Consider the following 51,894-nt stretch of genomic DNA (forward strand, 5'->3'; position numbering starts at 1 on the left):
GATTGTTAACAATCCACAGAGGAAGACAATTGAACACAATTTTTCAGACACAGTCCATGATATACTCAAAAGTGGGAAAACAAAGAAACCAGCATCTCTGGGAGAAGCCCAGAGGAAGCAGATACAAAACTGGGTCAAACTGTCTTGTTCACCAGTGTCTTCCAAGTGAGCACCTGCCAGCATGATGCCTGTTACATAAGTGCCACACAATTATTTACTAAATGAATACACAAATGATTTAAGCTTTGCAACGTGCACTGGAAGAAAAAAACGAGGGAAGGTGCCCATGTGTTAGTGTTTTTCTGTCTCTTACTTTTCTATAATTCTTGTACAAATTTCCTACAATAAGCATGTATTACTTTTATAATTTGAAAAGACAAATAAATGCAAAAAAAAAAAATATATATGAGGGTACTTCAAAAAGTTTGTGGATAAATGAGGAACAGTGGTAAATAAAAAAAAAATGGAAGGGGGGTAAGGGAGGACTTGGTAAAGGGCCATGAAAAATGATTACATTGTATAATGTTGACTATACTAATAATCCTAGTTTGAGCATCACATATTGCACACAGGTATTGATATTTAACTCTGTATCCCAGAGACATGTACAATCGACTATGTTACAATAAAAAAAAAAAAGAAAAAAAAAGTTCATGAAAAAATAGAATTAAAAGAGAATATGAATATCTCTATGAACTTTCTGAAGTACTCTTATATTCCACTAAGGGTATATATTCAGAGTAATATGTTCAAAAATTACTTGGATTACTTTTATTTTTCTTCTTTGTGGTTATGTTATCAATTTGGTATATAGTTAGTTTCACTTCTGTTTACATTCAATTTTTGGTTTTTTTACACCATCCTTGATTTAATTTTATTTTGAATATATAAAAACACTAACATGGTTCAAAAGTAAAAGCAATGCAAAAAAGTATACTCAAGATAGGTCTCGTTTCCTTCCCTATCTCCTTTAACCCTCTTCTACCCCTACTCTGTAGGTAACCAATTGCTTTAGCTCCTAGTTTATCCTTCTTGAGTTTCTTTTTGCAAAAATAAGCAGATATACATATATTCTTTTTTCTGTATCCACCTTGCAAAACGTAGCATACTATATACTCTTTTGCATCTTACTTTTTTTTTCAATTAACAATATATTCTGGAAATCATGCCATATAAGTTTCCTTTACTCTTTTTTCTTAACAGCACCTGCCTTTGTTTTAAAAATGCTATATTTTTCATGACCTCTGAGGATATTAATTATATTCTTAAAATTATCTTATGCTCTTGCATTGTCTGCGTTTTCTACTGAGTTCCTCTTTTTTTCCCATTTGTTTTGGAGATCTTCCTTTATTATCCACTGACATTTAAGAATGGAGCATTAAAAGGCTGACTGGAAGTTCTGCGTACATGGGAATGGCCCTCTCAACTGGTGGGCTTCACTGTAGGATGATTGTGTGGGCACCTGGCCATTTCGCTGAGGTCCTCAAATACCAATATCTTTTTTTCTGGGGTTACTTTTGTTTCTCCAGAGAAGAATCCTCCAATTATCTGCTGATGAGGGAAGAAGTAGTGATGGTAGAAATAAATAACTGGTTGGCAATGTTCTCGGAGTCAGTGGCACAAGAAGGTCTGTGGTCCTATCCTTTAGCATGTTTTGATTTCCAGTTAATCTCTCCCTTCCTTGTTAATGTGCTTGGTAATTCCTTGTGCCCAGAGCCCACTTAATTTCCTGGTAAGTAAACCTCCAGCCTCTTGGTAAGGTTGGGAGGGGGTAAATGCCAGGCTGTGGGGGGTGAGGAAGGGCCTCAGGGGTAGAAAAGCATTAGAAGAGACAAGGAAGGGAATGAGTCTTTCTTGTGCAGATTTACACTTAATTCTGTTATTTTCAACTTCATGCTTACCCCCACTTTCCATGACACGGATGCCTCCAATTCCTGAGCCTTTTCAAGGGTCTACAGCATTAAGCAACTTGCTTTTTATTGATTTCTCTCTCTTTTGGCACACAGTATTCAGCTTTTTCAGCTCTGCTAATCTATCTACTTACCATCTTCCCCAAATTTGTTGATATTTCCAGTTCACTGTTATTTCCTCATCTATTATTACTGTCCTTGTGGATTTATACTTATTATATTTATTTCATTCCTTCACTTTCATTTTAGTATGGTTGGGGGGAAAAATACACAAATGTGTCCAATCTTCCGTGTTTAACTAGATGTCCCTTGCTATGACATCTTAACATTAAAACTTCAAGAGACTGCTGACAGAACACATGAGTTGACAGACCACTAGTCAGAACTAAGGTCACATTAGTTTCACTAGAAAATGAAAATCTGTGATCTTCATATTCAAGCAATAATAGAATCATCAAATTATAAACATAAAAAGATTTTCGATACAAGTGTTATGACCATTAATAAATTAGTTCCAATTATAATCCAAAACCAAAGTTGCTATGTTGTGATATAACTATATAGATACTGTGAACCTCATGGCATGAGGTAGGTAAGCACAGGCCTGTTAAAGTACTTTAACATTTTATATTTGTAAGGAGGAGCTCTAACTACATGACTGCATAGAATTGGAAAGCTTAGCAAAAAGCACAAAACGGCAGATTTTATTTAAGACTGTTGAATATTGATGACATAATATGATATACAGTAGTCCCCCCTTATCTGCAGGCATACACTCCAAGATCCAAGACCTCTAGTGGATGCCTGAAACCACAGATAGTACTGAACCCTATATATATTATGTTTTTTCCTATACATACATACCTACAACAAAATTTAATTTATAAATTAGGCACAGTAAGAGGTTAACAACAATAGTTAATAATAAAATAGAAGAATAATAACAATATACTGTAACAAAAGTTAGGTGAATGTGGTGCCTCTCTCTCTCTCTCAAAATACCTTATTGTACTGTACTGTGGTAACTGAAACTGTAGAAATGAAACAGTGGATAAGAGCAACTATTGTATTTACGACATTTCATTTCTCATTTCAGACATTCTGATACAATCATACAGGAAAAATCAGTTTTTTTAATGAATGTAAACATTTATGGACAAACCAACAGAAAGCCGAGGGTCACAAGTGCACAAATACCTTAGAAATAGTATATACACCAAAACGCTAAACACCCTATAAGAAATTATAGTGGAGTGAAAAAGTCCCTCGCAATAACTCAATATACAGACAGTTCATAAGAATGCTTCTTCTTTCTGAATTCTCAATACATGGGCTTTCAAAATGATAAAGAATTGAAGATGTATTTATTAGAAGGGAAAAACAATCATACAAAGGGCTGAAGGCGAGGTGGAAAACTGAACAACGTTAAAAATAATCAAGTACTAGGAGGTGGGAAGAAGAGGTCCTTATAGAGAGGAGAAAACGAAAATTACTACAATTTTCAAATCTACCAATCACAATGGTGGTACTCTGATTTGTTCAGAACATTTAGACAATACACTCGTATAGTAATTCCCTCAGAAGAGATAAAGCAGGCTGTATTTTTTCTTTCTCCATAAGGAAAAACATAAAATAAAAATGGCCATGTTTGAAAATGAGCACTTTATGGTAGCTTTCTTTTAGACATCAAGGGTATGTGCAGCTATTAGAAAAGTGAAAATATATAACAAAGACACTGAGTAAAGATTCTATTCAGAGCAAAAACGAATGCACAAAAACTATTTTATAAATACATCCTTGAAAACCTGCTTCTATCATGAAGATTAATGTTTTCATGATCAAACTTTTGCTTTTAATACTTTAATAGAGCGAGTTAATACAGTTTATTCCTTCTTGGAGGTGACATGCATTATTTCCTGTCAAAAGAGACTAAAAAACAGAATCCTATCAGGATTCAATCTCATTCAAAGAACACAAATTCTGTATACTTTGTTAGGAACGATATTTAAGTTTCTTATATCTTAACAATTTCCAGTGTTCTTGAATACTAAACTTTAAAGTTAAATCTCTTACCTGGTCCAAGACAATAATTTCATCTGCATCAACTACTGTTGACAATCTGTGTGCAATGAAAACAGAAGTTCTGTGTTTGACCACATCCCTCATGGCACCAAGAATAGTCTGCAAGTTTAACAAGAGGAAGAGTAGGAGAAAAATAAAAGATATACCCACTAGGTAAATGTAAATTAAAATAATCATACATTCCCTAAAGGAACATACTAAGAAGAAAAGGAGAAAATCAAATAAAAAGAGAAGGCAAATAAGACCACATCATCATAGAAAAAAAGTATCTTTGAGATAGGCAACATTTCTCTAAATTAGAAAGTCTAGAAGGTGGATATATTCTATACTTAAAAACAAATAAATAAATAACAACCCCAGTGACATCAGGAGCAGAGCCAGATATGATGTTTAACAATGAAAACAAAAACTAAAATGAGGATGGACTCAAGTGATAGTATGCAGAAAAATTCAAAATAATCCAAAGAAAGATAGGGAGAATAAGAGGGTACAGGAACACTTGCTTTTCCTTAGTTCAAACTTAGAGGACAGAAAAGGAGACAAAGACAACTGTGCATTTTTAACTTGAGGAAATCTCTTTTTTTGAAGCATTCTGACTTCTTAACGCATTCTGGAAAATACATTTTTGTTTACTGCCTATAAAGTATAAGACAGTTGTGACAATCAAGTGCAGGATCAAACCTAAGAAGAACTGTGATATTTATAGGGACTCCTCTTCCTTACCCTCAAGAACTTAAACTCTGCTATCCTACTGAGTGCTCTAGACCTTTTAGGTCCATTAAAACTGACCAAATCTTGTGGTAACTCTTTCCCTTGGGGAGGTTCTCCGTTAGCTCTTAATGGGTTAAGCTCTCTGACACAATAAAGCTATGTGCCTCAAATAATGACTGTTAGAACTTTTAATTTGTGGTAGCATGACACATTTTTAGCTATAAAATTTGTGTAAGCAGGTTCCTACTTTTCCTATGAATGGGGTCTGCTCCTGCTTACGGTTCACTTGAAATATAATAAATCCTCATGTTAACCAATTCATTTCGAAATTAAATTTTTAAAAATACGCTATAAGAATATACATAGAATACAAGCAATTATACAGTAAAAAAACAAATAACCCAATTAAAAAATGGGCAAAGGAGCTGAACAGCCATTTTTCAAAGGCAGACATACAAATGACCAACAGATACATGAAAAAATGCTCAACATCACTAGTCATCAGGGCAATGCAAATTAAAACTACATTGTGATGCCGCCTCACTCCAGTTAGATTGGCTATAATCAAAAAGATGGTGAGTAACAGATGCTGGCGAGGGTGTGGAGAGAAGGGAACACTACTGCACTGTTGGTGGGACTGTAAAGTGGTACAAGCACTATGGAAAACAGTATAGAGTTTTCTCAAACAACTACAGATTTTTTTTTTTTGTCCTTTTTGGGACCGGCTGCACCGCGCTCACTGTGAGTGCTGTGAACGCACCAGTCATCCCTATATAGGATCCAAACCCGCGGCGGGAGCACTGCTGCGCTCCCAGCGCCGCACTCTCCTGAGTGCGCCACGGGCTCGGCCCAAACAACTACAGATTTTTTTTTTTTGTCCTTTTTGGGACCGGCTGCACCGCGCTCACTGTGAGTGCTGTGAACGCACCAGTCATCCCTATATAGGATCCAAACCCGCGGCGGGAGCACTGCTGCGCTCCCAGCGCCGCACTCTCCTGAGTGCGCCACGGGCTCGGCCCAAACAACTACAGATAGATCTTCCATGTGATCCAGCAGTCTGTCTTCTGGGTATATACCCAGAGGAATGGAAATCATCATGTCGAAAGGATACCTGCACTCCCATGTTCATCTCAGCTCTGTTCACAACAGCCAAGACATGGAACCAACCTAAATGTCCATCGATGGATGACTGCATAAGGAAACTGTGGTATATATACACCATGGAATACTACTCTGCCATAAAAAAGAATGAAATTCTGCCATTTGCAACAACATGGATGAGCTTGGAGAAACTTGTGTTGAGTGAAATAAGCAAAGCACAAAGGGATAAATACCGCATGTGCTCACTCATTTGTGGGAGCTAAGAGAGAAAGAAGGAAGGAAAGAAAGACCACAGTAGTGTGTTGGTCTTATAGAGGGAGGGAATATTCCTGGGGCTACAAAGTGGAGTGGGGGGAAAGAGGGAGGAGGAGGGAGGTTGGAGAATAATTGGGTGGGGGACATGGGGTACAAAAGTAATTTCTGGTAATGGGTGTGCTGCCAGTATGAATCTGGCCCTCACATCATGGGCATTAGGGGTGACAATTAGCTTTGTATCTCATGAATATTCATAATAAAAATAAATAAATAATAATAATAAAAATTCCCTGTATATTTTACTTCTTTTTCAAAAATGCTACAGATCAATGAATGTGTCCTGAAACTTAACTCCACATGCAAATATTATGTTGTGCGGCCTGTAAAGCCAAAATTACACCTATAATTCAACAACAGGTTTATACTATGTATTAAATTAAAAGGTAGGTGAATGAAAGCAAATAACAAATAACGTCTGCCTATCTTCAGTTCTAGATTAAGGGGATTTGTTCATGAAATTATCATTGCTGTTGAGACTTTCTGTATGTAATATAAAGATGTTGCTGTGAAGTCTAATGCAGTTGCTGGGGTAGTGCCATGACATCAGTGTTACAACATCTTGGTGTTCTACAGCATTTCCTATGCAATGAATACAAATTGATACCAGCACTGCAGGTTGTATGTGCTTGACTTGAACCACAGTGAGCTGCTCCATGAGAAGTGAAAAGCCTTCTGGTGTGCAGTGTGTCACAAGTGTCACAATCACCTACATGATTTGTCTTAATGAGTGTTAAGTGGCAACAGGAGAGAGACTAAAACTCTCTTCCTTTGTCAGCATATTAGGCAATCTCTACAGCTTTGCAAGATGCAAGGGTACTACAACAACAGCATGAGGTGTCACACAGTTCCAAAAGGAGACATGTTTGCAAATGGACTTAACACTGTGATAACTAGTTCAATGAACTGTGACATTCTCATCATGAACACTTGCCATGTGCTAGGTATTTTGCTCTACAGCACCTCCTACTGAAGTTCATTCAAAGTACAAAGTAATGCAGTCATTTTACTGAAACTTCCAAGGAGAAAAGTTAAACATTAAAGAGCTTTATATTTTCATCATTATTTACCTCTTCAGTAATTGAGTCTAACGATGAAGTGGCTTCATCATAGAGAATGACTGGGGGGTCCTTCAAAATGGCTCTTGCAATTGCTACTCTTTGCTTTTCTCCCCCTGGTAAAGAAAAATTTTTATTTAAAAAAGCATAGCATACACATATTTTATGCTTCTGATTTTTCCATTGATTGCAACCACCAAGTAAAACCTTCAACATTTACCTATACTCCTGATCACTGTTCATTTTACTGAGTTGTACAGCCTCAGTTCATATATGATATCCTCTGACAAACTATATTTCCTGGAACATAAGTGTAATACTAAATTATGACTTTGTGGCAAGTGATAATAATGAGAATGAGGAGGGGAGGTAACAAATTTGATTCCACTAGAAATATGCTCATTATATATGTTACTTTATATTACAGATACTTGTTAATGAACAGCAAACTCAGAAAAATTTTACTAGAGAATCGACAAAGCCAAAACCAAATTCAATATTTGAAACCTGAAAACTTGAAAATATAAAACTATGAATATTTAAATGTATCTCTTACCATAAAAAGTACCATTCGGACAGTATTCTCAAGAATGTTATTTGAAAGAAAGCTATTATTTTCTCAGCATTCTTCAAAGTTAAGGGTATATACAAGATACCTCTCACTTCCCCTTAGTCACTTGTTATAGCATAAAAGATTTTTAAAACGGAAAGGAAATGGAGGCCCAGAAAGGTTAAGTGATTTGCTCAAGGTCACACAGCAAGTTCCAGCAGAATCTGGACAAGACCTGACTGACTCCTAGTCTAATGCTCTTCCTATCAATGTGTAAGCCCACATTTATCCCTAAATATAGGAATAAATACTTAGAAAATATTTATTTACTAAATAAATAGTAAAAATATTTAGTAAAATATAAAGAAACCTTTCTTTCATCACTGGTACTCCTGTAGGTCTAAGGTCATCAGTCTTACAAAGAACTACACTTGGAAGCATAGAAGATGGTACTTTGCTGAATATGTCCCTTCTGGCTTCTTTTCTTGTCCATTATACATTAATTTATCAATGTCTGAAAAAGCCTGTATTTTTCAGCTTCAATAACCTCTTTAGGAAACAAGCTCTACCTACCGATTATTTGGTATACTAAGTATTTTATTTTTACTTGTTCTACAATTACCTTCCACTTGTAAAGGGGGCTCCTTATGTTTAATATAGTAAGTTTATATTCATGCTAGCAATACCCTTTCCCATCTCATAAGATAAAAATTCTCCTATCAAAGCAAACATCATGCCAGAACTATCTGCCTGCCCACCTATCAACCCAGTAGCAGAAAGCTCCTCAAAGAAGTAGATACTCAGATGAAGGACCAGTTTTGACATACCACTCAAACTCCAAGTGGAAACCAAGAGAGTTTTAATTCTGTTCAATAGGATTATGGACTTAGAGAAGAAACATCTGTTTATTCTCTAACACAATTATTAGCACAGATGCTAAATAATAAATTGCTCATTTTGGGAGGTTTGGTTGTAAGTCAATGAATATTAGGTAAAAATAAAATTTGCATAGCTATCCTACCCCCAATGGCATGCAGAAAGGGAAAAAAAAAAAAGATTAGAAAATGGACTATGGCATAGCTGGCTGAGGTAAAGTCAGGTGTTGAGAATATCATGTATTACATGATAAATTGGGAATCACTAGAATTCACCAAATGGACACACTGGGGATGGGCTAGCTCACTGAAAACGATTTCCATTAAGAGCAGTGGTAAAGTGTAAAGGTGGACTGGAATGATACACGCATCTTATACGACTAGGTAATGACCAAATTACTACACAAACCAACTTAACTTGAAAATAATTTTTGCTTAAGATTTTTTAAACTTAGATCAAAACTTTCTAATAGACTGAAAGTTCCTTGAGCAGGCCTGTTAATGCTTCATCTTTTAAACTCTCAAATCAATTAGCATAATAGCTTGCACATAGTATGTATCCAGTAATTGTTGTGAATAAATAAAGCCAGTTTGTAATAGAGAGGAATGAGGATTCATAAAAATTCATAGAGTATTCTTCATTCTATTCTATTACTCCCTAATCTATACATTTCCTCCCTAAACTATAATAAAGAATAAATGTAAAGGATGTAGTATGTTTGTATAAGTAACATTAACACTTTCAGTCATTATATATCATCATACTTTTGTAATTCAAATAATTTGGGGCAAAGAAACATTTTTATGAATCCTCCACAGAATTCAAAGTCATTTTAGGGTAATTTCTTCTTAAACCTAGCAATCTCATAATTAAACACTTAAATGAAAATGAAGTTGGCTGTATGGCAAGTATACCAATTAACAGGATCAAGTATAAGGAGGGCTAAAATATTGAAAATATCCCTTAATGGTCTAGGAAATTATGATGAGACATACACTATTCATTATTAAATTACTTCTCCATATTCTTACTACATTCCTAGGAGAATAATGATCTTGGCTTTCCTTTAATATGAAGATCATGTATAATAAGTTAACATGGATCTGAGCATATATCAATAACTTACTTAATAGTAAGAGCCTACAGTATTTGCTGCTACAAGTGGAAAAAAAAAAAGACTTGCATGAGTTGAGAACAGTTATTTCTAGTATGTTGAATTGTTCACAAGTCAGAGGTAGAAGACTGGGAATCACATCAAATGTGACTGGATGAGCACTATATTTGAACTGTCATTACATTTTCTAGAAAATGGCTATGACAGATCAAAGTTTGAAGATAGTATACAAGTAAGGGAAAGGTTTAAATCTTTCATCACCTGAAAGCTTGAGTCCTCGTTCCCCTACTTGGGTGTCATATCCACGTGGCATTCGAAGAATTGCATCATGGAGTCCAGCTAATTTTGCCACTGCATATACTTCCTCAGGTGAAGCACTGATGTTTCCATATAAGAGGTTGTAGTAAATAGTATTATGGAAGAGGACAGCATCCTAAAGCAGATTTATACATACATACATATATATGTATATTCATAAAAAAAATTCAAACAATAGTAAAGACATAAAGAGTAAAACATGACAACCCCTTTCATCACCCTCCATCCCTGAAACACTTTTCCCTTCCCAGAGCTAATCATCATGAACAATCTATTGTGCATCCTTCCAGATGTTTTTCTATGCATTTATATGCCTAAACATATGTTTTTTTCCCCTTACACAAGGGGGGCCATTGTACACATATTATTTTGCAAATTGCTTTTTTTTCACTTAACATATCCTGGAGATTATACATGTCAGTAACAAAAACCTACCTCATTCTTTTTAATAGTTGTGTATTCCATACTATGGATATATCGTAATTTATTTGTCCATTTTACTACTGATGGACATTAACGTGATTTCCAAATTTTTGCTACTACACTGCTGGAATAAAACATCATTATATATATGATTTGTGCACCTGTGTATTTCTGTAAGGATTCCTAAAAGTAGGTCAATGGGTTAAAAGGTAAGCATACATTTATCCTTTGATAGTATTGCCCAACTGTCTTCCAAAAATACCCTATTGGCAATGAATAGGGTATAAGGGTACCAGCTCCCCATAACCTTAGCAACCCTGGATATTAATAATTATTAGTTGTTGCTACTTTTAGGGGTGAAATATGCTTTCCTGTTTAAACCAGCATTTCCTTAATTACTAATGAGATGGAATGTGTTTTCCTATGTTTCTAAGAAACTTTTGACATTGGACTTAAAACGGAAAACAATAAATTTATGCATTGCATTTTTTTTTTTTTTTAGAGAAAGTTCACTGCAAGCATTCATTTAATATTTTAACTTATTCTGACATGGCATGATAAAGCTAATTTACTTAAAGTGAGTTTCCATCTCCCATTTTTCTTTCAGTCTCCAAATGGTTAGAAGGCTACACAATTAGGAAGTTGAAATAAAATTAATCTATTAGTCCACATTAACCAAGATACCTAATTAAGTAAGATCTTCTTTAACATCATAATCAGATCCAGAATTTCAGCTATTATTCCAAATAATATTTTAATTATTCATATACCTACTATTAATATAAAAATTTCTCATACTGAGATGGTACTTAAACCCAGTCAGCTCGAAGTTCTATAAATAGAAATGACTTATTTTTAAATACTTTCTATTCAGAAAAAAGTTAACAAATACTAACTGGAAAATTTGAAAATACAAAAAATAAGGTAAAATAAAAATCAAATGTTGGACTTTTTTCATGATTTTTGCTAAATGAGTAGATTTTAGCTGTTCCTTTCACAAAAAAAGGGAGACATGTGAAATGATGAATATGTTAATTTGCTTCACTATAGTAACTATTTTACTACTCATATGTATCTCATAACATCATGTTACATACTTTAAATATATACAGTAAAATTTATAAACTAAAAAATTAATCCATCATCCAGCAATAACTGCTATTAACATTTTATTACATTTTCTTCTTTTTTCTCTACTTACATGTATTCATTTAGTATTATAAAATTGGGATATTATATTTTGCATGGTATCCTCTTTTTCAACAAACTTTGTATCTGTGTATTTTTCATAACACTCAATATTCCTTAAAAACACAATATTTATAAATGGCTGCATGACATTTGAGCCTATCTGCTTAACTATAATTTAGCTATCTACTTATTGGTGGACAATTATATTGTTTCCAACTTTTGCTATTATAAACAATGCTGTAATGAACATATCTGCATATAAAGACTTGTTCACATCTGTTTATCTGCTTACTAAAATTTCCTAGAGGCAGAGTTATTGGAATAAAGGGTATGAATATTTTCCAGGAACATTATGCATGTTGCCAATTTGCTTGTCAGGAAAGCTGTATACAGTCATACATCACTTAACGAATGGGATACGTTCTGAGAAATGTATCATTAGCAATTTCATCAATGTGCAAATACCACAGAGTGTACTTACACAATTCTAGACAGTATAGCCTACTACACACCTAGGCTATATGGTATAGCCTATTGCTCTGACCACTGTCATATACGCATTCCACTGTTGACTGAAATGTTATTATGTGACCCGTGACTATACTTCCATCAGCAAAACAATGGACTATACTTCCATTTTACACAGCCTTGCCCAAACTCCTTGCCAATCTGATAGGTGAAAAATGGTATCTCATTGTTGATTTAATTTATATTTCTAAGGCTTACAATGAGGATGACCGTCTTTTCTTTTGTTTATTGACCATGTATATTTTTCCTTTATAAATAAAATATTTTACTTTTCAAAAGGAGAGGGTAATCATTTCATAGCTCAAAAGAATGGCAGGAATCTTATTACATGGATGAGGACACTGACCCTTAAGTAGACACAGCCCAGAATATGTTTACTTGACATACAGTTTATGTGTTTCTCAACATATAGTCTACGAACAATCTATATCACAATCACCTAGGAAGCATATTCAAAAATGCAGGTTTCTGGGCTCTACACTGACCTCCAAAATCAGATCTGGGGTGTGTGAATGAGAACTAGAATTTCAATAATCTCCCTAGGTGACTCATGCCCACTAACATTTCTCAGTGAAAGAGAGGACAGTGCTAGAGAAGACTGCTATGTGCTGGATCACTTGGGGACATTTTATAAGCTACATATCCTAGTCCAATCACTTTCATACAGTTCTTCTCCTCACCTCCCCCATATTTTGATCTGTTCTTCCAGGGATTCGATTCTGCTTGCAGAAATCAACTTTACAATAAATACTAGCTGCAATCAATTCCCAGGTCTCTCAATAAGCTTTCAACATTTAAAAAACAACAACCCTCACATCCTATAAGGCTATCCACTTCTTGTCTTCTCAGATGTTCCCCCCCAAAGTCACTATGCAAGTATTTATTAAGTGCTTATTATGGGTCAGGCATTGTGCTTGGTACTGAGGGTACAATGTTGAACAAGGCATACAAACTTGAGGTTGGCAGCCAAATTAACTTGTAATTATTATATATTCACCATGTTGAGAACTGTTTGAAATTGCAATAACAGTTTTAATTTACTGAACAATTATGCGATGAACACAACACTTAGTGCTTTACTCATATTATCTCTGATCCATAATAATAATCCTACCCTATAAGATAAATGACATCCTTACTTTACAGATGTGGAAACTGAGGCCTAAGGCCACAGAACTAATAAGAGTTAGAACTGGGGTTAGAATCCATGTCTTTTTTTACTACTCTCTGTGCTCTTTTCACACCCTATTATGCAATTATGCTAGGGTTTAAGAAATCTTCCCATTATGAAGATTCCCCATTCAAGTTTTTTTCTTTTCCTTTTTTAAAAAATTCTTTTTGATAACAGAATTTCACCTGTAGGGCCTAACACTACTCACTTCATTAGAATGTTGACTCCTTGGATTCAAATTATTCTAGTTACAGACCCACCAACCCAATAAGTCTTCTCCCAAATTTTTTCTTTCTGTTTTTAAATACCTGAGGTACCACTCCCACTGCCCTCCGAAGGCTTTCCAGGCTCACATCTTGTATATTTTGACCAGCAAGGTAAATGTTACCCTTTTGAGGCTCATAGAAGCGAAACAACAGCCTCACTATTGTGCTTTTCCTGAAATTGGAGATAAGGAGAGGTTATTTAGCTCCTATTGGCACTAAGGAATCCTGTCTTAAACCACAGTAATCATTTTATTATGATAAAGAAAAAAAAAATCACATTGGGAATCATCAATTAATAATGCGGAATTTTATAAATAACTAAATTACCCACCCTGACCCACTACCTCCTACAATGGCCACTTTCTTTCCTGCAGGGACTTCAAAAGATATTCCTCTAAGGACTTTCTGCCCCTCAACGTATTCAAAATGCACATTATCAAAGGCCACCGTAGCTGTCTGTGGTGTGATCTGAAGGGGAGGTGCCATCGCTTTGTCCTAGCAGGGAAGAGGAAAAAAAAGCCACTTTATACACTGCCTAGAATACAGCTATGCAGACAATTTTCTAATTAACTGAGAGAAAAAGGAAAATTATGGGGAAGAAGGAAGTACATAAATGGAGTTAGGCCACTTCCAAGCATGCTTCTACAGATTCGTTTTTTTTACTCCTCAGTATTAAGGTAAAAAATCCTGAATGTTTTGGTTTCTGGGCAACTTCTTTTGGTGGGGGGAAGGGATGACGGGCAGTGAAGTAAAGGGGTTGAGGATGTGAGGAGAAGCAATCATACATTCTGTATATTATTAGCAAAAGTAAAACCAGTGTAAGTACAAATAATTCAATTTAACAGTATTTAGTTTCTAGGTATAATATTCTTCACTAACATTCTAAGGTTTTTAAACACAGAAATGAAAGCTATAACAACCTCTCAATACACATGATAACCCCAATTCCTGCAAGAAATTGGTTTGCTAACATAGTGAAGTAAGAACATGCCCCTAGAATAATCCTATTAATGGGAGGATGCTCACGTACTTTTGAAAAGGTGCTATAATATAGATTACTTACTTTAATTCGGGTGTCTACCTTGAGTAGAGTAAACAGGGTGTTCATATCTATGAGTGCTTGTCTAGTCTCTCTATATACAGTTCCCAGAAAGTTAAGGGGTAATGAGAGCTGAAAAAGCAGTCCATTCACCATTACTAGATCTCCAACAGTAAGGGTACCTTAATATGCAGTTGGCAGAAGGAAAAAAAAAAAAAAGGAATTTTAGAGGAATGCTATAAACTTTTGCAGTTTAAGCTAGAGAAGTTTATGGCCTATTAATACGAAATACAGTCCAAAATATACATGATCAGCCACCTTAGGCCTATTCAATTTCACAGCATTCTAATCCATGGTTTAGGCAATATAAAGAACATGGTATATGCTAAGCAGAATGGGAAAAGCCCACCTATACAATATATATAATACACACACACACACACACACACACAGAGAAGAACGTGAGGATAGAATCGGAAGGCTAAAATTTTCTCCTTTGTTTCCTAAGACACAAACAACAGTTTCTTTATAGTGTAAAATGGAAATTTTAAAAAAGTATATATTTAAAAATAAGAGCAAATAGATATCATGACTGAGAATGATAAACCACATATTAAGGTCACAGTGAATGAATGAATCCCGAGTGGGGGGGTTTACAGAAAAGAGGCACAGACATTATTTACTTTTGAAGTGTTTTGTATATTAAAAAAACTAATAGATTAAAAGGATACTGTTAATTCTAAAAAAAGATTGCTTGCATTTTAATCCTTTGGACTAACCACTATGTTAATTAAATTGCTTTCTAGGTCTACAAGAGAAATTAGAAATACTAGATTCTTTAAAAAAAAAAAAAAAAAAAAAAAACTGCTCCTCAAAGAATCAGGTTATAGACCCATAAATGTATAAACAGTAATCCCAGTCAATGAGAGAGCCAGTGTTAAACAAAAGGAAGTAAAAAGCATTATCAAACAATCAAGAAAACACATTAAGATACAAAAAGGAAAGTACTCCATGGATGTTAATGCACTTTATTGAACATCCATTATAATTAAGACTAATATAATACACATTAGTTTATCAATATTTATAAAAGTTAAATTAAAAAGCCTATAAATGTAATAACCGCAGATCCATTACCTGCCACAATTCCCTGACTGGCGAGCACCATTATAGCTGTTAAACCAACACTGAAAATAGCACTTTGACCAAAGTTCAGCATAGCCAGAGTAGAGGTACTTTTCAATGAAGCAGTCTCATATGTCTTCAAAAATCCATCATATCTTTGTGCTTCATATTTTTCATTATTAAAATACTACAAAATACATAAAATAATAACTATGAACAAATCTGACTGGAATTTATTCTAAATGATCAGTATACTTTTCATCAGACTTCATGTACAGATACAATTTTGTACTGCAGACTCCATTTTAAAAACTAACTTGCAATACATTGCACTATGATACTCTTGCAGTGTTCGACAGTGGATTGTATTTGGAAAGTCCACAAAATTCATCCAACATTTACTGAATGACTAGCTAATTCAAACCCAGATCTAAATAAAGCCTTCAATGATACTTGCTTCACAAACCCTTCTTCTGATCCCATGAGACTCTGAACTGGCAGTTCCTTCTGCCCTCACCACGTATGTCTTGTTTAGTTACTTGCAAACTTACTTTAACTCTCCCAGTAGATTATGAAATTCTGGGACGGCAGAGATTACATAGTAATCTTTTTTTTTTTTAACCACCCTCCCCCATCACTGCACTTAGCATAGTACTCTGCACATAGGAGACATTCAGTAACTATTTGTTAAATAGAAAAATGAACAAATAAATGAAAGAATTAATGAGAAGCACTATGCTATGCACGCCAAGGGATAGAGTGTCAAGAACATATATGCCAGTTTGATTAGCTGAAGGCTCATTCTAAATCAGGATGCTAACCATATATTTATGATCACTTATAAATTAATTCAGAAGGTAAAATTCCAATGATGCCAAACAAAAACTGAGTAGAAAAGGAATGGCAATTTCTAAACAAAAGAAAAGCAATAAAATAGTATTATTCCATCACACATAGAGATCCTATACTAATCTGAAGCTCTAACTTACAAGACCAATTAAATTAAATGGCAGAACAAATCTTATTGCAGTGTGAAAGGCTGAGGAAAAGTATAATTAAACATATTACCTTCACAGTTTCATAATTCAGCAGTGAGTCTATAGCCGCGTTACCTGCATCATTATCCGCTTTGTTCATTTCTATTCTAAATCTAGTTCTGTAAGACAAAGATTTGCACAGCCATGAAATGTATGTTATAAAAGCATAACTAATTTCTGAACCTTGACTGGCCACCAGGGAACACCTTACCTCCACCGTGTGACTGCAACTGTGAATGCTGTGTATGCACCAAGTGTTCCAAGGGTTACCAATGCAAACTGGGCACCGCATTTGTAATACTGGAGAAAGTCCGAAGAAGAAATAAGAAACAGTCATTGTTCTTGTCAAACAGTTTAAAATATACAACAGCAAATCTCAGTCAAAAGATTTTAATAAAAAATATGATGGTGGGAAGTTGTATATATGAATAATGGGTGAAAAATCAAATACCTCGGAAAATCTACTTTGGGTTGTTACTTTAGGAAGAAAGTCAAACTGCGCTCGCCACATTGATACTACCATCAAACACTAATAATAAAATAGTACAACAAGACTAAAAAGAAGTATATTTTTAACTATAAAATATGAAATTGCCTAAAATGTTATGAATGGTGAACAGAAATCTAGGTATTCTGAGCACAGCAGTCTAATGCTATACACAAAAATCTCTGCTTAAATAAAAAAAGAAAGAAAGATACAACAATCACACCCTTGAATTTTCAAAAGGAGAGAATGAAATTGAAGCCACCACAGGTGAGAAAGGGGGAGGGGGACGAAGAATAAGGGAGAAATGGTAAAGGGCCACAAAAAATGCTTACACTATGTAATGATTAAAAAAATAACCAAAACACGAACCTTGCACACACTAGTTAATAACTGATCTATATGAAGGAATGAATAGTTCTTTATAATAATATGATTAAGAATTTGGACAGTCCCTTGAAGCTTGTGGCAAAATAATTAAACTGCATAATCTTTCTGGCATGATAGAATTTACTTTCAAACCCATAGGCATGCAACAGCAAAACAGCTTCAGATCCTCAATTGCTACTAATGAGAATGTAAGATAAAAGCTTCTTATGAAAATGTTTTACTTACCAAAACAGCACTGACAAGTGACACCTCAAACATGATGGGAAGAAGATTAAATACCAAAGCGCTCAGGACGAAACTGATACCTCTTGTTCCTCTGTCAATAGCCTTAGATAAAGCTCCTGTCTGTCTACTCAGGTGGAAACCCAGATCCAGGTTGTGAAGATGGAGAAAAACATTTTTGGCTATTCTTCGGATTGAATTTTGGGCTACCTTACCAAATACTGCATTTCGAACCTCATTAAAAAAGGCAGCTCCGGCTCTTGATACACCATCTAACAATACATTCAAAAGAAAAAATAGGGGGTAAAAACATTAGAATCAAAGGAATACAAAAATGGCAAGGGCTCAGAAAATGTTTATATACTGAATAACTAAGTGAATGAATATATAACATAATATTTACACTAAAAACCCTAGTAATCAGGTAGCCTAATGAGTACTAAACTTTCTAGCATCATGAATCCTTTTCAGTGTTATTTTCCCCAGATTTTCAGATGTTGAAGGATTTTGTCCCATTAAAATACTTTTAATAAATTAATAGCCCATATGGCCTTATTGTGGACAAATGTACAGTATCTGTTGAGGTTTTTGATCTAATTCAATTCCCCCAAATAAAAATGATAAAATTGAGATCCTGAAACATCGAATATCTTGACTAAAAGCATTCCCCCACTTATGTATCCTTTCTAATGCATGGGGACACAAAGCATTCATATTCTGTTCTTTTCAAGTTGTATATTTGTGTCATGGCTATTGAATATATGTTAATAAAGCATTAATGTACACATATATTGTTATTTAGCTATTTCCTATTTAACAGCAAAACACCAGCATGAAAACAACTGGCCTTACTAGAAAGGCATCTTATTAAGAGCCTAACTATTAGAAGTGGTTGTTATGAATTTAATGTCTTATTTCATATTACTGCTTTCTAGAACTTGGAAAATACTACTGTTATCACAAAATTTTTGGAAAGTATATCACACAAAGAAATTTAAAAAAAAACACTCATCAAAAAAAAATCTCACATAAAACAAAAAACATCTGAAATTCTAAGTTGCATTTGTGGTGAAAAGGTCATCTGCTCAAATGTGATGGAATCTTCCTGAAGAAAGTCAACACCTGTAGACAGATTAAAGAATCACACATACAGCCAATCAGAACTGCCGTTGCCATGGTTGCAACTGTATTTGGTGCATCATTCAGGTTCAGCATGTTTCCCGACATCTGGTTGAGGCTGTCTACAGCATATTTAAACATGAAGGGAACGATAATATTCATGGCCTAAAAACATAAAAACATCAATTACCCATCACATGCAGATTTATAAAAGTACAAATATTTACCATAAATTAGTATTTATGGTAATGTTTATATATATTAACCATTTACTGGTATTGGAATGATTTTCCCAATTCATAAAGAGAAAATCTTTAGCATTGGGAGAGCTGTCATTTCAGGATTCCTACATCACAGTGCCATGTTAATATTCATTTACAAGTTATATGAATTAGTCAAATGCTCTTGCTTCCATGAAATAATCCCTGATAAGTCACTCGAAAATGCTCTCTGTTATCTGAAATCCTACAGAGCTCATGATTCTTAAAGTGAGCTGACTTATATTGTTGTTATTTGTGTATACATTTTCCTTTCCTACTACATCCTCAAGGGTCTGTATCATACGAGTTATTTTGTCCCACCCATGCTGAATATAATGCTTTGTATACAGTAGGTATTCAATAAATATTTTAAAGATGATTTGTTCACCAAAATAATGGTAAAACAAATTATACAGTAAAAAGGATCTCAAAAGCAGATAAGTTACAAATATCTGTGGCTGATTCACTACTGAAAAAAAAAACCACTGACAGATCTACTTGTCCGATAAAAATATTTTTTGGTCTAATACCATACAAAAAAACCCCCACAGAATACCAAATCAAGCTTTCAATAACCAAGTACTTCTACATGAGAACACACCAAAAGAAAATTTAAAAAGAAAGTTAGGAGTACAATGCTTTCATACATTCAAGGCAAATATTTAATCATTCACATTCTATATTTTTCTGCAGAGTTACAGCATCTAAAGCACCAACCATCATTTAGGAACAGGAAGTTTGTCAGAGTACCAAAGTTTTCTTCAAAGAAATTGAACTGATATAAATTAATGACATGTGAAAACAACTCTATAAGGCTTAATAAAAACAATGAAATTCCAGCTTTTGTTAATGTCTATTATTATGCCATCCATCTTGGGTAAACATAATTTATTGCCATCAAGTATAAATTTAGCTACAACTGATAGAAGGTATGTTAATCTTACCAATCAAGATTTCAAGGTGTATGAGTGCATTTCTGTTGCTTATAACACAGATTCCTGAAACTGGGCAATTTATAAGAAAAAGAAATTTATTTCTTACAGTTTCAAAGGCCAGGAAGTCCAAAGTCCAGGGAAAACATCTGGTGAAGGCCTTGTTGGTGGTGACAGTGATATGGGGATCTCATATGGCAGAATGGTGAAGCAGAGACAGAGCTAACTCCTCACTTTTTCTCCTTTAAAGCCCTCAGAACCACGGCCATGACCACCATTAAACCATCAATAGATTAATCCATTTACTTGGGCATGGTCCTCACAATCTGATCACCTCTTCAAGGCCTCACCTTACAATTACCATAATAGGATTTCCCACCCTCTTAACACTATCACACTGGGGTTTAAGTTACTAATACATGGACTTTGGGGGACACAATATAATCCACAGCACAAGGTAAGGTATGCAAGAGTCTTAGCAACCAAGCAGGTGTTCTAATATTCAACAATATCATTAAAATACATGGCAGATGTTGGGATGGTTTTAAAAATGTAACACTATGAGTAAATTGCTTAAACTTTAAGGTTTCTAGCTTTCAAAATATAATCTAATAGAATATATGGCAAGTCCCAAATAGTACAAATTTCTCAATTCTGATTCCCTTATAATCACATAACCTCGGGCTCTTGCTTCTGCTTGAAATGATCTCCCCCTCCCCTATCTATCTCTCTACCTCTTCACCCTTCAAAGCCCAATTTGAACCCCATTTTTATCATAATGCCTCTTCTGAAACTTGTAGTCAATTTGGCACTCCATTTTCCAACTCTTCTTTTTGCTATAGTTTATACCTCAATATTTATCACTTTTATAATGTATAAGGGTACTTCAAAAAGCTCATGGGAAAACAGAATTAAAAGATATTATGAATCTTGCCATGAACTTTTTAAAGACCCCTTATATTTCTCATTCAATTCGTTTGTATGTATATGTGCATGGATATACCACCTTCTTAACCTAAGCACAAACCTTTTGTGTCAAAACAAACATTTAGTGAACAGCAGCTAGATGCATCAGGTATGGTGCTAAGTACCTTTCACAAAGGTGAGGGCTGAAAAAAATAACAGTTCTATGAAATGGGTATCATGCTTATAGCTGAGAAAATTGAGGTTCCATGAAGTTTAACAACTTGTCTGATAAGCAGCAGAGCTGAGATTAAAATCTAGGTTTGATGGTTGGAGTCAGAATTTTTTCTAGTACACCACAGCCATATTAGCAGCTTACAAGGCAGGGACCATACATTTTACTTCTTCTGTACCCTAAAATGGATGCTCTCAAATGCACTGTTTAAACCACCTACCATTGCAAAGTATGTCACAAGTAATTTAAATAAATTTGAGCATATCCCAGGTTTTCCATATAATAATGCCACATTTCTTCAATGGCATTCCAATATACTTTCTTGAGTAGGAGAAAAAGTGATGGCTACAGCTAGCATGCAATTCTCATAACTCACAGCCTATTATATCTTTGCCACAGCTATCATTAGTGATGACAAACTAATGTATCAATAAAGTTGTGCAATTTTATTTTTGTGAAAATGTTTTTGAGTTTGGCCAAATTTGGGAACATTCTTATAAGAGTACAGAATATGTGAATGTCATTTGTCTTGAGTTGTTATTGGCAGAAAAAGGGCAGTTAGCACAATGCTAAGCACATGGCACTACCTCTAACAATAACTGAATACTGTCAATTTTCCCATAAAAGTAATTTATAAAAGGAAAGAAACACACTAAAGAAATAGAAAGGATTATATTTTGTGTAGATGTTTTTATTAATGTGTCAGTTTCATTGACCCTGTGATGTTTTGGGGGAGGTGGTGAATACTGGTTTTCCCTAATATCCTGTCTTCAGCAGACAAACTATCTCAGACAAATGAGAATCTTTTTTTAAAACTTTTTATTTGGAAATAATTAAAGACTGATAGAAATTGCAAAAGTAGTATGAAGAGACGCATGTACCCTTCACTCAGTGTCTCCTAATCATCTTATATAACTGTAGTTCAATATCAATATCAGGAAGTTAACATTGGACTATAGAATTCACCCAGTTTTCACCATTTCCAACCTGTATTCACGTGTTTGTGTGTGTGGTGTGTACATGTCAATCTATATGGTTCTATGCAATTTTATCCCATGTTCAGATTCATGTAACCATCACCACAATCAAGATACAGAACTATTCCATCACCACAAGAAAATTCTCTGTGCTACCTCTTTGTATTCACTCCCATCCCACAGCACCCCACCCCAGTCCCTGTCCCCTAATAACTACTAATTTGTTCTTGATCTCTATAGTTTAGTCATTTTGAGAATATTATATAAATGGAACCAAACAGTATTTAATCTTTTGAGACTGGCTTTTGTTTCACTCAGCATAACGCCCTTGAGGTTCATCAAGGTGGTTCTATGTATCAATAGCTCATTCCATTTTGTTGCCAAGTATTATTCCTTAAATGAATCAGAATTTATTCAACCATTCACCCCTGAAGGACATTTTTGTTGTGTCCAGCTTGGGGCTATTGTGAGTAAAAATGCTATGAACATTCTCACACAGGTGAACATAAGTCTTCATTTCTCTGGGACAAATGACCAAGAACCCAATTGCTACTTTTTAAAACTCTTTCCAGAGTGGCTGTGCCATTTTACAATAACCAGCAAAGTATGAGTGACCCAGTTCCTCTGCATCCTCACCAAAATTTGGTATTATCACTTTTTTATTTTGAAACTGTTCTAATAAGTGTGTAGTGATACCTCATTGTGGTTTTAATTTACATTTGCCTAATCGCAATGATGCTGAACATTTTTTCATGTGCTCATTTGCCATCTGTACCTCCTTTTTTGGTGAAATATCTGTTCATGTCTTTTGTACATTTTATAATTGGATTGCTTTTTTTTCCCCACTGTTGAGTTTTAAGAGTTCTTTATGTATTCTACATATAAGACCTTTGTCAGATACGTGGTTTGCAAATATTTTTTCCCAGTTTATTGTCTTGCATCTTACTGAGTAATCTGAAATCCCACCCCACTCAGCAGTAATGAGGTAGCACCCCTGCACCATTGAAGCAGTGTCACTAAGAGAAGTAGTTACCAGAAGACCTGCTTTAAAAGAATTGCTAAAGAAAATTCTTCATACACACAGGAAGTAAAAGCAGAAGGAAACCTGGAACATCAAGAATAAAGGAAGAGCAACAGAAATGGTAAATGTTTGTGAAAATATAACAGTCTATTCTTCTCTTTAGTTCTTTAAAATATGTTTGAAGGTTAAAGGCAAAAATTAAGTAACTGACTGATGGAGTTTACAGTATATATAGATATAATACATAAAACGACTATAAACATAAAGGGGCAAGGTTAAGGAGACTGATACGGTTGTAAGGCTTTTACATTCCACTTGAAGTGGTAAAATAGTGACTCAAAGTAGACTGTGAAAAGCTAATATGTATATTATAATTTCTAGAATAACCACTAAAAAATTATATAAAGAGATAGACTAAAAGGTACAATAGATAAATCAAAATGGAACAGCAAAAGCTGTTGAAATAACACAAAAGATGACAGGGAAGACAAAACAGAGTAATAAAATAAAGAGGAATTTAGTAAAAAACACATAATAAAATGGTAGACTGAAATGCAAATATATCAATAATACCAACATAATTATAAACATAATGATCAATATAAACCCATAATTATTAATATAAAGAAAAAAATTATTTATAACACTCCTCTCCCCCACCAAAAAGAAAAGAAATCCTTAAGTAGAAATCTAACCCAGGGTCTCTTCAACCATCAGCACTATTGACATTTTAGGTTTGATAACTCTATCTTGTGGGAGGAGCTATTCCATGCACTGTTGGATGTGTAGCAGTGTTCCTAACCTCCACTCACTACATGCCAGCAGCACACTCCCCTGCTCCAGTTATGACAAACAAAAATGTCTCCAGAAACTGTCAAGGATCAAAATTACCTGTGGTTGGAACTACTGGTCTAATCAAACAGGTACAGGGTTTCTATGCTGAGAGCTACCAATGCTGATGAAATAAATCAAAGAAGACCTAAATAAATGGAGAGACATATTGTATCCATCCATTAGAAGATTTGGTGTAGTAAGGATGTCAGTTCTCCCCAAATTGGTCTACAAATTTAATAAATTCCATTAAAGAATACCATCAGGCTTTTTTGTAGTAATAGACAAGGTTATTAAAAAATTTACATGGACAGGAAAAGAAACTAGAATAGCTAAAACAATTTTGAAAAAAAAAGAAAGTCGAAAACAATCACAATACCTGGCTTTAAGTCTTACTATAAAGCTACAATAATAATGATAGTGTGGTACTGGCAAATGGAGAGACACACAGATCAATGAAACAGAATAGATTTAAAAAACCCAAACAAGCCTACATTTGTAACTATGGTAGAGAGAATAATGGCTCCCCAAAGGATCTCCATGTTCCAATCTATAGAACATGTAAAGATGATACTTCCCCCCCCCCCTTTTTTTTGTCTTTTTTCGTGTCCGGCAACGGATCGCAACCCTCAGTGTCGCGCCCGGACCGGGACCGGCAATGGGATCGCAACCCTCAGTGTTGCACCCACACCTCGCTCAGCCAGTGAGCGGGAACCGGTCTGTATGTGGGATCCGAACCCTCGGCGGGAGCGCCGCCGTGCTCCCAAGTGGCGCACTGTAGCAGTGCGCCACCGGGCTGGCCCCAAGATGATACTTTTACATGGCAAAACACACTTTGCAGATGTGATTAAGTTAAAGAACATGAGCTGGAGAGCATATCCTGGATCAGGTGGGTGGGCTGAATGTAATCACAAGGGTCCTTATCAGAAGGAGGCAAGAGGGTCAAAGTCAAGAGACAAGATATGACTATGGAAGCAAAAGGGTCAGAGTCAGAGACTGAACATGCTGTTGGCTTTAAAGATGGAGGAAGAGGCCACAAGCCATGGAATATAGGCAAACTTTAGATGCAGGAAAAAGCAAAACAGAGTCTCCCTAAGAACTTTTGGAGGGAGCACAGCCCTGCCAAATACCTTTATTTTGACATAATAAAAACCTAAGTTTGAACTTCTGACATCCAGAAATGTAAGGTAATAAATTTGTGTTGTTTTAAGCTACTAAGTTTGTAATGATCTGTTACAGAAGCAATAGGAAACAAAGAAAATTCAATGGGGGAAAGGATAGCCTTGGTGTTGGAACAACTGGACAAAAAAATGAACCACTACCTAAACCTTGTACAAGAATTAACTCAAAACGGAGCACAGATCTCAATGTAAAAGATAAAAATATAACACTTTTAGAAGAAAACACAAGAGAAAATCTTAATGATCTTGAGTTAGGCAAACAGTTCTTAGACATGACAACAAAAGCATAATCCATAAAGAAAAAAAATGATAAACTGGAATTAAAATACTTGTTCTACATAAGACACTATTAAAGGAATTAAAAGACAAGTTATAGACTTGGAGAAAATAATTGTAAATCATATGTCTGAGAAAGATCTTGTATCCAGAATATATAAGGATGGCAACTAAGCACATACAAAGATGTTCAATATCATTAGCCATTAGGGAAGTGTAAATTAAAACCACAAGATATCACTATACACCTGACAACACTAAATGTTAGCAAAGAAGTGAAGTGATTGGAGTAACCTCAACAGAAAACAGCCTATTTCATCTAATCCTTGCAACATACTTGAATATGGATTCTGAGAAGGTGAAACAAGAGGCATGACTAACCCACATGAATAATATACACACAGGAGATTTCATATGCAAGACTGTCACATAATACAATATTTGTAAGAAATTTGCTCATTGTTTTTACTTAACATAATAGTTTGACAAAAGAGTTTAAACATAACAAAGCTGAGGAATACAAGTATAGAGACTATATGTCATTCTCAAAAAATAGATACCCAAAAAACCAAAAAAAAAAAAAAAAAAAAAACCCCAAAAACCCAGACACCTAAATTGTGGTGTAGGCAAGTTGAAAAGCTAGAGGTCATAATATCCATAAAACAAACTTGTTTACCTTATTTCATAGTGGAAGCACACAGAACTGAAAGCAAATTAAACAACACGGAGGAGCAACTGACTTACACAGTATCAACATTGCTAATCTAAGTGCTCTTATCTAAATTCTTTAAGAGATTTTAAAAAATTAGGGAGAAATGTTAAAAAAGAAAAAAAAAATTAGAGGGAAAAAGTGGGCCACACTGATAATAAACAACCTCAGTGCAACCAGTCAAAGTAACATGATGTGTGAACCCGATTCATTAATTTTTTTTTTTGCTACTATGGCCTTATATAAGTACTATACCCTAAAATTTGTTTGACTTAAGATTAGCAGGTATCTGGATTTTACGGTAATGAGCTAAAATATATTACAGGATAGAACTCCCAGTTTCTTGTGCATATGTAAAGAGCTTAGAAATCATCACTCCCATGCTCACAATAAGAAAATGCTGAACTTAAAATTTAACAACTTTTCTTGGATCTAACAGAGAATTGAGATCATAGGGAAAACTGCCATCCCCAAAACTGGAGAGACAGATGAATACACAAAATCACAGCTTACTGGGAGAAGAATCTATGGCTGAAAGCAGCAAATGGTAGGTAGGAACACTTAAAAGGTAGTTGAGTAATTGTTGGAGACTAAGCAAGGACTAGACCAAGAGATTAAAGACTCCTGGGGGTCTACACTTTCATGAGTCTTACCTTCAGTAGCCATACCAGGTTCTAACAGTGAATATATGAGAAAAATTCCCTCATATTTCCAGCAGGGGAGGGGAGAAGTAACCATTTTGAAATATGCCCAGAGTATGCTGTTCTCATTAACAAAGGCCTTCCCTTAAGGGAAACTATTTTACCAAAGCCTAACCAACTTGGGTTTAATCAGAATATAACCAACCTGGGGGGAAGGAAATACCCAACTCTACCCCTTCTAGCCTTCCTGTCTCATCAAGAGCAGAGGGGAAAGCTGAGAAGCATTTGTGAGGAACACATCCAAGGGGCACAGGCTCACTAAAAGTCTGAGACCTAATCATAGGATTATAGAAGGATTCTCCTAACCCCATTTACCACCACATCAACAGGATTTCTCTATAATCCCAGGGGATTACAACTGCAGGGACTGTAAAGTTCAGAACCTATTTAAAAAGGAGTCTCTAGGGAAACCCAAAGACAATAGAAGGAGACAAAAACAAGGATATTACAGAAAATTTTAGCCTCTGACACCTAAGGCTACAAAAAAAATATTAAACACAGCCAAATCTTAGCCAGATAAACATAAAACCTCACACTAAAGGCCTATTCACCCCAGTAGCTTTGTGTCCAGCTTTCAAAAGCAAAATTACATGATATGCTAAAAGGCAAAAAACAGTCTGAAAAGACAGAGTAAGCATCAGAACCAGACTCAGATAAGACAGAGATTTTGGAATTATCAGACTAGTAATTTAGAACAACTATAATTAATATGCTAAAAGCTCTAATGGAAGAAGAGAATAGCAAGCAAAAACAGATGGGTAATGTAAGCAGAGAGAGGAGATGCTCTAAGAAAGAATCAAAAGGTTATGCTAGAAATCAAAAACACCATAACAGAAATGAAGAATGCCTTTGATGGGCTCATTAGTAGACAGGACACAACTGAGAAAAGAAAGAGTGGGCTTGAAAACGTAGGTCAATAGAAACTTCACAAAGTAAAAAGCAAAACAAAACAAAAAAAGAATGAATGAAAAAAATGAAAAAGAATATGCAAGAACTATGGGACAATTACAAAACATGTAACATATGTGTTATGGGAACACCAGAAGGAAAAGAGAAAAAGGAACAGAAGAAATATTTAAAGTAATAATGGCTGAGAATTTTTTTTTTTTTTTTTGGTGACCAGTAAGGGGATTGCAACCCTTGGCTTGGTGTCGCCCACACCACGCTCAGCCAGTGAGTGCACCAGCCATCCCTATATAGGATCTGAACCCACGGCCTCGGCACTCCCAGGGCCACACTCTCCCAAGTGAGTCATGGGCCCGATCCATGGCTGAGAATTTTTAAAAATTAATGACAACACCAAATCACAGATCCAGAGGAAGCTCAGAGAACACAAAGCAGGATAAATCCAAAAAGAGACTATACTTTGGCATATATAGTAAAACTGCAGAAAATGAAAGAGAGAGAATCTTAAAAGAAGGCAAAGGAAAAAAATACCTTACCGATAGAGGAACAAAGATAAAAAATAGCATTGCACTTCTCTTCAGAAACCATGCAAGCAAGAAGACAGTAACATGAAATACTTAAACTGTTGAAAGAAAAAAAACAACCCCATAAACCTAGAATTTTGTACCCAGTAAAACTGTCTTTTAAAAGTGAGAAAGAAATAAACACTTTCTTAAAAAGCAATAATTGAAGGAATTTGTTGCCAGTACATGTGTCCTAAAAGAATTGTTAAAATAAAGTTCTTCAGAGAGAAGAAAGACGATATAGGTCAAACCCTCAGATCTACATAAAGAAAAGAAGCATGTTAAAGAAGAAATAAATTAACTTAAATCATTTATTTTTTATTCTTAACTAATCTAAAAGATAACAGTTTCTTCAAAAGAATAACAGCAAGGTATTGGGTAATTAGAGCTTATGAATAGGTGAAATAAATGACAGCAATGTATAATTGATGGGAGGAATAAATTGGGCATACTGTTATGTGCACTGCCCACGAAGCAGTATAACAATATGTAAAAGTAGACTTAAATTCGTTCTAAATGTATATTGCAGACTCTATGGCAACCACTAAAATTTTTTTTAAAGTATAATTAAAATGTCAAAAGAATAGAGAAAACAGAATCATATAAAATGCTCAATTAAAGCCAGAAAAGGAAGAAAAAGATAGAAACAAAATAAAAACAAAAACAAAAAAAATAGAACAAGGACAACAAATAGAAAACAGTTACACATATGACTGATATCAATCCAACTATATCAATTAATCATTTTACTTTTTTTAAAGAATCAATTGAAGAAAAAACCTTTTATTTCCTGAAAATAAGAGAACTTACAATAAGATATATTCATTACAAAGCAGCTTCTATTTGCAAGGGACATACTTGTGGTTTCCTACAATCCTTTGATGAAAACATTACAACTGATGTCAAATTACTTTCATTTTTCTGTATGTAGCATGTTTTAAACCCAGAGAATGCTTAATAAATTTACTGATTAATTTTTTACAATTAATCATTTTAAACGTGAATAGTCTGCAACAATTAAAAGACAGATTGTCAGAATGGATTTTAAAAAATGCAAAAAAAATAAAATGCAAAAATCATGACCCAGCCACAAACCCCACTTTAAATATAGAAATGATGGATAAAAAGTAAATGGATGCAGAAATATACACCATGCTAATACTAATAAAGGTAAAGCTGGAATAACTACTAATTTCAGACAAAGCAGACATCAGAGCAAGGAAAATCAATAGGGATAAAAGAGGGGCATTACATAATAATAAAGAGTTCAATTCTCCTAAAAGATATAACAATCCTTAATGTGTATGCATCTAACAACAAAATGTCAAAATGTGTGAGGCAAAATCTGATATAACAAGGAAAAATAGATGAATCCTCTATTATAGTTGAAGTCTTTAACACCCCTCCATCAGTAATTGACAGATGTGGTAGGCAGAAAATGAGTAAGGATATAGTGGAAATAAAAAACACCATCAATCATTTGACTGTAAATGACACTTATACAGTACTTCATCCAACAATATCCAATATATTCGTCACCAAGATAAATCATATTCTCAGCCATAAAACACAACTTAATAAATTTAAAAGAACATACGGCATACATAGTATGCTCTCAGACAACCATGAAATTAAATTAGAAGTCAATAACAGGATAGTAGGCATATTCCAAAGATGAAATAACACACTTCTAAATAACACATGTATCAAAAAATCTCAAGAGAAATTTTAAAATATTTTAAATTAAATATAAATGAAAACGTAGCTTATTAAAATTGGTTGGATACAGTGAAAACCGTGCTTAGAGAGAAATTTATAGCACTGAATGCCTATACTAGAAAAGAAGAAAGATCTAAAATCAATAATCTAAGCTTCCACCTTCGGAAATTGGAAAAAGAGCAAATTAAGTCCAAAGTAAGCAGAAGAATAAAAGTTAGAACAGAAATCAATACAATCAACAAATCCAAAAACTGATTCTTTGAAAAGATCAATAAAATTGATAAACCTTTAGTCAGGCTAACCAAGCCGGAAAGAGAGAAGACATAAATTAATAACATCAGAAATGAAAGAGGGGTCATCACTACTGATTCTATGCAAATAAAATGGATAACAAAGGGATATTATGAACAACTCTATGCCCACAAATTTGATAACTTAGGTAAAATGAAAAAATTCCTTAAAACATACCTTCCAATACCAAGAGAAATAAATTGAATAGGCCTATATCTATTAAAGAAATTGAATCAATAATTAATACCCTTCCAAAATGGAAAGCACCAGGTCCAAATGGTTTCACTGGTAAATATTATCAAATACTTAAAGAAAAAGTGATGTAATTTTTCTATGATTTCATCCAGAAAACACAGGTTAGAGAACACTTCCTAACTCATTTAATAAGGCCAGAGTCACCTTAATACCAACACCAGACAAAGACATCACAAGAAAGGTAAACTACAGACCACCCTCTCTCCTGAATATAAATACAAAAATCCTCAATAAAATATTAGCAAGTCAAATACAACAATGTATAAAAATAATTATACAACATGACCAAGTGGAATTATTTTAAGTATGGAAGGCTGGGCTCGACATTTGAACATAAATGAATGTAATCCATCATACCAACAGGCTAAAGAAGAAAAATCATATGATGATATCAATAGATGAAGAAAAAATATTTAACAAAATCCAAAACCTATTCATAAAAAAAATTCTCAGCAAACTTAGAGGAAAACTTCTTCAACTTGATGAAGAACATCTACAAAAAACCCTAAAGCTAACAACATATTTAATGGTGAGAAACTAGATGTTTTGCCCCTGAGATTATGAATAAGGCAAGGATACCCTCTTTTATGACACCTATTCAACATTTGTCTTTGAAGTGCTAGATAATGCAATAAGACAAGAAAAAGAAATAAAGGTATACATTTTAAGAAAGAAGAAATAAAACTCTTTGCAGGTGATATGATTGTCTATGTAGAAAATCTGAAAAAATCACCAACAACATAAAAACCCTGATGGAACTAATAAGCAATTATAGCATGGTTGCAGGATACAAAATTAACATATAAAAGCCAATTAATTTCCTATATAACACCAATGAAAATACATAATTTGAAATAAAAAATACACTACCATTTAAATTAGCACCAAAACAATGAAATACTTAGATATAAATGTAACAAATACATAAAAGAGCTATATGAGGGAAATTTCAAAACTAAAATGAAAAAAGTCAAAGATAAATAAATGGTGAGATACTCCATGTTCACAGACAGGATGCCTCAATACTGTTGAGATTTCAGTTCTTCCCAGCTTGATCTATAAGTTTATACAATCCCAATCAAAATCCCAGCAAGTAATTTTGTGCATATGGACAAAGTGATCCTAAAGTGTATACAGAAAGGCAAAAGACTCAGAATAGCCAATACCATATTGAAGAAGAAATCAAGATTGGAAGGCTGACACTATCCAACTGTAAGACTTACTATAAAGCTACAGTAATCCAGACAATGTGGTATTGGTCAAAGAATAAGCAAATAGATCAATGGAATCAGAGAACACATAAACAGACTCATACAAATATAGTCAACTGATCTTTGACAAAAGTGCAAAGGCAACCCAATGTGGAAAAGACAGTCTTTTCAATAAATGGTGCTTGGGCAAAAGGACATGCAAAAAAAAAAAAAAAACAAAACAAAACAAAAAAGACGTAGGAATTGCCTTATAATCTTCTTCACTCAACTTATACCTTTCATAAAAATTAACTCCAAATGGATCACAGACCTAAATGTAAAGCACAAAACTATAAATCTTCTAGAAGATGTAACAGGAAAAATCTAGGTGACCTTGGGTATGGAGATGGCTTGTTAGATATAGCACCAAAAACACAATCCATGAAAGACTGGTAAACTGGACTTCATTAATATTAAAAACTTCAGTTCTAGAATGAGAAGACAAGCCACAGACTAGGAGAAAATATTTGCAAAAGTCTTATCTGATAAAGGACTGGCATCTAAAATATACAAAGAACTCTTAAAGCTCAACAATAAGAAAACCGACAACCCAATTTAAAAATGGGCAACAGATCTGAACAGACACCTCAAAAACAAAGATACACAAATGGCAAATATGCATATGAAAAGATGCTCAACATCATGTGTCACTGGGCAATTGCAAATTAGAACTAAATGAGAAGCCATTACACACTTATTAGAATGGCTAAAATTCCAAACACTGACAACACCGAGCGCTAATGAGGATGTGGAGCAACAGGAACTCTCACTCACTGCTGATGATACAATGATACAGCCACTGTGGAAGATGGTTTGGCAGCTTCTTCGAAAACTAAACATAGTCTTACCATACGATCCAGCAATTGCACTCCTTGGTATTTACCTAAATGACTTGAAAACTTATGTCCATGCAAAAACCTGCACACAAATGTTTATTTCAGCTTTACTCATAATGCCCAAATCTAAAAGCAACCAAGATGTCCTTCAACAAGTTAATGGATAAACACATTATGGTACACCACACAATGGAAAACCATTCAGCAATTAAAAGAAATGAACTACTGAATCACAAAAAGACATGAAAGTACCTGAAATGCATGTTTCTAAGCAAAAGAAGGAGCCTGAAAAGGCTATATACTATACGATTCCAAATATATGACATTCTAGAAAAGGTAAAACTCTAACAGTAAAAAGATCAGTGATTTCAAATTATACTACAAAGCTATAGTAACCAAAACAGAATGGTACTGGCATAGAAATAGACAATCAGACCAGTGGAGCAGAATAGAGAACCCAGAAATCATTCCTCAGGCTTACAGCCATCTGATATTTGACAAAGGAAACAAAAACATACATTGGGGAAAAGACTACCTCTTCAATAAGTGGTGCTGGGAAAATTGGATCAAAGGAAACAGTCAACAGAGTGAAACGACACCCTACAGAGTGGGAGAAAATTTTTGCTAACTATGCATCAGACAAGGGATTAATATCCATAATATACAAGGAACTCAAGTAATTACACAGTAAAGAACCAAATAACTCAATTAAAAACTGTGTAAAGGAACTGAATAGACATTTTTCAAAGGAAGACATACAAATGGCCAACAGGTAAAATGCTCAACATCACTAGTCATCAGGGAAATGCAAATTAAAACCACACTGAGATATCATCCATAGAAGAACGAAACCAGACATGCACCTCTAACCATATACTAAAATCAACTCAAAATGGATTAAAGACTTAAGTATAAGACCTGAAACTGTAAAATTATTAAGGGAAAATATAGGTGAAACACTTCAGGAACTAGGTCTAGGCACAGACTTTATGAACATGAGCCTGAAAGCACAAGCAGCAAAAGAAAAAATAAACAAATAGGACTATATCAAACTAAAAAGCTTCTGCACAGCAAAGGAAACAGTCAACAGAGTGAAACGACACCCTACAGAGTGGGAGAAAATTTTTGCTAACTATGCATCAGACAAGGGATTAATATCCATAATATACAAGGAACTCAAGTAATTACACAGTAAAGAACCAAATAACTCAATTAAAAACTGTGTAAAGGAACTGAATAGACATTTTTCAAAGGAAGACATACAAATGGCCAACAGGTAAAATGCTCAACATCACTAGTCATCAGGGAAATGCAAATTAAAACCACACTGAGATATCATCTCACCCCAGTTAGACTGGCTATAATCAAAAAGACAGAATAACAAATGCTGGTGAGGATGTGGAGAGAAGGGAAAAACTCCTACACTGTTGGTGGGACTGTAAATTAGTACAGCCACTATGGAAAACAGTATGGAGGTTTCTCAAACAACTACAGATAGAACTACCATATGATACAGCAATGCCACTTCTGGGTATATACTCAATGGAAGGGAAATCACCATGTCGAAGGGATACCTGCACTCCCATGTTCATCACAGCTCTGTTAATAATAGCCAAGACAGGGAACCAACCTAAATGCCCATTGATGGACAACTGGATAAGGAAAATGTGGTATATATACACCATGGAATAGTACTCTGCCATAAAAAAGAATGAAATTCTCCCATTGGCAACAACATGGATGAGTTTGGAGAAACTTATGTTGAGTGAAATAAGCAAAGCACAGAGGGATAAATACTGTATATACTCACTCGTAAGTGGGAACTAAGAGAGATAGAAGGAAGGAAAGAAAGACCACAGTGGGGCACTAGACTTAGAGGGAGAGAACATACCTAGGGATATAAAGTGGAGTGGGGAAAGGGGGATGGGGAGGGGGGTCAGGGATAATTGGGGGATAAGTGGGTGGGGGATGGGGTATAATCACAATTTGTGGCAATGGGCATGCTGCCAGTATGGATCTGGCCATCACATCTTAGGCACGAGTGGTGACAATTTGCTCTGTATCCCATGAATATTCACAACCAATTTAAATAAAAAATAATTTGGCAGGAAGAGAAAAGGGATGAAAAGGTGAATCACATGGGATTTTTAGAGCAGGGACACTATTCTGTATGATGGTATAATAGTAGATACATGACATTACACATTTCCCCAAAATCATATAACTCTACAACACAAAGAGTAAATCCTAATGCAAACTATGGACTTAGTTAATAATAATGTATGTTTTAAAAATAATTAGTTCATCAATTTAGCAAATGAATGACACTAATGCAAGATGTTAATAACAGAAGAAACTTCATGTGTGAGAAGAAAGGGGGTATATAAAAACTCTCTGTACTTACTGCTCAATTTTTCTGTAAGCTTAAAACTTCTCTAAAATATAGTCTCCTCAAAAATATACTCCCAGGATATAAATCAAACTTCTCAACTTAAAGGCTTCAGGTAGCATTGTTGCATTTTTTTAAAAAAAGTGTTTTTCAGAAAAATCTCAAAAAATCAAAGTCAAGCAAGAACTGCATGAATTTTTTGAAGTTACAAATGTCAAAATAGTTATTGGAAAATGCTCATTCCTCCATGAAGTCTTCCTTAAAGCCTAATTGTTAGCACTCCCATAGAACTTCATTTGTGTCTACCTTTGGATGTTTATATTAAGTATGTCATATATATTTTATCATTATTTGCATATTTTTTTCCTTTGGCATACTGCAGCTCCAGGAGGGCAAGATCCATGTTTCATTCATCTTTGTATTCCCAGCTTCATAGCACAGTACCTTGTGTCACTCAATAAATGTTTGCTTAACACATATATTACCCCTTACTTTAGACAATAGATGCATTCCTGAAGAAAAGGAGTATTGATTTTATTTTTATAAGTCATAATCTCTCTTGAAATTATTTTATAATTTTCAAGAAAGCTTATTTTGATTTCTAACAGATTATTAGTTGAGAGTCCCTTTTTTGCACTTGACACATTTTTTCAAATTTATTTTTTAAACTGACATATAAAATTATATGTATTTAACATGTACAACATAATGTTTTGAAGTATATATATATATACATTGTAGAATGGTTAAATCTAGCTAATAAACAAATGCATTACCTCACATAATTATCATTTCCGTGGTAAGAATACTTAATATCCACTCTTAGCATTTTTCAAGAATACAATTTATCATTATTAACTGTAGTCACCAATAGATCTCTTGAGCTTATTCCTCCTATCTAACTGTCATTATGAATTCTTCAATCAACATCTCCCCAATTCCGTTTTCCCTTAACCACCCAGCCTCTGGCAACCACCACCCTACTGTCTACTTCTATAAGATCAATGTTTTTAGATTCCACATGAGTGGGTTCATGCAGTATTTTCTTTCTATACCTGGCTGATTTCACTTAACATAATGTCCTCCAGGTTCATCCATGTTGTCAGAAACGACAGAATTTCTTTTTTTATCGCTGAATGATATTCCTTTGTATATATATATACCACATTTTCCTTATCTATTCATTCACTGATGGATATTTAGGTTGATTCCCATATTTTGGCTACTGTGAATACTGCTGCAATAAACATGGGGGCGGGGGGGACAGATATCTCTTTGACATACTGATTTTATTTCCTTTGATACCTAGTAGTGAGATTGCTGAATGACTGTGGTAGTTTTATTTTTAATTTTTTAAGGAACCTCCATATTGTTTTCCACAACACCTGTACTAATTTATATTCTTACCAACAGTTGCACTTGATACTTTAATTTCCTTTGTCCCCAATTTCTCTGTCAACTAAGTGGTTTCTAAGATAGCAATGATTAGATAATATGAATAAACCTTTTTTTGGTAATATTAAAGGAAACATCTATTTTATTTTTATTTATTTATCTTTTTCCAACATGTTTTATTTGTTTATTTGGCAGCTGGCCGGTACAGGGATCGAAACTGGACTGGGGGGGGTGTTATCAGCATCATGCTCTAACCAGCTGAGCTAACCAGCCAGCCCCAAAGGTAACATCTATTTTATAAAATCAGATATTTCAGTAAATATATTTTATATTTTCCTTAAAACCTGGCATGGTTGTATATAAAATACTAATATAAAGATTGAATTAAAAAAAAAATCAAAAACCTTAGAAGATCTCAAAATCCCCAGATTAATAATAATGTGATACTCCTATGATATATGCATAGATGGTAAGAAAAGAAGCTGCATATGATTTGTAAGGATTTAAGGAATGAAGACAAATATGTTCTGTCTCTCTCAGCAGCAAAATCCCTAAAATATATCTCATGTAGGTCCCCAACGTATTAAAATGGAATTGCTGCAACTCTGCTAGAAGGAATACCACCCCACTCTCTAGGTCTATTCCCGGCCCCAAAGCATCTCTGCATATTACACTTTATCTTTAAAATCTTTGCTGGAGACAATAACAACCTTAAGAACCTCAGAATCAAAAGAGCATTAAAAGGTAAATAAGCAAGCTCTTATGCTATGCGGTAGCCTCATACATTAAGCATGAAATCCTCCTGCCCTTTTCTTCTTCTCACTTGACATTTCTTTCTTCCTTTTCTATCACCTAAGTCTCAGGTTTAGTCATGATACCACCACAGCAGCACAGACAGCAGGGTGGCATTTAGAGCTGAGAAGACTCCTGAATCCTGCATTAAAATTCCCAGAACACGTAGAGGAGGTAGGGAAAACCAGAGTACAAACGGGCCTAAATTGGTCCGAAGTGTTTATATGTCAAAGCATGTAATCAGATTTAAGAAAAAATAGGAAGTCATGTGATGAAAGGGGACAGAATCCATCCTTGCAGGTAAATTATAAAACATACCTGTGATACGGCTCAAAAATAAATAAGGGTCAATTTTTAAAGATTTGGAAGAGTGATTACTTTTAAACTAAAGACAGTCCAGAAGCTGGAAAAATGGTGTTTGGAATAGTTAAATGCTAGTACCGTACTAGTACTATGCTCTACATGCCTAAAGTTATTCTATGGTCTAGCTCCTGTCTAGTAAAAAGAAAATTGTCTACTAAATGCTTTGAAAGTACTAGCAGGCATTCATCACAACATTTGACGATTTCTTCCTTTTCCTGATTCAAAAGAAATTAAGCATACTTTCTGAGGATTTTCTATATTCATTTCTATTTACTTACAATTAGTTTTCATGAGTTTAGTACAGCACTTATCATTCTATGAGAACTCAGTATTTGTTGTCTAAAGAACCAAATATTAGCCTTCTGAAAATATTTTAGTCTGTAAGGAAGTTAGCTTAGATCTATATTTCACACCCCGATATTGACCTGTCACTAAGCAACAGAAATCTGCATTTTGAAGGACTAGAAATCACTCTAAAAATAAAGTCTAATACAAATGTCATTATTTAAGACTCCTCTCTTTGGCTAGCTTAATTAGTCGTGTTCTAACTTGTTCTCTTCATTTCAAAAGAAAGTCCAGAAAATAATCTGCCTTTAACTTGTTATCAAAGTATTACATTCAACTAATAAAGGAATAAAGCCCAATTTGCTAACCCTGCCTTGCATAAGAGCTCAGAATCATATTTATTTTTAAGTAATTTGTATATAAAAGACAAGTGAGCAACCAGTACTGAGCTAAAAATGAACGAGAGTTAAAAAAAATTTCAACATCAGCTACCAAAATTAGATTTGTAATATTGTTCTCTCTGTTCAGCTTAAACAAATAGAATAAAGTATGGATTCTTGATCTGTTGCTCAGCATCTTGATTTAAGTAAGTAGTCTCCTGGGGAATGGATCACATTCACTGGGAGGGTACTCAACAGAGCCCATAGATGAGAAAGGAGACACGGAAATGGAGAGTCTGATTGTGAATTATTCCGGTTTTACTCTTACTTCTTCAATCACTCCTTCCTGGTTTCCAATACGATTTACTTTTTTTCTCTACAGGAACAAATTAATAAAAGGTTCTGTCCCTAGCTGTCTTCTATTTCTGTTCTCTTTCTCGGTAAACTCACTAATTTGCACCTCTTAATCTCTCTAGCCCTGGGCTTCCTCCCAAGCCTGTCTTGCATTTTGTATTGCCAGCTGAATATCTCTATCTGGATGTTCTGCTAGCACCTCAAACTTAAACACGTCTGAAATCAAACTTTTCATCTTCTCAAATGAGACCTCCTGACTTACTACCTACTTCTGTTAAAGGAATTATCATTCCCTTATCCTCGGCATCACCCCTGAATCCTATTCCTTTTTTTACTTCTAATATGTGATCCATTGCTAAGTCTTACTGACTCTACATATCCTACCTCACAATATCTCTTGCATCTTTTCCCTCCCTATTACCATTTCTACTACCACTCTGGTACAAACTACTACTCCTTACCTGGACTATTACATTAGCCTCACAACTGATCAGTAAATACTTGCTGAATGAATGCATGAAATGAATGGTATCCCTACTTTAGGTCTCTCACCATTTTAATCCATCTTCTACAACAGGGTCAGATTAATTTCCTAAAGCACAACTCTAACCTTATTACTTTTCTACTCAAAATAGAGATTCCTACTTTCCACATAATTAAATAAATTTTTTGTTGTACAGTTAAGGTATTTCACATTGGGAGCTCTATCTTTCCAAGCTTACTTCCAATTCCTCTGAAACATTTTCCCCTCACTTGAGCCAAGCTGGACTATTCATTTCTCCAAACACACTATATGCTCTCTCACATCTAGGTCACTGTTCACGTTATTCTTACACCTGTAACAATCTTACTCATCAATCAAGGCCTATTTCAGATGTTATTTCCTCCATGAGACCTTTCCTGACTCCCCATCATAATGGTTCCTATCTTTCCTCTGAAACCCCACAACACTCAATTGGCAATTCTTTAAATCATTTATAACCTACCTTGTATTATGGCAATAAATAAAACTTGCCTTATCCTGTATGATTTGAGGAAGAAATTTGCTTTATTCATATTTGAATACCATGCAGTACCAAGAACAGTACTTTGTATGAAAAATTCTCAGTAAATATTTTTATGAAAGGGAAAATGAGTAAATAAAAGAGAATACACATGATAGGGAAGAAATAAGTGGCAAGACCTGGGTTCTAAAACAAAATATTAATCCTTATATGGAAAAGGGGTAACCAAACAATAGCCAAACATCATTTACACTTTTAAGCAAACACTTTTAAACATATTTTTGGAAATCTATATTTACTTATTTATTTTTATTTTTAACACTTATATTGTGTTTTACTACCTATCAGGCACTGTTCGAAGCTTAGTATATGTTAATTTATTTAATCCTATGACAATACTATTTTACAAATCAGGGAACTGAGGCATGGAGACCAAGCAACTTTTCCAAGGTTACAAGGTTAGTAAGTGGGACAGCCCAGGCAATCTAACTCTAAAAACCATGCTTTTCATCATGATAATATATTGAACCTATAGATGTATACTTCCCTGACTTTAAAATCTGCATAAATTGAAAATAAGGGTTTTTTTGGTGAAAACTCAGGGTTATCATTATTACTTTATAGTACAATGACACACTTTGCTGAAATGTAGAGGGAACCTACACTGAAAGTGTCAAAATGCCTAGCTTTTGTTGCTGGGCTTTTTAATCTAATTTTTAAAAACAATTTTTGTTTTTTTTCTTTTGAGTTAAACTGTTACTTACCACTTATAGCTGTCAATGTGCTTAAAATGCCTTAATCTTCTTTTCAATTTACAGGTAACTAGGAACCAAGCTTACCAGAAATATGTATTAAATAAGAACTGACAAGGCTTTGAAGAGCTTCTTTATAAAGTACCTTATGCTTTGTTACAACCAAGTTCCTTTATCTTACACTGGCTTCAGGAGTGAATTCTACTAAGTTGAGTCTGATCCAGGGATAAATCGGGCACTGCCATATAATTTCTGCTGACTGCATGAAATAATTATATAAACTACATGAGGGTCCTAAAAGTTGGCCATCCTCTCCCAAAAGTGACTTATACCAGCTCATGACTAAAAAATGTCATTGTATTTCTTAGTTACAGCAACAAAACAATGCATAATTTCTCTTATTCTTACCTTTGCACCACCCAAAAATCCCAGGGAAATGGCAACTCTAGCTCGTAGATCTGGCCTGTCTTTGGGCCACACATAAGAAAGCATTGCTTTTATGATTTTCTGCGTATCGACATCTTTTAACTGTTGAAAGAGAGAAAACAAAGCAGTGAGTAGTAACATGTCATTTCAAAAGTAACCATACTTCAGTAACGTAGAATTATATAAATATTTGAGAAATACATGAAAACTTTACAAATACAACTTTTATTCTGAATCTAAGGCCAGTATCTTTCAAGCTCAAAATTTTTTGGAGAAAAAGAAACTATTTCAATTGCTTTTTAAAAGCTACTCATTTCTCTTCAATTTTTTACTGTCAGCTATAGCCACCCTCATATTGTTAAAAAGTTACTCAGTGGTGATAAGGGGACATGTACTACACATTTATTTCTTATCTATTAAACTATGAGAAGATTACATAAAACTTTAAAAAATTTTCCATACTTCTATCTTTGTAGTCAAAAGTTTTATATACTTTTCGGCTATTTACCAGTATTTTCATTTAAAATATTTTGAAGTTCTAAGACCAAACACATGGTAGAGAAGAGTTGCAATACTGTGTTTAAGAAAGCAGAGGTCTCGATATTGACTATATCATACAAAGGTTGGGTATTTAAAAAAATTCAACAAAAATGCAATTTTCCAGTCATGCTTAATCTGACCTAAATCCATTTCACATTTTTCTTTTTCACATGTTCCTGAGGCAACATTCCCATGAAATCTTTTTGTTTTAGTTGCAGCTTTAGAGGCAGAATACTAAGAATCAAAACCACACTTTGTAAAACCAAAGCAAGGAGATCAACACATATGTACTCCCACACTATTATATTGTTTTAACTGGTGAAACAATTCCCATTTAAGAAATTGAAATATTAAGTAAATTTCTGGAAGAGGTATTGAAAAGAAAACAGCAGCAACAAAAAGATAATGCTCATTGCTGGTGTGGGTGTATGGAAATGATCACTCTAATATACTGTTTGGGGAGTACACTGAAACAATCTTTCTGGAAAGCAATTTGATACCTATTATAAGCTTTTTAAATAATTCTGCCCTTTATCTCAAGAATTCTACTCCTGGGAATGTATGTTTTTAAAAACCCTTAAAAATATACCTCCTAAAAAAATCTCTGGAGTCTATTTCTTTCCATTTCCAACTAACAAACTACCTAATCCAAGCTATCATCAATTTTCACCTAAATCACTGCAACAACCTAACCAATCTCCCTACATCCACTCTGTTTCCTGTCTAATAAGTTCACCCTGCAATCAGACACTACTTCCAGCTTAAAGCCCTTCAGCAGCATCCTTGGTCTTGGAATAAAGACCAAAGTTCACAATGCAGCTTATAAGGCTCTGCTTGGTCTGGCCCTTGACTGCCTCTCCAGCCATGTCTTATATGACTGCTTTCAGTGTTCAGGCTGCACTAGCATTCTTTTGGTCCCTCAAACATGCGACAATACCTCCTGCCATAGGGCCTTTGCACAATAGTGTTCACTCTGTCTGGAATAATCTGTCTCTTTGCAACACCTCCCTTTCCAGCCCCCTAACCTTTCAACTAATTAACTGCCAGCTCAAGTAGCACTTCCTCAATCAAGTCTTCCCTAACCACAGAACACTACTCCTTTCTTTCAGTCTTCTTTTCAGTTATAAACTACATATACAGCAGTATGGTTATCTGATTAACATATTCTCCTGTTAGAATTTAAATTCCATGTGAGTAGTGTGTTTTGTTCTATTATAAATCCAAGACCAAATACAGTGGCTGACATTCAGTAGGCACTGAATACTGACTACATAAAGAAATAAAAATTTAGCTATAAGAATGTTTATGCAAATGTTGTTTTAATAGAAATTTATTTTATTTTATTTTATTTTTTATACTCAAATACTGTTTAATAAAGAGTGAATGTCATCAGGGCAAAGAAGAAACTTTCTAGGTGTCAGACTAATTATCATTATTTATTTTTCTCAACTATGTGACCATATGTATGAACCATGAGCTCTGATAAACAGACATTGATATTTTGAAACCTCTAACAATATGTACATAGATTGTTTGAAATATAAAAAATAATAACAACAATGGTGATATAGAAAACAGCCTAAATGATCAACATTGGAGAAAAATGTAAATAAATTAGAGTGAATGCATACAACAAAATACAGCCATTCAAAAATACATGCAGCGACACAGAAACATGTTACATGAAAAAAGCAAAGTAAAAAACATTTTTTGTGAGAAGAAATGTGATGTGTGTATAAGTTTTCAAGTGCATACAAGCAGATCAGGAAAGCAATACCTCCATCAGTAGCTGTGAATGGGTAGAATTATCGATTTTTTTAAAATATTCTTCTTTCTGCTTGCTTGTATTTTCTCTAATTCATACACAATTTTTTTGAGGGGGGAAAAGTTACATAATTTCAAGTAGATTTGTGAAGCAAGGAATGGGAGAAAACTGTCAACACATAAGAAACCCAGGACAGTACTTTATATAATATAGGGTAGTTTTATATTATGGTTATCCCCTTATGGCTCAGCAAAATATTTTTCTAGTCTTTTAGGCAGTTTATTGTGTAAAGAGTAACAGAAATAAAATAAAATTCTGTATTATACAGAAAACAGGAGGACTACCCTTCCTGAGCTGCTTTACATACATAAGATGGCAAAAATATGAAATGCTGAAAGTGTAGTTCTTAATGCTTTATTTTATGCACACAAATACACAAGCTCTCATAAACTGATAAGGCATTAAAAAAGGAGTAATTTTAAAATTCACTTTTCCAATAGAACTATTACTAAATAAATATAATTTAATGCATTATAACACAAACTGGGACATTTCAGCCATATTCCTATTTCATGACTTCTGTCTGCCTTTTTTTTTTCTTGATGGAATAATGGAAAAGGCCCTGTTTCCACATATCTTTAGAAACACTCTCTCCTGTCAAAACCTTCTACAACACACCCCAGAATTTTTTCAATAATGACACAGATAAGTTATGGCTAAGAGCAAGAAAATTATTCTAGTTGGCTTAATAGTGCATAAAATGTCACCACTTCATTTAACAAAATGGATTCTGAAGTTGTGTAATCATGCATTATGAGTCCATTAAACTGTAAAGTACATGACTTCAGTAATAGTTTAGATAAACTATAAAGTTTGAAAAAAAAAAAGTAGAGGCCAAACCAAAAGGCATTTCAGAGGCTGAGGCACATTTTAAAAGAATTTTAAACTAACTTATTCCTGCTGCACAAGAGTAAAATAAAATTGATAACCTCAATACAGATCCTGAAAACCACCACAGTTAATTCATATTGGACACCCAATAGAAATCCTGAAAGACAAAAGGGTTAGCTAAAGCTGAAAAGAGACTAGCCACTAGCTTGAGACTGAATTACATATCACCATTACATCAACTATTAATTTTTACTCTGACTCAATAGGGTGTAAGGAGATAAAATAGCATATACACTGTTTAAAGATCACATTCTTAAAGAAAGAGTGGGAAATGTAGAAAATGGCCAAGAATCCCCATCAAAATACCAATGACATTCTTCACAGAAATGGAAAAAACAAGCGTAACATTCATATGGAACAAAAGACCCTGAAGAGCCAAAGCAACCTTGAGCAAAATAAGTAAAGAGGCATTACACGTCCTAACTTCAAACTGTATTACAAATCTATAGTAACCAAAACAGCATGGTATTGGCATAAAAACAGACATGGGGACCAATGTAACAGAATAGAGAACCCAGAAATCAACCCATGTATTTACAGTCAACTGATCTTTGACAAGGGCACCAAGAACATGCAATAGGGAAAGGAGAGCCTCTTCAATAAATGGTGTTGGGAAAACTGGATATCCATATGTAGAAGAATGGAACTTGATCTGTACCTCTTGCAATATACCAAAATCAACTCAAATGTATTAAAGACTTAAATATAAGACCTGAAGCTATAAAACTCCTAGAAGAACACATAGGGGAAACACTCCTGGATGTAGGACTGGGCAAAGACTTTATGAATAAGACCTTAAAAGCACAGACAACAAAAGAAAAAAAATAAACAAATGGAATTATAACAAAATAAAAAGCTTCTGCACAGCAATCAACAGAATGAAAAGACAACCTACAGAATGGGAGGAAATATTTTCAAACTATACATCTGACAAGGGATTAATATCCAGAATATACAAAGAGCTCAAACAACTTTACAGCAAAAAACAAAAAACATATAATCCAATTAAAAAATGGGCAAAGGAGCTGAATAAACATTTCTTAAAGGAGGACATACAAATGGCCAACGGGTACATGAAAAAATGCTCAACATCACTCATCATCAGGGAAATGCAAATCAAAACTGCTTTGAGATATCATCTTATCCCAGTTAGACTGGCTATTATAAAAAAAGACAGAGAACAACAAATGCTGGGGAGGATGTAGAGAAAGGGGAACACTTCTGCACTGTTGGTGGGTCTGTAAATTAGAACAGCCATTATGGAGAACAGCATGGGGGTTCCTCAAACAACTACAGATAGAACTACCATATAATCCAGCAATCCAACTACTGGGTATATATCCAGAGGGATGGAAATCATCACGTCAAAGGGATACCTGCATTCCCATGTTCATTGCAGCTCTATTTACAATAGCCAAAATATGGTACCAACCTAGATGTCCATTGATGGATGACTGGATAAGGAAAATGTGATATATACACACAATGGAATACTACTCAGATATAAAAAAGAATGAAATTCTGCCATTTGTAGCAACATGGATGAGCCTGGAGAAAATTATCTTAAATGAAACAACCCAGGTGCAGAAAGAGAAATACCACATGTCCTCACTCATAAATGGGAGCTGAATCCATAAACAAATAAACAATAGAGAGAGAGAGAGAGAGAGAAACAACAATCACAGTAAATGTTGAACTTTTAGAAAGAGAGAAAAGAACTGTGGTTACTAGAGGTGGAAAAGGGGAGAGGATGGAGGGGGAAGAGGGAGGGGGGTTAACAAGAAATTGGTTAACGGACACAAAGGATGATTACGTATTGTAATTATAAATAAGCTAACTATCCTGACCTGACCATCACACATTGTACACAACTACTGAAAGTCAACTTTGTACTCCACATACATGTATAATAAATTATCTAAAAAAAAAAAAAAGAAAGAAATTGGGTTATTTGAGAAACACTGGAGAATAATCACATGATGATGTAGGGGGAAAAAAATCAAACCATGATTTAAGGAAATGAAGTTATTTCTCAAGAGTCAAACTTCCTGAAGTAACTAACAGATGAGATTGTAACAGTTTTTCTTTAAGCCTCCCTTACACATAAACAGAAAGTATAAAATTCTTGAACTCTTTATCATTTTCACAGTATAAAAATTTAAATGTTATTTTAAAAACATAACTGTGATGACTATATCATGAGAGCAAAAGCTCTCTAAGACTGAATGCTGTCAAAATATCATTAAAAGGCCATCTAAGTGAAACTACTTTCCTCCTCTGGTAACAGAACATATACAACATGGCCCTCTTACTGCAGCTTATATGGCTTCAAATTTAAAACATGGAACTGACATTTTAAGTCCCATTACAATGTAAAACTAGTACTATATTAGTATGAGAAATAAAAATTTTTAGAAAGGTCTTGACTATATATTGAAATTAGATAGCCATAATTAAAGGAAAGCAATTAGATTCAGGAAAAAAACCCACAAGGGTAACAAAAGAAGAAATTCAAATTGGTTCACTAAGCTCTTTGAACAGTAACAAAATTGTACTTTTTTTCTAGAAATGAGGTTAGAAGAAAAAGTTTGAAAATGTCAAAGAACTGTCAGACATGAAAGCAACTGAAAACAAAGTGGCCCAAGAGAAAAAGCAGGTGCCAGAAAAAGAAACTTGACTGATATGGAAAACAATGTTCAATAAATATTTATTCAATTAATTAATGTATCTATTCTCAAACATGAGGACAAATTCTTATTAATATTCTGGAATTATACCTAATACTTGATTTATCAAATTACAACTTTTGAAAGATTTTTTAAAATATTTACTTTTTTGTATTAATATATGGCTTTATAAGCTTCACAAGGCTAGACAGGTAAGAAGAAATAATGAAAGAAACATCTACAGTCATGCACTGCATAACGATGTTCAGTCAACAACGGACTGCGTCTATGATGGTGGTCCCTAGATTATAATGGAGATGAAAAACTGCTATCACCTAGTGAAGTCACAGCCATCATAATGTGGTAGTGCAATGCATCACTCACATAGGAGCAATTGGCTATACCGTATAGCTTACGTGTGTAGTAGGCTATACCATCTAGGTTTCTGTAAGTATACTCTGTGATGTTCATAGAATAATGAAATCACCTAACGATGCATTTCTGTATCCCTGCCGTTAAGGAAAGCATGACTGTACTTATACATAGGAAGACAAAACAGCACAACCACAGCATGGTGGGTCAAAAACAAATACATAAATAAAACTGGAAGCATCTGATTTATAGGGTGTAATTGGAAAGTCACAAATTGCAGTGCTTATACACAACAATGCTCAATTCAACAGTGTGACCTGAGGGACAGAAGCAGTGTCTTAAGGCCAAATGTACTATAAAAGAACAATATAGGTAATAACCATGTGGACAGGGCACAAGAATTAAAAAAAAGATTAAAACATCTGGAGCAACTCATCTGGTAAGATTTTCAGATATTAAAGATAACTGTATATTAATAAATTGAATACATGTTTTACTTCTCAGGTGGGTATCTTTATATCTCTCACCAGAAAAGGTTGTCAAGCACTGAAGCAACAGCAAGTTTTTCTGCCAAGAGCTTATACCTTTCAAGGGAGTGATGGGATGGCCAACTGGCTTTAATAAGTAAATGAAAGACTAGGAAAAAAGAAAATGATCTTTTGAAAAAGGTAGCAGAATCAGCTTTTCCTTAGCTGATGAGGAATTTAATCTAAGAATTCTGGTTTTACAGACATTCCTAAATTCCAATAGCAAGAAATGTACTAACTCACAGAATCAAAGGATTGGCTTAACAAAGAAACTACTTGTAGTGAGGAAGAAAAAATATACACAAAAAAGTTCTGGAGTACTGTTCTGTAAAAATATGGCTATTGGCTGAATGTTTTCTCCCTAAAGAACTAATTTAGCAGAGAATTTGGAAGTGCCCACAATTTCAGGGATAACCAGAGAAGAGAACTGTCTCCTCAACCCAACCTAAAGGTAACTGCAATTAAAGGAATAATTGAAACCACTACTTCAATATTGTTACAGATGATAGTGGCTTGATAAAAACTAGGTCAAAAGAAGACAAACTCAGTAGATGTCTAATTGAAAAATTCAGAGGATAACTGGAAAACTTTTCCCATATTGCTGGGATATAAGTATAGTGAGTTTTGGATGAGAAAGGAAAATACACACTGTCAGAAAAGTCTTTGCAATTATTGTTACTTTCTCTGCACCTCAGGGTTTGTTTCCCAAACTCTGTTGGTCTGAAACTTCAATGAAGAGCTTATTTATTGGTTACCAGGATCCAAGAAAAAATGGATTATGCTACACATGAGATGAATTTGTACCTGACAGTCCACTAAATAATTTACAATAAAAAAATAACTACCAAGTAGACTGACATTCCCTTGGCTAGTCAGTGAATTCTCTATCTCAAAGAGAAGTCAATTTGAGAAATCAAATGAAGATTATAAGGCTGCATGATGATGTATGAAATCAGAGCTAGAAAATAGCCTCTCCATGTCATCCAGGTATTCTTGTCCACTACTCTGTGTGCCCACTCATTTTAACAAGCTTGGAGAGTTATTACTCCATTATTTCCCCAATACTCTAATTTTTAATATTCCAAATTGCTATTTCACTTCAGTTTACATCAAAATTTATATCAAAGCTCTTTGTTATAGTAAATGCTAATCTCTCTTTTAATACTACTAGCTTCTGAATGTATCTAATCAATGAAGATGTGCTTCTAACAAAGTCTAGGAAGTAGTCAAGAAAAGTCTGGGAAATAGTCCTTTCATTAAGTTCTGCATTATTTGTGACCTTATTAAGAACACAGGGCTAACTAAGTATACTAAGAGATGCTTTTTCAAAAGCACATATAAATAAAAATTTAAAGGCAGGAGTAAATCTCCAAAATTCTTTAAGGATCTGAAGATTCTATTATAAAACAAATAATTTCTTAATTCATCTATTTTAAAAACAAGAGCTTTCAAACACTGAAACTGCCACAACTGCCATTCCTTTTGCACAAGCTCTTTTTCGGGGGGTGGGGGGGGTGGGGGCTGGCCAGTACTGGGATCCAAACCCTTGACACTTGTGCTTAGTGTTAATCAGCACCACGCTCTAACCAAGTGAGCTAAGCGGCCAGCCCCCTTTTTTCAAACTCTTTATGATAGCCACATTAGACAAATAGATGATTTAAATACCTTCTGAGCAGCATTATTAATGCTGGTTAATAGTTGTTAACAACACACAAGTGGAAATGAATAAAAAGTAAAGCAGTAGAGATTTCAGTTGGTTATGAGGTAAAATATATTATTTGTCAGAGTGATAAAACTTCTACATGGTAGTTTAGATATTCTGCCATGTAAACTAAGCTTCTAGACAGGAGGGATTTTGTCTTGTTCATTACTGTATCTTAGTACTTAGCATAGGGTTTAGCAGAAACACAGGTATTCAATACATACTTATTACATGAATGGATTATGGTAGAGGATAGGCCTTACAATCTCACATTATAATAACAGCAGTTAACACTTGTATTTATTGAGCACTTACTACATACTGGGCAGTATTTAAGAGCTTTACTATGGTGTGAGGAGTTAACTATTTTAAATCCCCTTTAGCATTATTATCATCCCCACTTTACAGATAAAGAAACTGAGGCACACAGAGATTAAGTAACTTGCTCAAGGTCATTTCATTAGGAAGTGATGAAGCCACGATTCAAATATAGGCAGTCTGCCTGATAAACAAATTCAGTAAAGTGACAGGATACAAAATCAACAACAAAAATCAGTACTGTTTCTATACACCAACAACAAACTAGCTGGAAAGAAGTCAAGAAAGCAATCCCATTTACAATAGCTTAAAAAAAATTCTAGAAATAAATTTAACCAAGGAGGAGAAAGATCTCTACAAGGAAAACTATAAAATACTGACTAAAGAATTAAAGGACACACAAAAAAATGGAAAGCCATCCCAAGTTCATGGATTGGAAGAATCAATATTGTCAAAATGACCATATTATCCAAAGCAATCTACAAATTCAATGCAATCCCCATCAAACTACCAATGACATACTTCACACAAAAAGAAAAAACAATCCAAAAATTTATATGGAACAACAAAAGACTCCAAATAGCCAAAGCAATCCTGAGCAAAAAGAACAAAGCTGGAAGCATCACACTACCTGACTTCAAATTATACTACAAAGGTATAGTAAACAAAACAGCATGATACAGGCACAAAAATAGACACAAAGACCAATGGAACAGAACAGAAAATCCAGAAATAAAACCATGTACTTACAGCCAACTGATTTTTGAAAAAGGAGCCAAGAACATACACTGGGAAAAGGACAGTCTCTTCAATATATAGTGCTGGGAAAACTGGAGATTCATATGCAGAAGAGTGAAACTAGATCCCTCTCTCTTACCATATACAAAAATCAATGCAAGAGGGATTAAAGATCTGAATATAAGACATGAAACTATAAAACTTCTAGAAGAAAAAAACAGAGGAAACACTTCAGTACATAGTAAAGGGCAAAGATTTTATGAATGAGACCTCAAAAGCACAGGCAACAAAATAAAAAATAAACAAATGGGATTATATAAAAATAAAAAGCTTCTGTACAGCAAAGGAAACAACCAACAGAGTGAAGAAACAACCTGCAGAATGGGAGAAAATATTTGCAAAGTACACACCGACAAGGGATTAATATCTAGAATATATGGAGAACTCAAACAATTCAATAGCAAGAAAACATATAATCCAATCAAAAAATGGGCAAAGAACCTGAATAGACATTTTTCAAAAGAAGACATACAAAGGGCCAACATATACGGAAAAATGTTTAACACTACTAATCATCAGAGAAATTCAAATCAAAACCACGATGAGGTATCATCTCACCCCAGATAGAATGGCTATTATCAAGAAGACAGAAAATAGATCCTCCCCGGGAAGAAGCCGCGGGAGCGGCCGCCACTTGGTGCATGGCCTTGCAGCCACTGCCCTCAGCACCGGGCTGGGCCGCGCAGCCCCGCCGCCGGTGTTCGGGGTCCGGCAACTGTGGTTTTGGCCAGGGAGGGGGCTGTCGCCTCCCTGGCCCCGGGTGCCGCTGGAACTGTGAGCCGGAGAGAGACTGAGCAGGCTGTGGCGTGACCAGGAGCTGGGAGCACCAGGGGCGGTGAGGGGCGGCTGGGGCTGCTCTGGCTGCGGAGGCCACCGCGGGAGCACAATGCGGGAGCGGCCTGCCATCTTCCTGGTAGTCAACTTTGGACTTGCCTGGCATTAGTGTCCAACTGAGTAGTCACTGAGGTAGCCATACCAAATTGACAACCCAGCAACATCTTAGTCAGGCAATAGTGTCAAACCTGTGGACTGTGAAATCCCCTGCCACAATGAATAAACATCAAAGAAAAGACACCAGAAATACGAAAAATCAAGAAAGTACACCACCCAAAGATAATAAATCTCAAGCTCTAGATCCTATAGAACAAGAAGCCCTTGAAATGACTGACAAGGAATTTCGAGTGATAATTATAAGGAAACTGAATGAGATACAAGAAAACTCAGCTAGACATCATGATGAAA

The 51,894-nt window shown here is 34.6% G+C and overlaps 1 protein-coding gene across 1 annotated transcript; it reads right to left on the reverse strand.

Moving 5' to 3' along the window:
• Window positions 1–3,983: 3,983 nt before the first annotated feature.
• ABCB7 (ATP-binding cassette, sub-family B (MDR/TAP), member 7) lies at window positions 3,984–41,115 on the reverse strand (the record flags this gene model as incomplete). The annotated part of the gene is made up of 12 exons (XM_008594675.1): window positions 3,984–4,091; window positions 7,187–7,290; window positions 9,976–10,147; window positions 13,654–13,783; window positions 13,943–14,106; window positions 14,675–14,832; window positions 15,788–15,962; window positions 16,844–16,931; window positions 17,024–17,112; window positions 17,912–18,180; window positions 19,060–19,192; window positions 40,996–41,115. Coding segments are annotated over 12 exons (1,710 nt in total), but the record flags the coding sequence as incomplete, so codon positions are not given.
• Between the last annotated feature and the right edge of the window lie 10,779 nt (window positions 41,116–51,894).

This window comes from Galeopterus variegatus, unplaced genomic scaffold (genome assembly GCF_000696425.1).
Source record: "Galeopterus variegatus unplaced genomic scaffold, G_variegatus-3.0.2 Scaffold11267, whole genome shotgun sequence".
Lineage (NCBI taxonomy): Eukaryota > Metazoa > Chordata > Mammalia > Dermoptera > Cynocephalidae > Galeopterus > Galeopterus variegatus.